This window comes from Crinia signifera, unplaced genomic scaffold, assembly GCF_055691185.1.
Source record: "Crinia signifera unplaced genomic scaffold, ASM5569118v1 HAP2_SCAFFOLD_93, whole genome shotgun sequence".
In the NCBI taxonomy this organism is placed as follows: Eukaryota; Metazoa; Chordata; class Amphibia; order Anura; family Myobatrachidae; genus Crinia; species Crinia signifera.
In genome coordinates, this window is record NW_028142849.1 from 277,667 (window position 1) to 349,755 (window position 72,089).

General features: G+C 45.7%; 2 long non-coding RNA genes across 6 annotated transcripts in view; both read left to right on the forward strand.

Annotated features, from left to right (window-relative positions):
• Positions 1-22,430: 22,430 nt before the first annotated feature.
• LOC146056824 (uncharacterized) lies at positions 22,431-57,930 on the forward strand. 5 transcript variants are annotated; one of them, XR_014469426.1, is made up of 6 exons: positions 22,431-27,112; positions 31,089-31,243; positions 35,296-35,423; positions 40,564-40,691; positions 48,516-48,643; positions 56,876-57,930. It is a non-coding gene; the product is annotated as an uncharacterized LOC146056824 (long non-coding RNA). The 5 variants fall into 5 exon arrangements; XR_014469428.1 differs by having other exon boundaries at positions 31,093-31,243; XR_014469424.1 differs by lacking the exons at positions 22,431-27,112; positions 31,089-31,243 and having other exon boundaries at positions 31,784-35,423.
• An 8,365-nt stretch (positions 57,931-66,295) lies between these two features.
• Positions 66,296-72,089, forward strand: part of LOC146056825 (uncharacterized) — a 10,605-nt gene continuing 4,811 nt past the window's right edge. Inside the window, exons 1-2 of the long non-coding RNA XR_014469429.1 lie at positions 66,296-66,450; positions 67,827-67,960. This is a non-coding gene — a long non-coding RNA (uncharacterized LOC146056825). The remainder of the gene's footprint in view (positions 66,451-67,826; positions 67,961-72,089) is intronic.

Below are 72,089 nucleotides of genomic sequence, written 5' to 3' on the forward strand. Positions count from 1 at the left end.
CACTTTCACACCGCTGTACCCTTTCACATTCGATTGGGGTGTGAAAACCGGAATCTGGGAATAACTTGTACGCAGCTATGTGCCTGGAGCGTAAAATCTGGAACCTGTGATGAAATGTTCCTGACTTAGCAAGGTGCTTGGGGGTTGAAGCCGGAACCGACGGATGAGATGTTCTGGCCGTGACGAGGTGCTTTTGGGAGTGAAAGCTGGAACCAACGCATGAGATGTTCTGGCCGCGACGGGATGCTTTTGGGAGTGAAAGCCAGAACTGACGCATGAGATGTTCTGGACGCGACTGGATGCTTTTGGGAGTGAAAGCCGGAACCGACGCATAAGATGTTCTGGCCTGCGACGAGATTCTTTTGGGAATGAAAGCTGGAACCGACGCTGAAAATGTTCCGGCTGCGACGTGATGGTTGGGGGGTGAAAGCCAAAAACGGAGCATGAGATGTTTCGGCCGCTGTGTGGTACTTATTTTTTACAAAAGTAAGTGAAAATGATCAATTTCACCTACTTTGGTAGAAATGAAGTGATAATATATAGTCCCCATAAACCACTTTCACACCACTGTACTCTATCACACTTGATTGGGATGTGAAAACTGGATCCGGCAAATAACTTGTCCATATGCAGCTATGTGCCTGGAGGGTGAAAGCTGGAACCTGTGAATGAAATGGTACTGCCTTGGCAAGGTGCTTTTGTGGGTGAAACCTGGAACCGGTGAAAGGAATGTTCCAGTAGCGGCGTTGTGGTTTGGCGATGAAAGCCGAAACCGGCGCATGAGATGTACCGGCTGCTGTGAGGTACTCATTTTCTACAAAAGTAGCTGAAAATTGTTATTTCCACCTTCTTTGGTAAAAAAAATGTGATCATTTATAGGCCCCATATATTACTTTCACACCGCTGTCCCCTTTCACATTCGGTTGGGGTGTGAAAATCGGAACCTGGGAATAATTTGTTCCGTACACGGCTATGTGCCTGGAGGGTAAAAGCTGGAACCTGTGAATGAAATGTTCCCGACTTGGCAAGGTGCTTGGGGGGTTAAGCCAGAACCGACGGATGAGATGTTCTGGCCACGACGAGGTGCTTTTAGGAGTGAAAGCCAGAACCGACGCATGAGATGTTCTGGACGCGACGGGATGCTTTTGGGAGTGAAAGCCGGAACCGACGCAGAAAATGTTCCGGCCACGGCGTAATGGTTGAGGGGTGAAAGCCAAAAACGGAGCATGAGATGTTCCGTCCGCTGTGACGTTCTTATTTTCTACAAAAGTAAGTGAAAATTATCATTTTCACCTACATTGGCAGAAATGAAGTGATAATATATAGGCCCCATATATCACTTTCACACCATTGTACCCTATCACACTTGATTGGGATGTGAAAACTGGATCCGGCAAATAACTTGTCCATATGCAGCTATGTGCCTGGAGGGTGAAAGCTGGAACCTGTGAATGAAATGTCACCGCCTTGGCAAGGTGCTTTTGTGGGTGAAACCTGGAACCGGCACAAGAAATGTACCGGCGTGATGGTTGGACAGTGAAAGCCGGAAATGGCGCATGAGATGTACCGACTGCTGCAAGGTACTTATTTTCTACAAAAGTAGGTGAAAATTGTTATTTTCACCTCCTTTGGTAAAAAAAAGTGATAATTTTTAGACCCCATATACCACTTTCACACCGCTGTACCCTTTCACATTCGATTGGGGTGTGAAAACCGGAATCTGGGAATAACTTGTACGCAGCTATGTGCCTGGAGGGTAAAATCTGGAACCTGTGATGAAATGTTCCTGACTTAGCAAGGTGCTTGGGGGTTGAAGCCGGAACCGACGGATGAGATGTTCTGGCCGTGACGAGGTGCTTTTGGAAGTGAAAGCTGGAACCAACGCATGAGATGTTCTGGCCGCGACGGGATGCTTTTGGGAGTGAAAGCCAGAACCGACGCATGAGATGTTCTGGACGCGACGAGGTGCTTTTGGGAGTGAAAGCCGGAACAGACGCAAGGAATGTTCCGGTCGCGGCGTGTGAGTTACTTATTTTCTACAAAAGTAGGTGAAAATTGTTATTTCCACCTACTTTGGTAAAAAAAATGTGATAATTTATAGGCCTCATATACCACTTTCACACCGCTGTACCCTTTCACATTAGATTAAGGTGGGAAAGCCGGAAACCGACGCATGAAATGTTCTGGCCTGCGACGAGGTGCTTTTGGGAGTGAAAGCCGGAACTGGTGCAGGAAATGTTATAACACTTGATTGGGGTGTGAAAACTGGATCTGGCGAATAACTTGTCCATATGCAGCTATGTGCCTGGAGGGTAAAAAATGGAACCTGTGAATGAAATGTTCCCACCTTGGCAAGGTGCTTGGGAGGGGTTGAAGCCTGAACCGACGTATGAGATATTCTGGCTGCGACGAGGTGCTTTTGGGGGTGAAAGTTGGAACCGGCGCAATAAATGTTCTGGCCGCGGTGTGGTGTTTGGGGGTGAAAGCCGGAAGCGGCGCATGAAATGTTCCGGACGCGTTGAGGTGCTTTGGAGAGGTGCCAGATCCGGAGCATGAGATTGTCATGCTTTTGCGATGGGCTTGAAGGCGGGTGAAAGCCTAAACTGGCGCATGAGATGTTCCAGGCACTGTGAGGTGCTTTGGGGGGTGATAGTCCCTGACAGCTCCTCAAGACTGGCTGCTGCAGAGCACATACCCGGGGACCTGCTCAGTTTGTAAAACTGAGTAACGGGTCCACAGTTAAGGGTCTAATATGTGCTGTAGCATGTATTTGCAATCACTGGGGCAGGAACTGATAAGGATGACTTGTGTTGTCTGTATAGTACTGCATTTATGTGTGTTACGATGTAAGACACATTATTAATAAATATGCATGTATGTCATGAACATATTATCGCGCCTCCTTCTTTTTTTCAGGTAGACCTTCTCCACGAATGAATTGTGATGTCAACTACTTACCCAGCTACGTCTCTGGACTACTGTGACATCATTTTTACTACAGCATATTCCAAACGTCAAATTGCAGGAGCAGCTACCCACAACAGGTAAGCAGGCGCGATAATATCTTCCTGGCATACATGTATATTTATCAAATATGTATGGTCTTCCTTAAATTATGTTTAAAGTTTGATGAATTGAGGTCCTTATATTATTTTATGCAGACAGCGAGCCAAATCAGGGCTGATATCAGTGCGGGAGATAGCAGTGATATTGTCTGCATTGCTTTTTTATTGAATGTCAGTAATACTTTTTCTACTAAAGTAGGTGAAAATAATAATTTTCACCTACTTTGGTAAAAAAAAAAAGTGATAATTTATAGGCCCCATATACCACTTTCACACCGCTGTACCCTTTCACATTTGATTGGGGTGTGAAAACCGGAACCGGCGAATAGCTTGTTATGTACGCGGCTATGTGCCTGGAGGGTAAAAGCTGGAACCTGTGAATGAAATGTTCCCACCTTGGCAAGGTGCTTGGGGGGTAAAGCCGGAACCGACGGATGAGATGTTCTGGCCACGACGAGGTGCTTTTGGGAGTGAAAGCCAGAACCGACGCATGAGATGTTCTGGCCTGCGACGAGATGCTTTTGGGAATGAAAGCTGGAACCGACGCAGAAAATGTTCCGGCTGCGGCGTGATGGTTGGGGGGTGAAAGCCAAAAACGGAGCATGAGATGTTTCGGCCGCTGTGACGTACTTATTTTCTACAAAAGTAAGTGAAAATGATCAATTTCACCCTACTTTGGTAGAAATGAAGTGATAATATATAGTCCCCATAAACCACTTTCACACCACTGTACCCTATCACACTTGATTGGGATGTGAAAACTGGATCCGGCAAATAACTTGTTCTAATGCAGCTATGTGCCTGGAGGGTGAAAGCTGGAACCTGTGAATGAAATGTCACCGCCTTGGCAAGGTGCTTTTGTGGGTGAAACCTGGAACCGGCACAAGAAATGTTCCGGCGTGATGGTTGGGCAGTGAAAGCCGGAACTGGCGCATGAGATATACCGACTGCTGCAAGGTACTTATTTTCTACAAAAGTAGGTGAAAATTTTTATTTTCACCTCCTTTGGTAAAAAAAAGTGATAATTTTTAGACCCCATATACCACTTTCACACCGCTGTACCCTTTCACATTCGATTGGGGTGTGAAAACCGGAATCTGGGAATAACTTGTACGCAGCTATGTGCCTGGAGCGTAAAATCTGGAACCTGTGATGAAATGTTCCTGACTTAGCAAGGTGCTTGGGGGTTGAAGCCGGAACCGACGGATGAGATGTTCTGGCCGTGACGAGGTGCTTTTGGGAGTGAAAGCTGGAACCAACGCATGAGATGTTCTGGCCGCGACGGGATGCTTTTGGGAGTGAAAGCCAGAACTGACGCATGAGATGTTCTGGACGCGACTGGATGCTTTTGGGAGTGAAAGCCGGAACCGACGCATAAGATGTTCTGGCCTGCGACGAGATTCTTTTGGGAATGAAAGCTGGAACCGACGCTGAAAATGTTCCGGCTGCGACGTGATGGTTGGGGGGTGAAAGCCAAAAACGGAGCATGAGATGTTTCGGCCGCTGTGTGGTACTTATTTTTTACAAAAGTAAGTGAAAATGATCAATTTCACCTACTTTGGTAGAAATGAAGTGATAATATATAGTCCCCATAAACCACTTTCACACCACTGTACTCTATCACACTTGATTGGGATGTGAAAACTGGATCCGGCAAATAACTTGTCCATATGCAGCTATGTGCCTGGAGGGTGAAAGCTGGAACCTGTGAATGAAATGGTACTGCCTTGGCAAGGTGCTTTTGTGGGTGAAACCTGGAACCGGTGAAAGGAATGTTCCAGTAGCGGCGTGGTGGTTTGGCGATGAAAGCCGAAACCGGCGCATGAGATGTACCGGCTGCTGTGAGGTACTCATTTTCTACAAAAGTAGCTGAAAATTGTTATTTCCACCTTCTTTGGTAAAAAAAATGTGATCATTTATAGGCCCCATATATTACTTTCACACCGCTGTCCCCTTTCACATTCGGTTGGGGTGTGAAAATCGGAACCTGGGAATAATTTGTTCCGTACACGGCTATGTGCCTGGAGGGTAAAAGCTGGAACCTGTGAATGAAATGTTCCCGACTTGGCAAGGTGCTTGGGGGGTTAAGCCAGAACCGACGGATGAGATGTTCTGGCCACGACGAGGTGCTTTTAGGAGTGAAAGCCAGAACCGACGCATGAGATGTTCTGGACGCGACGGGATGCTTTTGGGAGTGAAAGCCGGAACCGACGCAGAAAATGTTCCGGCCACGGCGTAATGGTTGAGGGGTGAAAGCCAAAAACGGAGCATGAGATGTTCCGTCCGCTGTGACGTTCTTATTTTCTACAAAAGTAAGTGAAAATTATCATTTTCACCTACATTGGCAGAAATGAAGTGATAATATATAGGCCCCATATATCACTTTCACACCATTGTACCCTATCACACTTGATTGGGATGTGAAAACTGGATCCGGCAAATAACTTGTCCATATGCAGCTATGTGCCTGGAGGGTGAAAGCTGGAACCTGTGAATGAAATGTCACCGCCTTGGCAAGGTGCTTTTGTGGGTGAAACCTGGAACCGGCACAAGAAATGTTCCGGCGTGATGGTTGGACAGTGAAAGCCGGAAACGGCGCATGAGATGTACCGACTGCTGCAAGGTACTTATTTTCTACAAAAGTAGGTGAAAATTGTTATTTTCACCTCCTTTGGTAAAAAAAAGTGATAATTTTTAGACCCCATATACCACTTTCACACCGCTGTACCCTTTCACATTCGATTGGGGTGTGAAAACCGGAATCTGGGAATAACTTGTACGCAGCTATGTGCCTGGAGGGTAAAATCTGGAACCTGTGATGAAATGTTCCTGACTTAGCAAGGTGCTTGGGGGTTGAAGCCGGAACCGACGGATGAGATGTTCTGGCCGTGACGAGGTGCTTTTGGAAGTGAAAGCTGGAACCAACGCATGAGATGTTCTGGCCGCGACGGGATGCTTTTGGGAGTGAAAGCCAGAACCGACGCATGAGATGTTCTGGACGCGACGGGATGCTTTTGGGAGTGAAAGCCGGAACCGACGCATAAGATGTTCTGGCCTGCGACGAGATGCTTTTGGGAATGAAAGCTGGAACCAACGCAGAAAATGTTCCGGCTGCGGCGTGATGGTTGGGGGGTGAAAGCCAAAAACGGAGCATGAGATGTTTCGGCCGCTGTGACGTACTTATTTTCTACAAAAGTAAGTGAAAATGATCAATTTCACCCTACTTTGGTAGAAATGAAGTGATAATATATAGTCCCCATAAACCACTTTCACACCACTGTACCCTATCACACTTGATTGGGATGTGAAAACTGGATCCGGCGAATAACTTGTCCATATGCAGCTATGTGCCTGGAGGGTGAAAGCTGGAACCTGTGAATGAAATGTCACCGCCTTGGCAAGGTGCTTTTTTGGGTGAAACCTGGAACCGGCACAAGAAATGTTCCGGCGTGATGGTTGGGCAGTGAAAGCCAAAACCGGTGCATGAGATGTACCGACTGCTGCAAGGTACTTATTTTCTACAAAAGTAGGTGAAAATTGTTATTTTCACCTCCTTTGGTAAAAAAAAGTGATAATTTTTAGACCCCATATACCACTTTCACACCGCTGTATCCTTTCACATTCGATTGGGGTGTGAAAACCGGAATCTGGGAATAACTTGTACGCAGCTATGTGCCTGGAGGGTAAAATCTGGAACCTGTGATGAAATGTTCCTGACTTAGCAAGGTGCTTGGGGGTTGAAGCCGGAACCGACGGATGAGATGTTCTGGCCGTGACGAGGTGCTTTTGGAAGTGAAAGCTGGAACCGACGCATGAGATGTTCTGGCCGCGACGGTATGCTTTTGGCAGTGAAAGCCAGAACCGACGCATGAGATGTTCTGGCATGCGACGAGGTGCTTTTGGGAGTGAAAGCCGGAACCGACGCAAGGAATGTTCCGGTCGCGGCGTGTGAGTTACTTATTTTCTACAAAAGTAGGTGAAAATTGTTATTTCCACCTACTTTGGTAAAAAAAATGTGATCATTTATAGGCCTCATATACCACTTTCACACCGCTGTACCCTTTCACATTAAATTAAGGTGTGAAAGCCGGAAACCGACGCATGAGATGTTCTGGCCTGCGACGAGGTGCTTTTGGGAGTGAAAGCCGGAACCGGTGCAGGAAATGTTATAACACTTGATTGGGGTGTGAAAACTGGATCTGGCGAATAACTTGTCCATATGCAGCTATGTGCCTGGAGGGTAAAAGCTGGAACCTGTGAATGAAATGTTCCCACCTTGGCAAGGTGCTTGGGAGGGGTTGAAGCCTGAACCGACGTATGAGATATTCTGGCTGCGACGAGGTGCTTTTGGGGGTGAAAGTTGGAACCGGCGTAATAAATGTTCTGGCCGCGGCGTGGTGTTTGGGGGTGAAAGCCGGATGCGGCGCATGAAATGTTCCGGACGCGTTGAGGTGCTTTGGAGAGGTGCCAGATCCGGAGCATGAGATTGTCATGCTTTTGCGATGGGCTTGAAGGCGGGTGAAAGCCTAAACTGGCGCATGAGATGTTCCAGGCACTGTGAGGTGCTTTGGGGGGTGATAGTCCCTGACAGCTCCTCAAGACTGGCTGCTGCAGAGCACATACCCGGGGACCTGCTCAGTTTGTAAAACTGAGTAACGGGTCCACAGTTAAGGGTCTAATATGTGCTGTAGCATGTATTTGCAATCACTGGGGCAGGAACTGATAAGGATGACTTGTGTTGTCTGTATAGTACTGCATTTATGTGTGTTACGATGTAAGACACATTATTAATAAATATGCATGTATGTCATGAACATATTATCGCGCCTCCTTCTTCTTTTTTTCAGGTAGACCTTCTCCACGAATGAATTGTGATGTCAACTACTTACCCAGCTACGTCTCTGGACTACTGTGACATCATTTTTTTCCAAACGTCAAATTGCAGGAGCAGCTACCCACAACAGGTAAGCAGGCGCGATAATATCTTCCTGTACCTAACTTGTACACAGCTATGTGCCTGGAGGGTAAAATCTGGAACCTGTGATGAAATGTTCCTGACTTAGCAAGGTGCTTGGGGGTTGAAGCCGGAACCGACGGATGAGATGTTCTGGCCGTGACGAGGTGCTTTTGGAAGTGAAAGCTGGAACCAACGGATGAGATGTTCTGGCCGCGACGGGATGCTTTTGGGAGTGAAAGCCAGAACCGACGCATGAGATGTTCTGGACGCGACGGGATGCTTTTGGGAGTGAAAGCTGGAACCGACGCATAAGATGTTCTGGCCTGCGACGAGATGCTTTTGGGAATGAAAGCTGGAACCGTCGCAGAAAATGTTCCGGCTGCGGCGTGATGGTTGGGGGGTGAAAGCCAAAAACGGAGCATGAGATGTTTCGGCCGCTGTGTGGTACTTATTTTCTACAAAAGTAAGTGAAAATGATAAATTTCACCTACTTTGGTAGAAATGAAGTGATAATATATAGTCCCCATAAACCACTTTCACACCACTGTACCCTATCATACTTGATTGGGATGTGAAAACTGGATCCGGCAAATAACTTGTCCATATGCAGCTATGTGCCTGGAGGGTGAAAGCTGGAACCTGTGAATGAAATGGTACTGCCTTGGCAAGGTGCTTTTGTGGGTGAAACCTGGAACCGGTGAAAGGAATGTTCCAGTAGCGGCGTGGTGGTTTGGCGGTGAAAGCCGAAACCGGCGCATGAGATGTACCGGCTTCTGTGAGGTACTTATTTTCTACAAAAGTAGGTGAAAATTGTTATTTCCACCTTCTTTGGTAAAAAAAATGTGATCATTTATAGGCCCCATATATTACTTTCACACCACTGTACCCTTGCACATTCGATTGGGGTGTGAAAATCGGAACCTGGGAATAATTTGTTCCGTACACGGCTATGTGCCTGGAGGGTAAAAGCTGGAACCTGTGAATGAAATGTTCCCGACTTGGCAAGGTGCTTGGGGGGTTAAGCCAGAACCGACGGATGAGATGTTCTGGCCACGACGAGGTGCTTTTAGGAGTGAAAGCCAGAACCGACGCATGAGATGTTCTGGACGCGACGGGATGCTTTTGGGAGTGAAAGCCGGAACCGACGCAGAAAATGTTCCGGCCACGGCGTAATGGTTGAGGGGTGAAAGCCAAAAACGGAGCATGAGATGTTCCGGCTGCTGTGACGTTCTTATTTTCTACAAAAGTAAGTGAAAATTATCATTTTCACCTACATTGGCAGAAATGAAGTGATAATATATAGGCCCCATATATCACTTTCACACCATTGTACCCTATCACACTTGATTGGGATGTGGAAACTGGATCCGGCGAATAACTTGTCCATACAGTATGCAGCTATGTGCCTGGAGGGTGAAAGCTGGATTCTGTGAATGAAATGTCACCGCCTTGGCAAGGTGCTTGGGGGTAAAGCCGTAAACGACGGATGAGATACTCTGGCCGCGGCGAGGTGTTTTTGGAACTGAAAGCTGGAACCGACACATGAGATGTTCTGGACGCGACGGGATGCTTCTGGGAGTGAAAGCCGGAACCGACGCAGAAAATGTTCTGGCCACGGCGTAATGGTTGGGGGATGAAAGCCAAAAACAGTATGAGATGTTCCAGCCACTGTGAGGTACTTATTTTCTATAAAAGTAAGTGAAAATTATCATTTTCACCTACATTGGTAGAAATGAAGTGATAATATATAGGCCCCATACATCACTTTCACACCATTGTACCCTATCACACTTGATTAGGATGTGGAAACTGGATCCGGCGAATAACTTGTCCATATGCAGCTATGTGCCTGGAGGGTGAAAGCTGGAACCTGTGAATAAAATGTCACCGCCTTGGCAAGGTGCTTTTGTGGGTGAAACCTGGAACCGGCACAAGAAATGTTCCGGCGTGATGGTTGGGCAGTGAAAGCCAGAACCGGCGCATGAGATGTACCGACTGCTGCAAGGTACTTATTTTCTACAAAAGTAGGTGAAAATTGTTATTTTCACCTGCTTTGGTAAAAGAAAAGTGATAATTTTTAGACCCCATATACCACTTTCACACCGCTGTACCCTTTCACATTCGATTGGGGTGTGAAAACCGGAATCTGGGAATAACTTGTACGCAGCTATGTGCCTGGAGGGTAAAATCTGGAACCTGTGATGAAATGTTCCTGACTTAGCAAGGTGCTTGGGGGTTGAAGCCGGAACCGACGGATGAGATGTTCTGGCCCGTGACGAGGTGCTTTTGGAAGTGAAAGCCGGAACCGACGCAGAAAATGTTCCGGCCACGGCGTAATGGTTGAAGGGTGAAAGCCAAAAACGAAGCATGAGATGTTCCGGCCGCTGTGACGTTCTTATTTTCTACAAAAGTAAGTGAAAATTATCATTTTCACCTACATTGGCAGAAATGAAGTGATAATATATAGGCCCCATATATCACTTTCACACCATTGTACCCTATCACACTTGATTGGGATGTGGAAACTGGATCCGGCGAATAACTTGTCCATACAGTATGCAGCTATGTGCCTGGAGGGTGAAAGCTGGATTCTGTGAATGAAATGTCACCGCCTTGGCAAGGTGCTTGGGGGTAAAGCCGTAAACGACGGATGAGATACTCTGGCCGCGGCGAGGTGTTTTTGGAACTGAAAGCTGGAACCGACACATGAGATGTTCTGGACGCGACGGGATGCTTCTGGGAGTGAAAGCCGGAACCGACGCAGAAAATGTTCTGGCCACGGCGTAATGGTTGGGGGATGAAAGCCAAAAACAGTATGAGGTGTTCCAGCCACTGTGAGGTACTTATTTTCTATAAAAGTAAGTGAAAATTATCATTTTCACCTACATTGGTAGAAATGAAGTGATAATATATAGGCCCCATACATCACTTTCACACCATTGTACCCTATCACACTTGATTAGGATGTGGAAACTGGATCCGGCGAATAACTTGTCCATATGCAGCTATGTGCCTGGAGGGTGAAAGCTGGAACCTGTGAATAAAATGTCACCGCCTTGGCAAGGTGCTTTTGTGGGTGAAACCTGGAACCGGCACAAGAAATGTTCCGGCGTGATGGTTGGGCAGTGAAAGCCAGAACCGGCGCATGAGATGTACCGACTGCTGCAAGGTACTTATTTTCTACAAAAGTAGGTGAAAATTGTTATTTTCACCTGCTTTGGTAAAAGAAAAGTGATAATTTTTAGACCCCATATACCACTTTCACACCGCTGTACCCTTTCACATTCGATTGGGGTGTGAAAACCGGAATCTGGGAATAACTTGTACGCAGCTATGTGCCTGGAGGGTAAAATCTGGAACCTGTGATGAAATGTTCCTGACTTAGCAAGGTGCTTGGGGGTTGAAGCCGGAACCGACGGATGAGATGTTCTGGCCCGTGACGAGGTGCTTTTGGAAGTGAAAGCCGGAACCGACGCAGAAAATGTTCCGGCCACGGCGTAATGGTTGAAGGGTGAAAGCCAAAAACGAAGCATGAGATGTTCCGGCCGCTGTGACGTTCTTATTTTCTACAAAAGTAAGTGAAAATTATCATTTTCACCTACATTGGCAGAAATGAAGTGATAATATATAGGCCCCATATATCACTTTCACACCATTGTACCCTATCACACTTGATTGGGATGTGGAAACTGGATCCGGCGAATAACTTGTCCATACAGTATGCAGCTATGTGCCTGGAGGGTGAAAGCTGGAACCTGTGAATGAAATGTCACCGCCTTGGCAAGGTGCTTGGGGGTAAAGCCGTAACCGACGGATGAGATGTTCTGGCCGCGGCGAGGTGTTTTTGGAACTGAAAGCTGGAACCGACGCATGAGATGTTCTGGACGCGACGGGATGCTTCTGGGAGTGAAAGCCGGAACCGACGCAGAAAATGTTCTGGCCACGGCGTAATGGTTGGGGGATGAAAGCCAAAAACAGTATGAGATGTTCCAGCCACTGGCCCTTATTCTGATCTGTGCGGCCGGAGCCGCATACGTTGCTCCGGCCGCACAAACCAATCCCCGCCTACAAGACGGATCGCCACGGCCGTCCGTACGCGGACGGCTGGCGATCCGCATGAAAATGGTGGGGCGTACGCCTCCACCATGGTGGGAGCTGCCCCCTGCATTCGATGGTCGACGACCATCGAAGGCAGGGCCGCACGCTCCACCAGCTCACGCAAGCTTAGACCACACGGACAATCGTCCGTGTGAAAGCTTGTATGGGGGCGGAGAGCTGACATCCGGCGATGTCAGCTTTCCGCCCCCATCACTGGCGTCATAGCCTCATTACCATGCATACGCCCCGCGTTTGCATGGGAACGCCCATGAAACGCGGGGCGTATGCATAGGGAAATGAGGGTATTAAGCCCCTCACGCCCCTATACGCCCCCTTTGCGGCGAATAAAATTTTTGTGCGGCGATTTCGCCTGCACATGCGCAGAGTGACCTCTGCGCATGTGCAGAGTGAAAACATCGGCGGTACGGCCGCACGCGGGCCGTACCGCCGAGATCAGAATAAGGGCCAAAGTGAGGTACTTATTTTCTATAAAAGTAAGTGAAAATTATCATTTTCACCTACATTGGTAGAAATGAAGTGATAATATATAGGCCCCATACATCACTTTCACACCATTGTACCCTATCACACTTGATTGGGATGTGGAAACTGGATCCGGCGAATAACTTGTCCATATGCAGCTATGTGCCTGGAGGGTGAAAGCTGGAACCTGTGAATGAAATGTCACCGCCTTGGCAAGGTGCTTTTGTGGGTGAAACCTGGAACCGGCACAAGAAATGTTCCGGCGTGATGGTTGGGCAGTGAAAGCCAGAACCGGCGCATGAGATGTACCGACTGCTGCAAGGTACTTATTTTCTACAAAAGTAGGTGAAAATTGTTATTTTCACCTGCTTTGGTAAAAGAAAAGTGATAATTTTTAGACCCCATATACCACTTTCACACCGCTGTACCCTTTCACATTCGATTGGGGTGTGAAAACCGGTATCTGGGAATAACTTGTACGCAGCTATGTGCCTGGAGGGTAAAATCTGGAACCTGTGATGAAATGTTCCTGACTTAGCAAGGTGCTTGGGGGTTGAAGCCGGAACCGACGGATGAGATGTTCTGGCCGTGACGAGGTGCTTTTGGAAGTGAAAGCTGGAACCGACGCATGAGATGTTCTGGCCGCGACGGTATGCTTTTGGGAGTGAAAGCCAGAACCGACGCATGAGATGTTCTGGCATGCGACGAGGTGCTTTTGGGAGTGAAAGCCGGAACCGACGCAAGGAATGTTCCTGTCGCGGCGTGTGAGTTACTTATTTTCTACAAAAGTAGGTGAAAATTGTTATTTCCACCTACTTTGGTAAAAAAAATGTGATCATTTATAGGCCTCATATACCACTTTCACACCGCTGTACCCTTTCACATTAGATTAAGGTGTGAAAGCCGGAAACCGACGCATGAGATGTTCTGGCCTGCGACGAGGTGCTTTTGGGAGTGAAAGCCGGAACCGGTGCAGGAAATGTTATAACACTTGATTGGGGTGTGAAAACTGGATCTGGCGAATAACTTGTCCATACGCAGCTATGTGCCTGGAGGGTAAAAGCTGGAACCTGTGAATGAAATGTTCCCACCTTGGCAAGGTGCTTGGGAGGGGTTGAAGCCTGAACCGACGTATGAGATATTCTGGCTGCTACGAGGTGCTTTTGGGGGTGAAAGTTGGAACCGGCGCAGTAAATGTTCTGGCCGCGGCGTGGTGTTTGGGAGTGAAAGCCGGAAGCGGCGCATGAAATGTTCCGGACGCGTTGAGGTGCTTTGGAGAGGTGCCAGATCCGGAGCATGAGATTGTCATGCTTTTGCGATGGGCTTGAAGGCGGGTGAAAGCCTAAACTGGCGCATGAGATGTTCCAGGCACTGTGAGGTGCTTTGGGGGGTGATAGTCCCTGACAGCTCCTCAAGACTGGCTGCTGCAGAGCACATACCCGGGGACCTGCTCAGTTTGTAAAACTGAGTAACGGGTCCACAGTTAAGGGTCTAATATGTGCTGTAGCATGTATTTGCAATCACTGGGGCAGGAACTGATAAGGATGACTTGTGTTGTCTGTATAGTACTGCATTTATGTGTGTTACGATGTAAGACACATTATTAATAAATATGCATGTATGTCATGAACATATTATCGCGCCTCCTTCTTCTTTTTTTCAGGTAGACCTTCTCCACGAATGAATTGTGATGTCAACTACTTACCCAGCTACGTCTCTGGACTACTGTGACATCATTTTTACTACAGCATATTCCAAACGTCAAATTGCAGGAGCAGCTACCCACAACAGGTAAGCTGGCGCGATAATATCTTCCTGGCATACATGTATATTTATCAAATATGTATGGTCTTCCTTAAATTATGTTTAAAGTTTGATGAATTGAGGTCCTTATATTATTTTATGCAGACAGCGAGCCAAATCAGGGCTGATATCAGTGCGGGAGATAGCAGTGATATTGTCTGCATTGCTTTTTTATTGAATGTCAGTAATACTTTTTTCTACTAAAGTAGGTGAAAATAATAAGTTTCACCTACTTTGGTAAAAAAAAAAAGTGATAATTTATAGGCCCCATATACCACTTTCACACCGCTGTACCCTTTCACATTTGATTGGGGTGTGAAAACCGGAACCGGCGAATAGCTTGTTATGTACGCGGCTATGTGCCTGGAGGGTAAAAGCTGGAACCTGTGAATGAAATGTTCCCACCTTGGCAAGGTGCTTGGGGGGTAAAGCCGGAACCGACGGATGAGATGTTCTGGCCACGACGAGGTGCTTTTGGGAGTGAAAGCCAGAACCGACGCATGAGATGTTCTGGCATGCGACGAGATGCTTTTGGGAATGAAAGCTGGAACCGACGCAGAAAATGTTCCGGCTGCGGCGTGATGGTTGGGGGGTGAAAGCCAAAAACGGAGCATGAGATGTTTCGGCCGCTGTGACGTACTTATTTTCTACAAAAGTAAGTGAAAATGATCAATTTCACCTACTTTGGTAGAAATGACGTGATAATATATAGTCCCCATAAACCACTTTCACACCACTGTACCCTATCACACTTGATTGGGATGTGAAAACTGGATCCGGCAAATAACTTGTCCATATGCAGCTATGTGCCTGGAGGGTGAAAGCTGGAACCTGTGAATGAAATGTCACCGCCTTGGCAAGGTGCTTTTGTGGGTGAAACCTGGAACCGGCACAAGAAATGTTCCGGCGTGATGGTTGGGCAGTGAAAGCCGGAACCGGCGCATGAGATGTACCGACTGCTGCAAGGTACTTATTTTCTACAAAAGTAGGTGAAAATTGTTATTTTCACCTCCTTTGGTAAAAAAAAGTGATAATTTTTAGACCCCATATACCACTTTCACACCGCTGTACCCTTTCACATTCGATTGGGGTGTGAAAACCGGAATCTGGGAATAACTTGTACGCAGCTATGTGCCTGGAGGGTAAAATCTGGAACCTGTGATGAAATGTTCCTGACTTAGCAAGGTGCTTGGGGGTTGAAGCCGGAACCGACGGATGAGATGTTCTGGCCGTGACGAGGTGCTTTTGGAAGTGAAAGCTGGAACCAACGCATGAGATGTTCTGGCCGCGACGGGATGCTTTTGGGAGTGAAAGCCAGAACCGACGCATGAGATGTTCTGGACGCGACGGGATGCTTTTGGGGGTGAAAGCCGGAACCGACGCATAAGATGTTCTGGCCTGCGACGAGATGCTTTTGGGAATGAAAGCTGGAACCGACGCAGAAAATGTTCCGGCTGCGGCGTGATGGTTGGGGGGTGAAAGCCAAAAACGGAGCATGAGATGTTTCGGCCGCTGTGTGGTACTTATTTTCTACAAAAGTAAGTGAAAATGATAAATTTCACCTACTTTGGTAGAAATGAAGTGATAATATATAGTCCCCATAAACCACTTTCACACCACTGTTCCCTATCACACTTGATTGGGATGTGAAAACTGGATCCGGCAAATAACTTGTCCATATGCAGCTATGTGCCTGGAGGGTGAAAGCTGGAACCTGTGAATGAAATGGTACTGTCTTGGCAAGGTGCTTTTGTAGGTGAAACCTGGAACCGGTGAAAGGAATGTTCCAGTAGCGGCGTGGTGGTTTGGCGGTGAAAGCCGAAACCGGCGCATGAGATGTACCGGCTGCTGTGAGGTACTTATTTTCTACAAAAGTAGGTGAAAATTGTTATTTCCACCTTCTTTGGTAAAAAAAATGTGATCATTTATAGGCCCCATATATTACTTTCACACCGCTGTACCCTTTCACATTCGATTGGGGTGTGAAAATCGGAACCTGGGAATAATTTGTTCCGTACACGGCTATGTGCCTGGAGGGTAAAAGCTGGAACCTGTGAATGAAATGTTCCCGACTTGGCAAGGTGCTTGGGGGGTTAAGCCAGAACCGACGGATGAGATGTTCTGGCCACGACGAGGTGCTTTTGGGAGTGAAAGCCAGAACCGACGCATGAGATGTTCTGGCCTGCGACGAGATGCTTTTGGGAATGAAAGCTGGAACCGACGCAGAAAATGTTCCGGCTGCGGCGTGATGGTTGGGGGGTGAAAGCCAAAAACGGAGCATGAGATGTTTCGGCCGCTGTGACGTACTTATTTTCTACAAAAGTAAGTGAAAATGATCAATTTCACCTACTTTGGTAGAAATGACGTGATAATATATAGTCCCCATAAACCACTTTCACACCACTGTACCCTATCACACTTGATTGGGATGTGAAAACTGGATCCGGCAAATAACTTGTCCATATGCAGCTATGTGCCTGGAGGGTGAAAGCTGGAACCTGTGAATGAAATGTCACCGCCTTGGCAAGGTGCTTTTGTGGGTGAAACCTGGAACCGGCACAAGAAATGTTCCGGCGTGATGGTTGGGCAGTGAAAGCCGGAACCGGCGCATGAGATGTACCGACTGCTGCAAGGTACTTATTTTCTACAAAAGTAGGTGAAAATTGTTATTTTCACCTCCTTTGGTAAAAAAAAGTGATAATTTTTAGACCCCATATACCACTTTCACACCGCTGTACCCTTTCACATTCGATTGGGGTGTGAAAACCGGAATCTGGGAATAACTTGTACGCAGCTATGTGCCTGGAGGGTAAAATCTGGAACCTGTGATGAAATGTTCCTGACTTAGCAAGGTGCTTAGGGGTTGAAGCCGGAACCGACGGATGAGATGTTCTGGCCGTGACGAGGTGCTTTTGGAAGTGAAAGCTGGAACCAACGCATGAGATGTTCTGGCCGCGACGGGATGCTTTTGGGAGTGAAAGCCAGAACCGACGCATGAGATGTTCTGGACGCGACGGGATGCTTTTGGGGGTGAAAGCCGGAACCGACGCATAAGATGTTCTGGCCTGCGACGAGATGCTTTTGGGAATGAAAGCTGGAACCGACGCAGAAAATGTTCCGGCTGCGGCGTGATGGTTGGGGGGTGAAAGCCAAAAACGGAGCATGAGATGTTTCGGCCGCTGTGTGGTACTTATTTTCTACAAAAGTAAGTGAAAATGATAAATTTCACCTACTTTGGTAGAAATGAAGTGATAATATATAGTCCCCATAAACCACTTTCACACCACTGTTCCCTATCACACTTGATTGGGATGTGAAAACTGGATCCGGCAAATAACTTGTCCATATGCAGCTATGTGCCTGGAGGGTGAAAGCTGGAACCTGTGAATGAAATGGTACTGTCTTGGCAAGGTGCTTTTGTGGGTGAAACCTGGAACCGGTGAAAGGAATGTTCCAGTAGCGGCGTGGTGGTTTGGCGGTGAAAGCCGAAACCGGCGCATGAGATGTACCGGCTGCTGTGAGGTACTTATTTTCTACAAAAGTAGGTGAAAATTGTTATTTCCACCTTCTTTGGTAAAAAAAATGTGATCATTTATAGGCCCCATATATTACTTTCACACCGCTGTACCCTTTCACATTCGATTGGGGTGTGAAAATCGGAACCTGGGAATAATTTGTTCCGTACACGGCTATGTGCCTGGAGGGTAAAAGCTGGAACCTGTGAATGAAATGTTCCCGACTTGGCAAGGTGCTTGGGGGGTTAAGCCAGAACCGACGGATGAGATGTTCTGGCCACGACGAGGTGCTTTTAGGAGTGAAAGCCAGAACCGACGCATGAGATGTTCTGGACGCGACGGGATGCTTTTGGGAGTGAAAGCCGGAACCGACGCAGAAAATGTTCCGGCCACGGCGTAATGGTTGAGGGGTGAAAGCCAAAAACGGAGCATGAGATGTTCCGTCCGCTGTGACGTTCTTATTTTCTACAAAAGTAAGTGAAAATTATCATTTTCACCTACATTGGCAGAAATGAAGTGATAATATATAGGCCCCATATATCACTTTCACACCATTGTACCCTATCACACTTGATTGGGATGTGAAAACTGGATCCGGCAAATAACTTGTCCATATGCAGCTATGTGCCTGGAGGGTGAAAGCTGGAACCTGTGAATGAAATGTCACCGCCTTGGCAAGGTGCTTTTGTGGGTGAAACCTGGAACCGGCACAAGAAATGTTCCGGCGTGATGGTTGGACAGTGAAAGCCGGAAACGGCGCATGAGATGTACCGACTGCTGCAAGGTACTTATTTTCTACAAAAGTAGGTGAAAATTGTTATTTTCACCTCCTTTGGTAAAAAAAAGTGATAATTTTTAGACCCCATATACCACTTTCACACCGCTGTACCCTTTCACATTCGATTGGGGTGTGAAAACCGGAATCTGGGAATAACTTGTACGCAGCTATGTGCCTGGAGGGTAAAATCTGGAACCTGTGATGAAATGTTCCTGACTTAGCAAGGTGCTTGGGGGTTGAAGCCGGAACCGACGGATGAGATGTTCTGGCCGTGACGAGGTGCTTTTGGAAGTGAAAGCTGGAACCAACGCATGAGATGTTCTGGCCGCGACGGGATGCTTTTGGGAGTGAAAGCCAGAACCGACGCATGAGATGTTCTGGACGCGACGGGATGCTTTTGGGAGTGAAAGCCGGAACCGACGCATAAGATGTTCTGGCCTGCGACGAGATGCTTTTGGGAATGAAAGCTGGAACCAACGCAGAAAATGTTCCGGCTGCGGCGTGATGGTTGGGGGGTGAAAGCCAAAAACGGAGCATGAGATGTTTCGGCCGCTGTGACGTACTTATTTTCTACAAAAGTAAGTGAAAATTATCATTTTCACCTACATTGGCAGAAATGAAGTGATAATATATAGGCCCCATATATCACTTTCACACCATTGTACCCTATCACACTTGATTGGGATGTGGAAACTGGATCCGGCGAATAACTTGTCCATACAGTATGCAGCTATGTGCCTGGAGGGTGAAAGCTGGAACCTGTGAATGAAATGTCACCGCCTTGGCAAGGTGCTTGGGGGTAAAGCCGGAACCGACGGATGAGATGTTCTGGCCGCGGCGAGGTGTTTTTGGAACTGAAAGCTGGAACCGACGCATGAGATGTTCTGGACGCGACGGGATGCTTCTGGGAGTGAAAGCCGGAACCGACGCAGAAAATGTTCTGGCCACGGCGTAATGGTTGGGGGATGAAAGCCAAAAACAGTATGAGATGTTCCAGCCACTGTGAGGTACTTATTTTCTATAAAAGTAAGTGAAAATTATAATTTTCACCTACATTTGTAGAAATGAAGTGATAATATATAGGCCCCATACATCACTTTCACACCATTGTACCCTATCACACTTGATTGGGATGTGGAAACTGGATCCGGCGAATAACTTGTCCATATGCAGCTATGTGCCTGGAGGGTGAAAGCTGGAACCTGTGAATGAAATGTCACCGCCTTGGCAAGGTGCTTTTGTGGGTGAAACCTGGAACCGGCACAAGAAATGTTCCGGCGTGATGGTTGGGCAGTGAAAGCCAGAATCGGCGCATGAGATGTACCGACTGCTGCAAGGTACTTATTTTCTACAAAAGTAGGTGAAAATTGTTATTTTCACCTGCTTTGGTAAAAAAAAAGTGATAATTTTTAGACCCCATATACCACTTTCACACCGCTGTACCCTTTCACATTCGATTGGGGTGTGAAAACCGGAATCTGGGAATAACTTGTACGCAGCTATGTGCCTGGAGGGTAAAATCTGGAACCTGTGATGAAATGTTCCTGACTTAGCAAGGTGCTTGGGGGTTGAAGCCGGAACCGACGGATGAGATGTTCTGGCCGTGACGAGGTGCTTTTGGAAGTGAAAGCCGGAACCGACGCAGAAAGTGTTCCGGCCACGGCGTAATGTTTGAAGGGTGAAATCCAAAAACGGAGCATGAGATGTTCCGGCCGCTGTGACGTTCTTATTTTCTACAAAAGTAAGTGAAAATTATCATTTTCACCTACATTGGCAGAAATGAAGTGATAATATATAGGCCCCATATATCACTTTCACACCATTGTACCCTATCACACTTGAATGGGATGTGGAAACTGGATCCGGCGAATAACTTGTCCATACAGTATGCAGCTATGTGCCTGGAGGGTGAAAGCTGGAACCTGTGAATGAAATGTCACCGCCTTGGCAAGGTGCTTGGGGGTAAAGCCGTAACCGACGGATGAGATGTTCTGGCCGCGGCGAGGTGTTTTTGGAACTGAAAGCTGGAACCGACGCATGAGATGTTCTGGACGCGACGGGATGCTTCTGGGAGTGAAAGCCGGAACCGACGCAGAAAATGTTCTGGCCACGGCGTAATGGTTGGGGGATGAAAGCCAAAAACAGTATGAGATGTTCCAGCCACTGTGAGGTACTTATTTTCTATAAAAGTAAGTGAAAATTATCATTTTCACCTACATTGGTAGAAATGAAGTGATAATATATAGGCCCCATACATCACTTTCACACCATTGTACCCTATCACACTTGATTGGGATGTGGAAACTGGATCCGGCGAATAACTTGTCCATATGCAGCTATGTGCCTGGAGGGTGAAAGCTGGAACCTGTGAATGAAATGTCACCGCCTTTTCAAGGTGCTTTTGTGGGTGAAACCTTGAACCGGCACAAGAAATGTTCCGGCGTGATGGTTGGGCAGTGAAAGCCAGAACCGGCGCATGAGATTTACCGACTGCTGCAAGGTACTTATTTTCTACAAAAGTAGGTGAAAATTGTTATTTTCACCTGCTTTGGTAAAAGAAAAGTGATAATTTTTAGACCCCATATACCACTTTCACACCGCTGTACCCTTTCACATTCGATTGGGGTGTGAAAACCGGAATCTGGGAATAACTTGTACGCAGCTATGTGCCTGGAGGGTAAAATCTGGAACCTGTGATGAAATGTTCCTGACTTAGCAAGGTGCTTGGGGGTTGAAGCCGGAACCGACGGATGAGATGTTCTGGCCGTGACGAGGTGCTTTTGGGAGTGAAAGCCGGAACCGACGCAAGGAATGTTCCTGTCGCGGCGTGTGAGTTACTTATTTTCTACAAAAGTAGGTGAAAATTGTTATTTCCACCTACTTTGGTAAAAAAAATGTGATCATTTATAGGCCTCATATACCACTTTCACACCGCTGTACCCTTTCACATTAGATTAAGGTGTGAAAGCCGGAAACCGACGCATGAGATGTTCTGGCCTGCGACGAGGTGCTTTTGGGAGTGAAAGCCGGAACCGGTGCAGGAAATGTTATAACACTTGATTGGAGTGTGAAAACTGGATCTGGCGAATAACTTGTCCATACGCAGCTATGTGCCTGGAGGGTAAAAGCTGGAACCTGTGAATGAAATGTTCCCACCTTGGCAAGGTGCTTGGGAGGGGTTGAAGCCTGAACCGACGTATGAGATATTCTGGCTGCGACGAGGTGCTTTTGGGGGTGAAAGTTGGAACCGGCGCAGTAAATGTTCTGGCCGCGGCGTGGTGTTTGGGGGTAAAAGCCGGAAGCGGCGCATGAAATGTTCCGGACGCGTTGAGGTGCTTTGGAGAGGTGCCAGATCCGGAGCATGAGATTGTCATGCTTTTGCGATGGGCTTGAAGGCGGGTGAAAGCCTAAACTGGCGCATGAGATGTTCCAGGCACTGTGAGGTGCTTTGGGGGGTGATAGTCCCTGACAGCTCCTCAAGACTGGCTGCTGCAGAGCACATACCCGGGGACCTGCTCAGTTTGTAAAACTGAGTAACGGGTCCACAGTTAAGGGTCTAATATGTGCTGTAGCATGTATTTGCAATCACTGGGGCAGGAACTGATAAGGATGACTTGTGTTGTCTGTATAGTACTGCATTTATGTGTGTTACGATGTAAGACACATTATTAATAAATATGCATGTATGTCATGAACATATTATCGCGCCTCCTTCTTCTTTTTTTCAGGTAGACCTTCTCCACGAATGAATTGTGATGTCAACTACTTACCCAGCTACGTCTCTGGACTACTGTGACATCATTTTTACTACAGCATATTCCAAACGTCAAATTGCAGGAGCAGCTACCCACAACAGGTAAGCTGGCGCGATAATATCTTCCTGGCATACATGTATATTTATCAAATATGTATGGTCTTCCTTAAATTATGTTTAAGTTTGATGAATTGAGGTCCTTATATTATTTTATGCAGACAGCGAGCCAAATCAGGGCTGATATCAGTGCGGGAGATAGCAGTGATATTGTCTGCATTGCTTTTTTATTGAATGTCAGTAATACTTTTTTCTACTAAAGTAGGTGAAAATAATAAGTTTCACCTACTTTGGTAAAAAAAAAAAGTGATAATTTATAGGCCCCATATACCACTTTCACACCGCTGTACCCTTTCACATTTGATTGGGGTGTGAAAACCGGAACCGGCGAATAGCTTGTTATGTACGCGGCTATGTGCCTGGAGGGTAAAAGCTGGAACCTGTGAATGAAATGTTCCCACCTTGGCAAGGTGCTTGGGGGGTAAAGCCGGAACCGACGGATGAGATGTTCTGGCCACGACGAGGTGCTTTTGGAAGTGAAAGCCAGAACCGACGCATGAGATGTTCTGGCCTGCGAGGAGATGCTTTTGGGAATGAAAGCTGGAACCGACGCAGAAAATGTTCCGGCTGCGGCGTGATGGTTGGAGGGTGAAAGCCAAAAACGGAGCATGAGATGTTTCGGCCGCTGTGACGTACTTATTTTCTACAAAAGTAAGTGAAAATGATCAATTTCACCTACTTTGGTAGAAATGACGTGATAATATATAGTCCCCATAAACCACTTTCACACCACTGTACCCTATCACACTTGATTGGGATGTGAAAACTGGATCCGGCAAATAACTTGTCCATATGCAGCTATGTGCCTGGAGGGTGAAAGCTGGAACCTGTGAATGAAATGTCACCGCCTTGGCAAGGTGCTTTTGTTGGTGAAACCTGGAACCGGCACAAGAAATGTTCCGGCGTGATGGTTGGGCAGTGAAAGCCGGAACCGGCGCATGAGATGTACCGACTGCTGCAAGGTACTTATTTTCTACAAAAGTAGGTGAAAATTGTTATTTTCACCTCCTTTGGTAAAAAAAGTGATAATTTTTAGACCCCATATACCACTTTCACACCGCTGTACCCTTTCACATTCGATTGGGGTGTGAAAACCGGAATCTGGGAATAACTTGTACGCAGCTATGTGCCTGGAGGGTAAAATCTGGAACCTGTGATGAAATGTTCCTGACTTGGTGCTTGGGGGTTGAAGCCGGAACCGACGGATGAGATGTTCTGGCCGTGACGAGGTGCTTTTGGAAGTGAAAGCTGGAACCAACGCATGAGATGTTCTGGCCGCGACGGGATGCTTTTGGGAGTGAAAGCCAGAACCGACGCATGAGATGTTCTGGACGCGACGGGATGCTTTTGGGAGTGAAAGCCGGAACCGACGCATAAGATGTTCTGGCCTGCGACGAGATGCTTTTGGGAATGAAAGCTGGAACCGACGCAGAAAATGTTCCGGCTGCGGCGTGATGGTTGGGGGGTGAAAGCCAAAAACGGAGCATGAGATGTTTCGGCCGCTGTGTGGTACTTATTTTCTACAAAAGTAAGTGAAAATGATAAATTTCACCTACTTTGGTAGAAATGAAGTGATAATATATAGTCCCCATAAACCACTTTCACACCACTGTTCCCTATCACACTTGATTGGGATGTGAAAACTGGATCCGGCAAATAACTTGTCCATATGCAGCTATGTGCCTGGAGGGTGAAAGCTGGAACCTGTGAATGAAATGGTACTGTCTTGGCAAGGTGCTTTTGTGGGTGAAACCTGGAACCGGTGAAAGGAATGTTCCAGTAGCGGCGTGGTGGTTTGGCGGTGAAAGCCGAAACCGGCGCATGAGATGTACCGGCTGCTGTGAGGTACTTATTTTCTACAAAAGTAGGTGAAAATTGTTATTTCCACCTTCTTTGGTAAAAAAAATGTGATCATTTATAGGCCCCATATATTACTTTCACACCGCTGTACCCTTTCACATTCGATTGGGGTGTGAAAATCGGAACCTGGGAATAATTTGTTCCGTACACGGCTATGTGCCTGGAGGGTAAAAGCTGGAACCTGTGAATGAAATGTTCCCGACTTGGCAAGGTGCTTGGGGGGTTAAGCCAGAACCGACGGATGAGATGTTCTGGCCACGACGAGGTGCTTTTAGGAGTGAAAGCCAGAACCGACGCATGAGATGTTCTGGACGCGACGGGATGCTTTTGGGAGTGAAAGCCGGAACCGACGCAGAAAATGTTCCGGCCACGGCGTAATGGTTGAGGGGTGAAAGCCAAAAACGGAGCATGAGATGTTCCGGCCGCTGTGACGTTCTTATTTTCTACAAAAGTAAGTGAAAATTATCATTTTCACCTACATTGGCAGAAATGAAGTGATAATATATAGGCCCCATATATCACTTTCACACCATTGTACCTAAATCACACTTGATTGGGATGTGGAAACTGGATCCGGCGAATAACTTGTCCATACAGTATGCAGCTATGTGCCTGGAGGGTGAAAGCTGGAACCTGTGAATGAAATGTCACCGCCTTGGCAAGGTGCTTGGGGGTAAAGCCGGAACCGACGGATGAGATGTTCTGGCCGCGGCGAGGTGTTTTTGGAACTGAAAGCTGGAACCGACGCATGAGATGTTCTGGACGCGACGGGATGCTTCTGGGAGTGAAAGCCGGAACCGACGCAGAAAATGTTCTGGCCACGGCGTAATGGTTGGGGGATGAAAGCCAAAAACAGTATGAGATGTTCCAGCCACTGTGAGGTACTTATTTTCTATAAAAGTAAGTGAAAATTATCATTTTCACCTACATTGGCAAAAATGAAGTGATAATATATAGGCCCCATATATCACTTTCACACCATTGTACCCTATCACACTTGATTGGGATGTGAAAACTGGATCCGGCATATAACTTGTCCATATGCAGCTATGTGCCTGGAGGGTGAAAGCTGGAACCTGTGAATGAAATGTCACCGCCTTGGCAAGGTGCTTTTGTGGGTGAAACCTGGAACCGGCACAAGAAATGTTCTGGCGTGATGGTTGGGCAGTGAAAGCCGGAACCGGCGCATGAGATGTACCGACTGCTGCAAGGTACTTATTTTCTACAAAAGTAGATGAAAATTGTTATTTTCACCTACTTTGGTAAAAAAAAAGTGATAATTTTTAAACCCCATATACCACTTTCACACCGCTGTACCCTTTCACATTCGATTGGGGTGTGAAAACCGGAATCTGGGAATAACTTGTACACAGCTATGTGCCTGGAGGGTAAAATCTGGAACCTGTGATGAAATGTTCCTGACTTAGCAAGGTGCTTGGGGGTTGAAGCCGGAACCGACGGATGAGATGTTCTGGCCGTGACGAGGTGCTTTTGGAAGTGAAAGCTGGAACCGACGCATGAGATGTTCTGGCCGCGACGGTATGCTTTTGGGAGTGAAAGCCGGAACCGACGCATGAGATGTTCTGGCACGCGACGATGTGCTTTTGGGAGTGAAAGCCGGAACCGACGCAAGGAATGTTCCGGTCGCGGCGTGTGAGTTACTTATTTTCTACAAAAGTAGGTGAAAATTGTTATTTCCACCTACTTTGGTAAAAAAAAAATTTGATCATTTATAGGCCCCATATACCACTTTCACACCACTGTACCCTTTCACATTAGATTGGGGTGTGAAAGCCGGAAACCGACGCATGAGATGTTCTGGCCCGCGACGAGGTGCTTTTTGGAGTGAAAGCCGGAACCGGTGCAGGAAATGTTATAACACTTGATTGGGGTGTGAAAACTGGATCTGGCGAATAACTTGTCCATATGCAGCAATGTGCCTGGAGGGTAAAAGCTGGAACCTGTGAATGAAATGTTCCCACCTTGGCAAGGTGCTTAGGAGGGGTTGAAGCCTGAACCGACGTATGAGATATTCTGGCTGCGACGAGGTGCTTTTGTGGGTGAAAGTTGGAACCGGCGCAATAAATGTTCTGCCCGCGGCGTGGTGTTTGGGGGGTGAAAGCCTGAAGCGGCGCATGAAATGTTCCGGCCGCGTTGAGGTGCTTTGGAGAGGTGCCAGATCCGGCGCATGAGATTGTCATGCTTTTGCGATGGGCTTGAAGGCGGGTGAAAGCCTAAACTGGCGCATGAGATGTTCCAGGCACTGTGAGGTGCTTTGGGGGGTGATAGTCCCTGACAGCTCCTCAAGACTGGCTGCTGCAGAGCACATACCCGGGGACCTGCTCAGTTTGTAAAACTGAGTAACGGGTCCACAGTTAAGGGTCTAATATGTGCTGTGGCATGTATTTGCAATCACTGAGCAGGAACTGATAAGGATGACTTGTGTTGTCTGTATAGTACTGCATTTATGTGTGTTACGATGTAAGACACATTATTAATAAATATGCATGTATGTCATGAACATATTATCGCGCCTCCTTCTTCTTTTTTTCAGGTAGACCTTCTCCACGAATGAATTGTGATGTCAACTGCTTACCCAGCTACGTCTCTGGACTACTGTGACATCATTTTTACTACAGCATATTCCAAACGTCAAATTGCAGGAGCAGCTACCCACAACAGGTAAGCAGGCGCGATAATATCTTCCTGGCATACATGTATATTTATCAAATATGTATGGTCTTCCGTAAATTATGTTTAAAGTTTGATGAATTGAGGTCCTTATATTATTTTATGCAGACAGCGAGCCAAATCAGGGCTGATATCAGTGCCGGAGATAGCAGTGATATTGTCTGCATTGCTTTTTTATTGAATATCAGTAATACTTTTTTCTACTAAAGTAGGTGAAAATAATAATTTTCACCTACTTTGGTAAAAAAAAAAGTGATAATTTATAGGCCCCATATACCAGTTTCACACCGCTGTACCCTTTCACATTTGATTGGGGTGTGAAAACCGGAACCGGCGAATAGCTTGTTATGTACGCGGCTATGTGCCTGGAGGGTAAAAGCTGGAACCTGTGAATGAAATGTTCCCACCTTGGCAAGGTGCTTGGGGGGTAAAGCCAGAACCGACGGATGAGATGTTCTGGCCACGACGAGGTGCTTTTGGGAGTGAAAGCCAGAACCGACGCATGAGATGTTCTGGCCTGTGACGAGATGCTTTTGGGAATGAAAGCTGGAACCGACGCAGAAAATGTTCCGGCTGCGGCGTGATGGTTGGGGAGTGAAAGCCAAAAATGGAGCATGAGATGTTTCGGCCGCTGTGAGGTACTTATTTTCTACAAAAGTAAGTGAAAATGATCAATTTCAACTACTTTGGTAGAAATGAAGTGATAATATATAGTCCCCATAAACCACTTTCACACCACTGTACCCTATCACACTTGATTGGGAAGTGAAAACTGGATCCGGCAAATAACTTGTCCATATGCAGCTATGTGCCTGGAGGGTGAAAGCTGGAACCTGTGAATGAAATGGTACTGCCTCGGCAAGGTGCTTTTGTGGGTGAAACCTGAAACCGGTGAAAGGAATGTTCCAGTAGCGGCGTGGTGGTTTGGCGGTGAAAGCCGAAACCTGCGCATGAGATGTACCGGCTGCTGTGAGGTACTTATTTTCTACAAAAGTAGGTGAAAATTGTTATTTCCACGTTCTTCGGTAAAAAAAAGTGATAATTTTTAGACCCCATATACCACTTTCACACCGCTGTACCCTTTCACATTCGATTGGGGTGTGAAAACCGGAATCTGGGAATAACTTGTACGCAGCTATGTGCCTGGAGGGTAAAATCTGGAACCTGTGATGAAATGTTTCTGACTTAGCAAGGTGCTTGGGGGTTTAAGCCGGAACCGACGGATGAGATGTTCTGGCCGTGACGAGGTGCTTTTGGAAGTAAAAGCTGGAACCGACGCATGAGATGTTCTGGCCGCGACGGTATGCTTTTGGGAGTGAAAGCCGTAACCGACGCATGAGATGTTCTGGCACGCGACGAGGTTCTTTTGGGAGTGAAAGCCAAAACCGACGCATGAGATGTTCTGGCCTGCGACGAGATGCTTTTGGGAATGAAAGCTGGCACGGACGCAGAAAATGTTCCTGCTGCGGCGTGATGGTTGGGGGGTAAAAGCCAAAAACGGAGCATGAGATGTTTCGGCCGCTGTGAGGTACTTATTTTCTACAAAAGTAAGTGAAAATTATCAATTTCACCTACTTTGGTAGAAATTAAGTGATAATATATAGTCCCCATAAACCACTTTCACACCACTGTACCCTATCACACTTGATTGGGATGTGAAAACTGGATCCGGCAAATAACTTGTCCATATGCAGCTATGTGCCTGGAGGGTGAAAGCTGGAACCTGTGAATGAAATGTCACCGCCTTGGCAAGGTGCTTTTGTGGGTGAAACCTAGAACCGGCACAAGAAATGTTCTGGCGTGATGGTTGGGCAGTGAAAGCCGTAATCGGCGCATGAGATGTACCGACTGCTGCAAGGTACTTATTTTCTACAAAAGTAGGTGAAAATTGTTATTTTCACCTACTTTGGTAAAAAAAAGTGATAATTTTTAGACCCCATATACCACTTTCACACCGCTGTACCCTTTCACATTCGATTGGGGTGTGAAAACCGGAATCTGGGAATAACTTGTACGCAGCTATGTGCCTGGAGGGTAAAATCTGGAACCTGTGATGAAATGTTCCTGACTTAGCAAGGTGCTTGGGGGTTGAAGCCGGAACCGACGGATGAGATGTTCTGGCCGTGACGAGGTGCTCTTGGAAGTGAAAGCTGGAACCGACGCATGAGATGTTCTGGCCGCGACGGTATGCTTTTGGGAGTGAAAGCCGTAACCGACGCATGAGATGTTCTGGCACGCGACAAGGTGCTTTTGGGAGTGAAAGCCAGAACCGACGCATGAGATGTTCTGGCCTGCGACGAGATGCTTTTGGGAATGAAAGCTGGAACAGACGCAGAAAATGTTCCGGCTGCGGCGTGATGGTTGGGGGGTGAAAGCCAAAAACGGAGCATGAGATGTTTCGGCCACTGTGAGGTACTTATTTTCTACAAAAGTAAGTGAAAATTATCAATTTCACCTACTTTGGTAGAAATTAAGTGATAATATATAGTCCCCATAAACCACTTTCACACCACTGTACCCTATCACACTTGATTGGGATGTGAAAACTGGATCCGGCAAATAACTTGTCCATATGCAGCTATGTGCCTGGAGGGTGAAAGCTGGAACCTGTGAATGAAATGTCACCGCCTTGGCAAGGTGCTTTTGTGGGTGAAACCTGGAACCGGCACAAGAAATGTTCTGGCGTGATGGTTGGGCAGTGAAAGCCGGAACCGGCGCATGAGATGTACCGACTGCTGCAAGGTACTTATTTTCTACAAAAGTAGGTGAAAATTGTTATTTTCACCTACTTTGGTAAAAAAAAAAAGATAATTTTTAGACCCCATATACCACTTTCACACCGCTGTACCCTTTCACATTCGATTGGGGTGTGAAAACCGGAATCTGGGAATAACTTGTACGCAGCTATGTGCCTGGAGGGTAAAATCTGGAACCTGTGATGAAATGTTTCTGACTTAGCAAGGTGCTTGGGGGTTGAAGCCGGAACCGACGGATGAGATGTTCTGGCCGTGACGAGGTGCTTTTGGAAGTGAAAGCTGGAACCGACGCATGAGATGTTCTGGCCGCGACGGTATGCTTTTGGGAGTGAAAGCCGGAACCGACGCAAGGAATGTTCCGGTCGCGGCGTGTGAGTTACTTATTTTCTACAAAAGTAGGTGAAAATTGTTATTTCCACCTACTTTGGTAAAAAAAAATGTGATCATTTATAGGCCCCATATACCACTTTCACACCGCTGTACCCTTTCACATTAGATTGGGGTGTGAAAGCCGAGGTGCTTTTTGGAGTGAAAGCCGGAACCGGTGCAGGAAATGTTATAACACTTGATTGGGGTGTGAAAACTGGATCTGGCGAATAACTTGTCCATATGCAGCTATGTGCCTGGAGGGTAAAAGCTGGAACCTGTGAATGAAATGTTCCCACCTTGGCAAGGTGCTTGGGAGGGGTTGAAGCCTGAACCGACGTATGAGATATTCTGGCTGCGACGAGGTGCTTTTGGGGGTGAAAGTTGGAACCGGCGCAATAAATGTTCTGCCCGCGGCGTGGTGTTTGGGGGGTGAAAGCCGGAAGCGGCGCATGAAATGTTCCGGCCGCGTTGAGGTGCTTTGGAGAGGTGCCAGATCCGGCGCATGAGATTGTCATGCTTTTGCGATGGGCTTGAAGGCGGGTGAAAGCACTGTGAGGTGCTTTGGGGGGGTGATAGTCCCTGACAGCTCCTCAAGACTGGCTGCTGCAGAGCACATACCCGGGGACCTGCTCAGTTTGTAAAACTGAGTAACGGGTCCACAGTTAAGGGTCTAATATGTGCTGTAGCATGTATTTGCAATCACTGGGGCAGGAACTGATAAGGATGACTTGTGTTGTCTGTATAGTACTGCATTTATGTGTGTTACGATGTAAGACACATTATTAATAAATATGCATGTATGTCATGAACATATTATCGCGCCTCCTTCATATTTTTTTCAGGTAGACCTTCTCCACGAATGTATTGTGATGTCAACTACTTACCCAGCTACGTCTCTGGACTACTGTGACATCATTTTTACTACAGCATATTCCAAACGTCAAATTGCAGGAGCAGCTACCCACAACAGGCGCGATAATATCTTCCTGGCATACATGTATATTTATCAAATATGTATGGTCCGTAAATTATGTTTAAAGTTTGATGAATTGAGGTCCTTATATTATTTTATGCAGACAGCGAGCCAAATCAGGGCTTATATCAGTGCGGGAGATAGCAGTGATATTGTCTGCATTGCTTTTTTATTGAATGTCAGTAATACTTTTTTCTACTAAAGTAGGTGAAAATAATAATTTTCACCTACTTTGGTAAAAAAAAAAAAGTGATAATTTATAGGCCCCATATACCACTTTCACACCGCTGTACCCTTTCACATTTGATTGGGGTGTGAAAACCGGAACCGGCGAATAGCTTGTTATGTACGCGGCTATGTGCCTGGAGGGTAAAAGCTGGAACCTGTGAATGAAATGTTCCCACCTTGGCAAGGTGCTTTGGGGGTAAAGCCGGAACCGACGGATGAGATGTGCTGGCCACGACGAGGTGCTTTTGGGAGTGAAAGCCAGAACCGACGCATGAGATGTTCTGGCCTGCGACGAGAAGCTTTTGGGAATGAAATCTGGAACCGACGCAGAAAATGTTCCAGCTGCGGCGTGATGGTTGGGGGGGTGAAAGCCAAAAACGGAGCATGAGATGTTTCGGCCGCTGTGAGGTACTTATTTTCTACAAAAGTAAGTGAAAATGATCAATTTCACCTACTTTGGTAGAAATGAAGTGATAATATATAGTCCCCATAAACCACTTTCACACCACTGTACCCTATCACACTTGATTGGGAAGTGAAAACTGGATCCGGCAAATTTATTTATTTATTTATTTATTTATTTACAGGTTCTTATATAGCGCAGCAGATTCCGTTGCGCTTTACAATAGTAGACAGTGATAAAACAAACTGGGTAACAACATACAGACTTGGAGGTAGGAGGGCCCTGCTGCAAGCTTACAATCTATAGGGATATTGGTGGAAACACAAGGACAGGCACCAGTAATACCATAGCAGTCCCACCAAGTTACAAGTCCAGAAGGGTAGCTATATAATACATAAGTGCCTCAGAGGGTTATGCATGTAGAACTTAAACATTATAGGCTTGCCTGAAGAGGTGAGTTTTCAGGGAACGCTTGAATGTTTGGAGGCTATTGGAGAGTCTTATTGTGCGTGGAAGGGCATTCCATAGGATGGGAGCAGCCCGATGAAAGTCCTGTAATAGTGAATGGGAGCTGGTGATCCGTGCAGAAGAGAGACGCAGATCTTGTGCAGAGCGGAGTGGTCGAGATGGGAGATATTTTGTGATAAGTAGAGAGATATATGCTGGTGCAGTATGGTTAATAGCTTTATAACTTGTCCATATGCAGCTATGTGCCTGGAGGGTGAAAGCTGGAACCTGTGAATGAAATTGTACTGCCTCGGCAAGGTGCTTTTGTGGGTGAAACCTGGAACCGGTGAACGGAATGTTCCAGTAGCGGCATGGTGGTTTGGCGGTGAAAGCTGAAACCTGCGCATGAGATGTACCGGCTGCTGTGAGGTACTTATTTTCTACAAAAGTAGGTGAAAATTGTTATTTCCACCTTCTTTGGTAAAAAAAAATGTGATAATTTATAGGCCCCATATATTATTTTCACACCGCTGTACCCTTTCACATTCGATTGGGGTGTGAAAATCGGAACCTGGGAATAATTTGTTCCGTACACGGCTATGTGCCTGGAGGGTAAAAGCTGGAACCTGTGAATTAAATTTTCCCGACTTGGCAAGGTGCTTGGGGGGTTAAGCCGGAACCGCCGGATGAGATGTTCTGGCCACGACGAGGTGCTTTTAGGAGTGAAAGCCAGAACCGACGCATGAGATGTTCTGGACGCGACGGGATGCTTTTGGGAGTGAAATCCGGAACCGACGCAGAAAATGTTCCGGCCACGGCGTAATGGTTATGGGGTGAAAGCCAAAAACGGAGCATGAGATGTTCCGGCCGCTGTGACGTACTTATTTTCTACAAAAGTAAGTGAAAATGATCATTTTCACCTACATTGGCAAAAATGAAGTGATAATATATAGGCCCCATATATCACTTTCACACCATTGTACCCTATCACACTTGATTGGTATGTGGAAACTGGATCCGGCGAATAACTTGTCCATATGCAGCTATGTGCCTGGAGGGTGAAAGCTGGAACCTGTGAATGAAATGTCAGCGCCTTGGCAAGGTGCTTGGGGGTAAAGCCGGAACCGACGGATGAGATGTTCTGGCCGCGGCGAGGTGTTTTTGGAATTGAAAGCTGGAACCGACGCATGAGATGTTATGGACGGGACGGGATGCTTCTGGGAGTGAAATGAAAGCCGGAACCGACGCAGAAAATGTTCTGGCCACGGCGTAATGGTTGGGGGATGAAAGCCAAAAACAGTATGAGATGTTCCAGCCACTGTGAGGTACTTATTTTCTATAAAAGTAAGTGAAAATTATCATTTTTACCTACATTGGTAGAAATGAAGTGATAATATATAGGCCCCATATATCACTTTCACACCATTGTACCCTATCACACTTGATTGGGATGTGAAAACTGGATCCGGCGAATAACTTGTCCATATGCAGCTATGTGCCTGGAGGGTGAAAGCTGGAACCTGTTTATGAAGTGTCACCGCCTTGGCAAGGTGCTTTTGTGGGTGAAACCTGGAACCGGCACAAGAAATGTTCCGGCGTGATGGTTGGGCAGTGAAAGCCAGAACCGGCGCATGAGATGTACCGACTGCTGCAAGGTACTTATTTTCTACAAAAGTAGGTGAAAATTGTTATTTTCACCTACTTTGGTAAAAAAAAAAGTGATAATTTTTAGGCCCCATATACCACTTTCACACCGCTGTACCCTTTCACATTCGATTGGGGTGTGAAAACCGGAACCTGGGAATAACTTGTACGCAGCTATGTGCCTGGAGGGTAAAATCTGGAACCTGTGATGAAATGTTCCTGACTTAGCAAGGTGCTTGGGGGTTGAAGCCGGAACCAACGGATGAGATGTTCTGGCCGTGACGAGGTGCTTTTGGAAGTGAAAGCTGGAACCGACGCATGAGATGTTCTGGCCGCGACGGTATGCTTTTGGGAGTGAAAGCCGGAACCGACGCATGAGATGTTCTGGCACGCGACGAGGTGCTTTTGGGAGTGAAAGCCGGAACCGTCGCAAGGAATGTTCCGGTCGCGGCGTGTGAGTTACTTATTTTCTACAAAGGTAGGTGAAAATTGTTATTTCCACCTACTTTGGTAAAAAAAAAATGTGATCATTTATAGGCCCCATATACCACTTTCACACCACTGTACCCTTTCACATTAGATTGGGGTGTGAAAGCCGGAAACCGACGCATGAGATGTTCTGGCCCGCGACGAGGTGCTTTTTGGAGTGAAAGCCGGAACCGGTGCAGGAAATGTTATAACACTTGATTGGGGTGTGAAAACTGGATTTGGCGAATAACTTGTCCATATGCAGCAATGTGCCTGGAGGGTAAAAGCTGGAACCTGTGAATGAAATGTTCCCACCTTGGCAAGGTGCTTGGGAGGGGTTGAAGCCTGAACCGACGTATGAGATATTCTGGCTGCGACGAGGTGCTTTTGTGGGTGAAAGTTGGAACCGGCGCAATAAATGTTCTGCCCGCGGCGTGGTGTTTGGGGGTGAAAGCCTGAAGCGGCGCATGAAATGTTCCGGCCGCGTTGAGGTGCTTTGGAGAGGTGCCAGATCCGGCGCATGAGATTGTCATGCTTTTGCGATGGTCTTGAAGGCGGGTGAAAGCCTAAACTGGCGCATGAGATGTTCCAGGCACTGTGAGGTGCTTTGGGGGGTGATAGTCCCTGACAGCTCCTCAAGACTGGCTGCTGCAGAGCACATACCCGGGGACCTGCTCAGTTTGTAAAACTGAGTAACGGGTCCACAGTTAAGGGTCTAATATGTGCTGTGGCATGTATTTGCAATCACTGAGCAGGAACTGATAAGGATGACTTGTGTTGTCTGTATAGTACTGCATTTATGTGTGTTACGATGTAAGACACATTATTAATAAATATGCATGTATGTCATGAACATATTATCGCGCCTCCTTCTTCTTTTTTTCAGGTAGACCTTCTCCACGAATGAATTGTGATGTCAACTGCTTACCCAGCTACGTCTCTGGACTACTGTGACATCATTTTTACTACAGCATATTCCAAACGTCAAATTGCAGGAGCAGCTACCCACAACAGGTAAGCAGGCGCGATAATATCTTCCTGGCATACATGTATATTTATCAAATATGTATGGTCTTCCGTAAATTATGTTTAAAGTTTGATGAATTGAGGTCCTTATATTATTTTATGCAGACAGCGAGCCAAATCAGGGCTGATATCAGTGCCGGAGATAGCAGTGATATTGTCTGCATTGCTTTTTTATTGAATATCAGTAATACTTTTTTCTACTAAAGTAGGTGAAAATAATAATTTTCACCTACTTTGGTAAAAAAAAAAGTGATAATTTATAGGCCCCATATACCAGTTTCACACCGCTGTACCCTTTCACATTTGATTGGGGTGTGAAAACCGGAACCGGCGAATAGCTTGTTATGTACGCGGCTATGTGCCTGGAGGGTAAAAGCTGGAACCTGTGAATGAAATGTTCCCACCTTGGCAAGGTGCTTGGGGGGTAAAGCCAGAACCGACGGATGAGATGTTCTGGCCACGACGAGGTGCTTTTGGGAGTGAAAGCCAGAACCGACGCATGAGATGTTCTGGCCTGTGACGAGATGCTTTTGGGAATGAAAGCTGGAACCGACGCAGAAAATGTTCCGGCTGCGGCGTGATGGTTGGGGAGTGAAAGCCAAAAACGGAGCATGAGATGTTTCGGCCGCTGTGAGGTACTTATTTTCTACAAAAGTAAGTGAAAATGATCAATTTCAACTACTTTGGTAGAAATGAAGTGATAATATATAGTCCCCATAAACCACTTTCACACCACTGTACCCTATCACACTTGATTGGGAAGTGAAAACTGGATCCGGCAAATAACTTGTCCATATGCAGCTATGTGCCTGGAGGGTGAAAGCTGGAACCTGTGAATGAAATGGTACTGCCTCGGCAAGGTGCTTTTGTGGGTGAAACCTGAAACCGGTGAAAGGAATGTTCCAGTAGCGGCGTGGTGGTTTGGCGGTGAAAGCCGAAACCTGCGCATGAGATGTACCGGCTGCTGTGAGGTACTTATTTTCTACAAAAGTAGGTGAAAATTGTTATTTCCACGTTCTTTGGTAAAAAAAATGTGATCATTTATAGGCCCCATATATTATTTTCACACCGCTGTACCCTTTCACATTCGATTGGGGTGTGAAAATCGGAACCTGGGAATAGTTTGTTCCGTACACGGCTATGTGCCTGGAGGGTAAAAGCTGGAACCTGTGAATGAAATGTTCCCGACTTGGCAAGGTGCTTGGGGGGTTAAGCCGGAACCGACGGATGAGATGTTCTGGCCACGACGAGGTGCTTTTAGGAGTGAAAGCCAGAACCGACGCATGAGATGTTCTGGACGCGACGGGATGCTTTTGGGAGTGAAAGCCGGAACCGACGAAGAAAATGTTCCAGCCACGGCGTAATGGTTGAGGGGTGAAAGCCAAAAACGGAGCATGAGATGTTCCGGCCGCTGTGACGTACTTATTTCTACAAAAGTAAGTGAAAATTATCATTTTCACCTACATTGGCAAAAATGAAGTGATAATATATAGGCCCCATATATCACTTTCACACCATTGTACCCTATCACACTTGATTGGGATGTGAAAACTGGATCCGGCGAATAACTTGTCCATACAGTATGCAGTTATGTGCCTGGAGGGTGAAAGCTTTAACCTGTGAATGAAATGTCAGCGCCTTGGCAAGGTGCTTGGGGGTAAAGCCGGAACCGACGGATGAGATGTTCTGGCCGCGGCGAGGTGTTTTTGGAATTGAAAGCTGGAACCGACGCATGAGATGTTCTGGACGCGACGGGATGCTTCTGGGAGTGAAAGCCGGAACCGACGCAGAAAATGTTCTGGCCACGGCGTAATGGTTGGGGGATGAAAGCCAAAAACAGTATGAGATGTTCCAGCCACTGTGAGGTACTTATTTTCTATAAAAGTAAGTGAAAATTATCATTTTCACCTACATTGGTATAAATGAAGTGATAATATATAGGCCCCATATATCACTTTCACACCATTGTACCCTATCACACTTGATTGGGATGTGGAAACTGGATCCGGCGAATAACTTGTCCATATGCAGCTATGTGCCTGGAGGGTGAAAGCTGGAACCTGTGAATGAAATGTCACCGCCTTGGCAAGGTGCTTTTGTGGGTGAAACCTGGAACCGGCACAAGAAATGTTCCGGCGTGATGGTTGGGCAGTGAAAGCCGGAATCGGCGCATGAGATGTACCAACTGCTGCAAGGTACTTATTTTCTACAAAAGTAGGTGAAAATTGTTATTTTCACCTACTTTGGTAAAAAAAAAGTGATAATTTTTAGACCCCATATACCACTTTCACACCGCTGTACCCTTTCACATTCGATTAGGGTGTGAAAACCGGAATCTGGGAATAACTTGTACGCAGCTATGTGCCTGGAGGGTAAAATCTGGAACCTGTGATGAAATGTTTCTGACTTAGCAAGGTGCTTGGGGGTTGAAGCCGGAACCGACGGATGAGATGTTCTGGCCGTGACGAGGTGTTTTTGGAAGTGAAAGCTGGAACCGACGCATGAGATGTTCTGGCCGCGACGGTATGCTTTTGGGAGTGAAAGCCGTAACCGACGCATGAGATGTTCTGGCACGCGACGAGGTGCTTTTGGGAGTGAAAGCCAAAACCGACGCATGAGATGTTCTGGCCTGCGACGAGATGCTTTTGGGAATGAAAGCTGGCACGGACGCAGAAAATGTTCCTGCTGCGGCGTGATGGTTGGGGGGTAAAAGCCAAAAACGGAGCATGAGATGTTTCGGCCGCTGTGAGGTACTTAATTTCTACAAAAGTAAGTGAAAATTATCAATTTCACCTACTTTGGTAGAAATTAAGTGATAATATATAGTCCCCATAAACCACTTTCACACCACTGTACCCTATCACACTTGATTGGGATGTGAAAACTGGATCCGGCAAATAACTTGTCCATATGCAGCTATGTGCCTGGAGGGTGAAAGCTGGAACCTGTGAATGAAATGTCACCGCCTTGGCAAGGTGCTTTTGTGGGTGAAACCTAGAACCGGCACAAGAAATGTTCTGGCGTGATGGTTGGGCAGTGAAAGCCGGAATCGGCGCATGAGATGTACCGACTGCTGCAAGGTACTTATTTTCTACAAAAGTAGGTGAAAATTGTTATTTTCACCTACTTTGGTAAAAAAAAGTGATAATTTTTAGACCCCATATACCACTTTCACACCGCTGTACCCTTTCACATTCGATTGGGGTGTGAAAACCGGAATCTGGGAATAACTTGTACGCAGCTATGTGCCTGGAGGGTAAAATCTGGAACCTGTGATGAAATGTTCCTGACTTAGCAAGGTGCTTGGGGGGTAAAGCCAGAACCGACGGATGAGATGTTCTGGCCACGACGAGGTGCTTTTGGGAGTGAAAGCCAGAACCGACGCATGAGATGTTCTGGCCTGCGACGAGATGCTTTTGGGAATGAAAGCTGGAACCGACGCAGAAAATGTTCCGGCTGCGGCGTGATGGTTGGGGAGTGAAAGCCAAAAACGGAGCATGAGATGTTTCGGCCGCTGTGAGGTACTTATTTTCTACAAAAGTAAGTGAAAATGATCAATTTCACCTACTTTGGTAGAAATTAAGTGATAATATATAGTCCCCATAAACCACTTTCACACCACTGTACCCTATCACACTTGATTGGGATGTGAAAACTGGATCCGGCAAATAACTTGTCCATATGCAGCTATGTGCCTGGAGGGTGAAAGCTGGAACCTGTGAATGAAATGTCACCGCCTTGGCAAGGTGCTTTTGTGGGTGAAACCTGGAACCGGCACAAGAAATGTTCTGGCGTGATGGTTGGGCAGTGAAAGCCGGAACCGGCGCATGAGATGTACCGACTGCTGCAAGGTACTTATTTTCTACAAAAGTAGGTGAAAATTGTTATTTTCACCTACTTTGGTAAAAAAAAAAAGATAATTTTTAGACCCCATATACCACTTTCACACCGCTGTACCCTTTCACATTCGATTGGGGTGTGAAAACCGGAATCTGGGAATAACTTGTACGCAGCTATGTGCCTGGAGGGTAAAATCTGGAACCTGTGATGAAATGTTCCTGACTTAGCAAGGTGCTTGGGGGTTGAAGCCGGAACCGACGGATGAGATGTTCTGGCCGTGACGAGGTGCTTTTGGAAGTGAAAGCTGGAACCGACGCATGAGATGTTCTGGCCGGGACGGTATGCTTTTGGGAGTGAAAGCCGGAACCGACGCAAGGAATGTTCCGGTCGCGGCGTGTGAGTTACTTATTTTCTACAAAAGTAGGTGAAAATTGTTATTTCCACCTACTTTGGTAAAAAAAAATGTGATCATTTATAGGCCCCATATACCACTTTCACACCGCTGTACCCTTTCACATTAGATTGGGGTGTGAAAGCCGGAAACCGACGCATGAGATGTGACGAGGTGCTTTTTGGAGTGAAAGCCGGAACCGGTGCAGGAAATGTTATAACACTTGATTGGGGTGTGAAAACTGGATCTGGCGAATAACTTGTCCATATGCAGCTATGTGCCTGGAGGGTAAAAGCTGGAACCTGTGAATGAAATGTTCCCACCTTGGCAAGGTGCTTGGGAGGGGTTGAAGCCTGAACCGACGTATGAGATATTCTGGCTGCGACAAGGTGCTTTTGGGGGTGAAAGTTGGAACCGGCGCAATAAATGTTCTGCCCGCGGCGTGGTGTTTGGGGGGTGAAAGCCGGAAGCGGCGCATGAAATGTTCTGGCCGCGTTGAGGTGCTTTGGAGAGGTGCCAGATCCGGCGCATGAGATTGTCATGCTTTTGCGATGGGCTTGAAGGCGGGTGAAAGCCTAAACTGGCGCATGAGATGTTCCAGGCACTGTGAGGTGCTTTGGGGGGGTGATAGTCCCTGACAGCTCCCCAAGACTGGCTGCTGCAGAGCACATACCCGGGGACCTGCTCAGTTTGTAAAACTGAGTAACGGGTCCACAGTTAAGGGTCTAATATGTGCTGTAGCATGTATTTGCAATCACTGGGGCAGGAACTGATAAGGATGACTTGTGTTGTCTGTATAGTACTGAATTTATGTGTGTTACGATGTAAGACACATTATTAATAAATATGCATGTATGTCATGAACATATTATCGCGCCTCCTTCATATTTTTTTCAGGTAGACCTTCTCCACGAATGTATTGTGATGTCAACTACTTACCCAGCTACGTCTCTGGACTACTGTGACATCATTTTTACTACAGCATATTCCAAACGTCAAATTGCAGGAGCAGCTACCCACAACAGGTAAGCAGGCGCGATAATATCTTCCTGGCATACATGTATATTTATCAAATATGTATGGTCCGTAAATTATGTTTAAAGTTTGATGAATTGAGGTCCTTATATTATTTTATGCAGACAGCGAGCCAAATCAGGGCTTATATCAGTGCGGGAGATAGCAGTGATATTGTCTGCATTGCTTTTTTATTGAATGTCAGTAATACTTTTTTCTATACAGGGGTGGGGTCCTGGGGTGCACACCAATTGAGAGGTGCGACCCTGCGGAGACCTTTCAGTAGAACTGCATATAAAGTCAAAGGTGCAGGTGCACAAATTAAACTCCCAATTTAAAAATTTTGCTATAAAATTTTGCATTTTTAGCGAGGTTCTTCGCTTATTTATGGCCATAAGTAACGGCTTGCCCACCGCGTCCAGGTGACCTCATTAGTCGGGCAAGTCCCTAACATTTTGGGGGGTACAAATCTAGGGCACAGGGCACCCCAAAATGGTGCAGCCGAGTGACCCCAGGGCAACACAAGACTGAAAGAAATATATAGTAAAACAAAGTGAGGATATATGTATGGTCTTCCGTAAATTATGTTTAAAGTTTGATGAATTGAGGTCCTTATATTATTTTATGCAGACAGCGAGCCAAATCAGGGCTTATATCAGTGCGGGAGATAGCAGTGATATTGTCTGCATTGCTTTTTTATTGAATGTCAGTAATACTTTTTTCTACTAAAGTAGGTGAAAATAATAATTTTCACCTACTTTGGTAAAAAAAAAAAAGTGATAATTTATAGGCCCCATATACCACTTTCACACCGCTGTACCCTTTCACATTTGATTGGGGTGTGAAAACCGGAACCGGCGAATAGCTTGTTATGTACGCGGCTATGTGCCTGGAGGGTAAAAGCTGGAACCTGTGAATGAAATGTTCCCACCTTGGCAAGGTGCTTTGGGGGTAAAGCCGGAACCGACGGATGAGATGTGCTGGCCACGACGAGGTGCTTTTGGGAGTGAAAGCCAGAACCGACGCATGAGATGTTCTGGCCTGCGACGAGATGCTTTTGGGAATGAAAGCTGGAACCGACGCAGAAAATGTTCCAGCTGCGGCGTGATGGTTGGGGGGGTGAAAGCCAAAAACGGAGCATGAGATGTTTCGGCCGCTGTGAGGTACTTATTTTCTACAAAAGTAAGTGAAAATGATCAATTTCACCTACTTTGGTAGAAATGAAGTGATAATATATAGTCCCCATAAACCACTTTCACACCACTGTACCCTATCACACTTGATTGGGAAGTGAAAACTGGATCCGGCAAATTTATTTATTTATTTATTTATTTACAGGTTCTTATATAGCGCAGCAGATTCCGTTGCGCTTTACAATAGTAGACAGTGATAAAACAAACTGGGTAACAACATACAGACTTGGAGGTAGGAGGGCCCTGCTGCAAGCTTACAATCTATAGGGATATTGGTGGAAACACAAGGACAGGCACCAGTAATACCATAGCAGTCCCACCAAGTTACAAGTCCAGAAGGGTAGCTATATAATACATAAGTGCCTCAGAGGGTTATGCATGTAGAACTTAAACATTATAGGCTTGCCTGAAGAGGTGAGTTTTCAGGGAACGCTTGAATGTTTGGAGGCTATTGGAGAGTCTTATTGTGCGTGGAAGGGCATTCCATAGGATGGGAGCAGCCCGATGAAAGTCCTGTAATAGTGAATGGCAGCTGGTGATCCGTGCAGAAGAGAGACGCAGATCTTGTGCAGAGCGGAGTGGTCGAGATGGGAGATATTTTGTGATAAGTAGAGAGATATATGCTGGTGCAGTATGGTTAATAGCTTTATAACTTGTCCATATGCAGCTATGTGCCTGGAGGGTGAAAGCTGGAACCTGTGAATGAAATTGTACTGCCTCGGCAAGGTGCTTTTGTGGGTGAAACCTGGAACCGGTGAAAGGAATGTTCCAGTAGCGGCATGGTGGTTTGGCGGTGAAAGCTGAAACCTGCGCATGAGATGTACCGGCTGCTGTGAGGTACTTATTTTCTACAAAAGTAGGTGAAAATTGTTATTTCCACCTTCTTTGGTAAAAAAAAATGTGATAATTTATAGGCCCCATATATTATTTTCACACCGCTGTACCCTTTCACATTCGATTGGGGTGTGAAAATCGGAACCTGGGAATAATTTGTTCCGTACACGGCTATGTGCCTGGAGGGTAAAAGCTGGAACCTGTGAATGAAATTTTCCCGACTTGGCAAGGTGCTTGGGGGGTTAAGCCGGAACCGCCGGATGAGATGTTCTGGCCACGACGAGGTGCTTTTAGGAGTGAAAGCCAGAACCGACGCATGAGATGTTCTGGACGCGACGGGATGCTTTTGGGAGTGAAATCCGGAACCGACGCAGAAAATGTTCCAGCCACGGCGTAATGGTTATGGGGTGAAAGCCAAAAACGGAGCATGAGATGTTCCGGCCGCTGTGACGTACTTATTTTCTACAAAAGTAAGTGAAAATGATCATTTTCACCTACATTGGCAAAAATGAAGTGATAATATATAGGCCCCATATATCACTTTCACACCATTGTACCCTATCACACTTGATTGGGATGTGGAAACTGGATCCGGCGAATAACTTGTCCATATGCAGCTATGTGCCTGGAGGGTGAAAGCTGGAACCTGTGAATGAAATGTCAGCGCCTTGGCAAGGTGCTTGGGGGTAAAGCCGGAACCGACGGATGAGATGTTCTGGCCGCGGCGAGGTGTTTTTGGAATTGAAAGCTGGAACCGACGCATGAGATGTTCTGGACGGGACGGGATGCTTCTGGGAGTGAAATGAAAGCCGGAACCGACGCAGAAAATGTTCTGGCCACGGCGTAATGGTTGGGGGATGAAAGCCAAAAACAGTATGAGATGTTCCAGCCACTTTGAGGTACTTATTTTCTATAAAAGTAAGTGAAAATTATCATTTTTACCTACATTGGTAGAAATGAAGTGATAATATATAGGCCCCATATATCACTTTCACACCATTGTACCCTATCACACTTGATTGGGATGTGAAAACTGGATCCGGCGAATAACTTGTCCATATGCAGCTATGTGCCTGGAGGGTGAAAGCTGGAACCTGTGAATGAAATGTCACCGCCTTGGCAAGGTGCTTTTGTGGGTGAAACCTGGAACCGGCACAAGAAATGTTCCGGCGTGATGGTTGGGCAGTGAAAGCCAGAACCGGCGCATGAGATGTACCGACTGCTGCAAGGTACTTATTTTCTACAAAAGTAGATGAAAATTGTTATTTTCACCTACTTTGGTAAAAAAAAGTGATAATTTTTAGACCCCATATACCACTTTCACACCGCTGTACCCTTTCACTTTCGATTGGGGTGTGAAAACCGGAATCTGGGAATAACTTGTACGCAGCTATGTGCCTGGAGGGTAAAATCTGGAACCTGTGATGAAATGTTCCTGACTTAGCAAGGTGCTTGGGGGTTGAAGCCGGAACCGACGGATGAGATGTTCTGGCCGTGACGAGGTGCTTTTGGAAGTGAAAGCTGGAACCGACGCATGAGATGTTCTGGCCGCGACGGTATGCTTTTGGGAGTGAAAGCCGGAACCGACGCATGAGATGTTCTGGCACGCGACGAGGTGCTTTTGGGAGTGAAAACCAGAACCGATGCATGAGAGTTTCTGGCCTGCGACGAGATGCTTTTGGGAATGAAAGCTGGAACAGACGCAGAAAATGTTCCGGCTGCGGCGTGATGGTTGGGAGGTGAAAGCCAAAAACGGAGCATGAGATGCTTCGGCCGCTGTGAGGTACTTTAAAATACAACGAAATACAAAAAATGGCGCTGAAAGGGCATCACTTTCCTAGCCAGGAGTTACCTTCCTGGTAAACAAATACAAAATACAATGAAAAATAAGGAAAAGCGCCCACAGTTAGGCAATGATGCTTACTATATCCCAGTCTCTGGTTGATATTTGAGGGAGTCTGTTATTTTCTTCCTCGATGTAGCATGTGGAAGAAAATGGGAAAAGAAAACGGAAAAACAATGTGTAGTCCAATTTTTCAAATGGGGTAAAGTTATTTGTAGGTTTCTTGGACCACTAGAAATTTTCTTTCCCAATGTGAGTAATATCTCTAGAGGTTCACCACGTGTCTCCTGATTATTCCAAGGGTGACGTACATGTATGCTTACACTAAAAAAGTATTTAGAAGGCACATCAAGGTATCTTTAATTTTCTCACATGTATGCTTACTTTCTTGTATATGGGGGTCCTCTCATCAAGGTATCTTTCAGTAAGGGACGTACTCCCAACGCGAATATCCAAACTTTTTTTATTGATAAAATATAATATATAAAACAGCCCGTATACAAGTTTTAGTGGATTGCTTGTGGCCTATGCCTGGGAGCAATAGATGTTATATGCCCGGGAACGCTCACCAACAGCAAAGGTCTCTTAGCAAATGACATAAACTCCGTATACCTTAAAATCTTTTAGCAACACCGCACCGACGCGTTTCGACCTCCAGGTCTTTATCAAGGTGGTGTTGCATTGGTGTCACAATCCGGATTAAATACCCAGTATGGTTTCCTCCCCATTGCATCATAGGGGGGCGTTTTCCAACATAAAATGCTATTTACAATACACAAAATACATCAAAAATCTTATCACATTGTTAAAAATAACTGTCCCATTGTGAACATTAGAATATATTTACAAAAAACATATCATGTATACCTTTCAAAGAAACATGTCAATTAGGACACCGGAAGTCCATAAACCGGATGTCCATATATGGGTATTGTGTCCTGTGATATGTATACCTCCGCTCTATTTAATGCTGGTGCCAGCTATTTTGTAGTATATACATAGGAGGGGGCTACCTCCGTTCACTGTATAGTGGAGCCTGCGCCTCCTTCTCTCCGCGCCGTCATTACTAATAGTAAATGACGGGATCGCGGTTGGAACGCATAATGGAACGCACGGCCATGTTTTTTTTACAAAGCCGTGCGTCTCACTTCCTGGTAGACGTCAGAACAGCAGAGCTTAATGTAACGTGCAGGCGCACGGAGAAGGGATGGAAATTTGCATTTCCTGGTTTGATGGATATAAGTCCCTCCTGTTATGTGTGCCGTGGAACGCACGGCCATATTGTCTTTAATTTCTATATAACGTTCTTGTAGATATCTCTAATGGACTTTTGAAATAATAAGTGGACAATAAAATTCAATAATACGTTTTGCAAATGACTTCAATAGAAGTATAAGAATAGGGATATTGATATTTAAAAATCTTATAATCAAGTGAAAGAAAAGGGGGTGGTTTATATTATGTAAGATAGTGGGCTGATGTTTAAAGAGAAGAATTACACTTTTTACAAAAACCATTTTACCTCGAAATCCCCGTTTAGGCCATTTGGGGTGAGGGTTTTCATATTGTAAATAAACTTCATTTCAGTTTTTGCGAGAAGGGTTTCGCATCCTTTTTCTCTCCAATTACCCACTACCTTTTTTATCCCAATCACTTTTGATATTTCCTCAGTGGAACAATTATGTTTGTTCTTGAAATGTTCTGAGAGAAGGTGTCCCGTTAACCCTTTCTTTATATTTCGAGCGTGTTCTGCCCATCTTTCTCTTAGGGTTCTACCGGTTTTTCCCACATATTGAAGTCCACATGAGCATTCAATTACATAAATGCAATTCTTGCTGTTGCAAGTAATAAACTCCTGGATTTTAAACGGTGATCCATTTGCTGTGGCTACAAATTCTGTGGTTTTGGTGGGGGTATCTTTGTGGGTCCTGCACATGGGACACATACCACACCTGTGAAAACCTTTTGTCTTTATTCTTCCTTCCCTCTGTTCCGGGTTTGCACTTTTGACAATTTTAGATTTTAAATTGTCTGCCTTCCTATATATAAAAGTGGGCTTCTCTCCAATGTGGGTTTTTAATAACGGGTCTTTGGTTAAAATATGCCAATGTTTTTTAAAAACTTTTTCTAATTCCCTATGCTGATTATTGTATTTTGTAATAAACGCTAATTTTGGTTTTGTGCGGGAAGGTTTTGGCTGTGAGGTACTTATTTTCTACAAAAGTAAGTGAAAATGATCAATTTCACCTACTTTGGTAGAAATGAAGTGATAATATATAGTCCCCATAAACCACTTTCACACCACTGTACCCTATCACACTTGATTGGGATGTGAAAACTGGATCCGGCAAATAACTTGTCCATATGCAGCTATGTGCCTGGAGGATGAAAGCTGGAACCTGTAAATGAAATGTCACCGCCTTGGCAAGGTGCTTTTGTGGGTGAAACCTGGAACCAGCACAAGAAATGTTCTGGCATGATGGTTGGGCAGTGAAAGCCGGAACCGGCGCATGAGATGTACCGACTGCTGCAAGGTACTTATTTTCTACAAAAGTAGATGAAAATTGTTATTTTCACCTACTTTGGTAAAAAAAAGTCATAATTTTTAGACCCCATATACCACTTTCACACCGGTGTACCCTTTCACATTCGATTGGGGTGTGAAAACCGGAATCTGGGAATAACTTGTACGCAGCTATGTGCCTGGAGGGTAAAATCTGGAACCTGTGATGAAATGTTCCTGACTTAGCAAGGTGCTTGGGGGTTGAAGCCGGAACCGACGGATGAGATGTTCTGGCTGTGACGAGGTGCTTTTGGAAGTGAAAGCTGGAACCGACGCATGAGATGTTCTGGCCGCGACGGTATGCTTTTGGGAGTGGAAGCCGGAACCGACGCATGAGATGTTCTGGCACGCGATGATGTGCTTTTGGGAGTGAAAGCCGGAACCGACGCAAGGAATGTTCCGGTCGCGGCGTGTGAGTTACTTATTTTCTACAAAAGTAGGTGAAAATTGTTATTTCCACCTACTTTGGTAAAAAAAAAATGTGATCATTTATAGGCCCCATATACCAATTTCACACCGCTGTACCCTTTCACATTTGATTGGGGTGTGAAAACCGGAACCGGCGAATAGCTTGTTATGTACGCGGCTATGTGCCTGGAGGGTAAAAGCTGGAACCTGTGAATGAAATGTTCCCACCTTGGCAAGGTGCTTGGGGGGTAAAGCCGGAACCGACGGATGAGATGTTCTGGCCACGACGAGGTGCTTTTGGGAGTGAAAGCCGGAACCGGTGCAGGAAATGTTATAACATTTGATTGGGGTGTGAAAACTGGATCTGGCGAATAACTTGTCGATATGCAGCAATGTGCCTGGAGGGTAAAAGCTGGAACCTGTGAATCAAATGTTCCCACCTTGGCAAGGTGCTTGGGAGGGGTTGAAGCCTGAACCGACGTATAAGATATTCTGGCTGCGACGAGGTGCTTTTGGGGGTGAAAGTTGGAACCGGCGCAATAAATGTTCTGCCCGCGGCATGGTGTTTGGGGGGTGAAAGCCGGAAGCGGCGCATGAAATGTTCCGGCCGCGTTGAGGTGCTTTGGAGAGGTGCCAGATCCGGTTTTGCGATGGGCTTGAAGGCGGGTGAAAGCCTAAACTGGCGCATGAGATGTTCCAGGCACTGTGAGGTGCTTTGGGGGGTGATAGTCCCTGACAGCTCCTCAAGACTGGCTGCTGCAGAGCACATACCCGGGGACCTGCTCAGTTTGTAAAACTGAGTAACGGGTCCACAGTTAAGGGTCTAATATGTGCTGTAGCATGTATTTGCAATCACTGGGCAGGAACTGATAAGGATGACTTGTGTTGTCTGTATAGTACTGCATTTATGTGTGTTACGATGTAAGACACATTATTAATAAATATGCATGTATGTCATGAACATATTATCGCGCCTCCTTCTTCTTTTTTTCAGGTAGACCTTCTCCACGAATGAATTGTGATGTCAACTGCTTACCCAGCTACGTCTCTGGACTACTGTGACATCATTTTTACTACAGCATATTCCAAACGTCAAATTGCAGGAGCAGCTACCCACAACAGGTAAGCAGGCGCGATAATATCTTCCTGGCATACATGTATATTTATCAAATATGTATGTTCTTCCGTAAATTATGTTTAAAGTTTGATGAATTGAGGTCCTTATATTATTTTATGCAGACAGCGAGCCAAATCAGGGCTGATATCAGTGCGGGAGATAGCAGTGATATTGTCTGCATTGCTTTTTTATTGAATATCAGTAATACTTTTTTCTACCTACTTTGGTAAAAAAAAAAAGTGATAATTTATAGGCCCCATATACCACTTTCACACCGCTGTACCCTTTCACATTTGATTGGGGTGTGAAAACCGGAACCGGCGAATAGCTTGTTATGTACGCGGCTATGTGCCTGGAGGGTAAAAGCTGGAACCTGTGAATGAAATGTTCCCACCTTGGCAAGGTGCTTGGGGGGTAATGCCGGAACCGACGGATGAGATGTTCTGGCCACGACCAGGTGCTTTTGGGAGTGAAAGCCAGAACCGACGCATGAGATGTTCTGGCCTGCGACGAGATGCTTTTGGGAATGAAAGCTGGAACCGACGCAGAAAATGTTCTGGCTGCGGCGTGATGGTTGGGGAGTGAAAGCCAAAAACGGAGCATGAGATGTTTCGGCCGCTGTGAGGTACTTATTTTCTACAAAAGTAAGTGAAAATGATCAATTTTTACCTACTTTGGTAGAAATTAAGTGATAATATATAGTCCCCATAAACCACTTTCACACCACTGTACCCTATCACACTTGATTGGGAAGTGAAAACTGGATCCGGCAAATAACTTGTCCGTATGCAGCTATGTGCCTGGAGGGTGAAAGCTGGAACCTGTGAATGAAATGGTACTGCCTTGGCAAGGTGCTTTTGTGGGTGAAACCTGGAACCGGTGAAAGGAATTTTCCAGTAGCGGCGTGGTGGTTTGGCGGTGAAAGCCGAAACCGGCGCATGAGATGTACCGGCTGCTGTGAGGTACTTATTTTCTACAATAGTAGGTGAAAATTGTTATTTCCACAAACTTTGGTAAAAAAAATGTGATCATTTATATGCCCCATATATTACTTTCACACCGCTGTACCCTTTCACATTCGATTGGGGTGTGAAAATCGGAACCTGGGAATAACTTGTTTCGTACACGGCTATGTGCCTGGAGGGTAAAAGCTGGAACCTGTGAATGAAATGTTCCCGACTTGGCAAGGTGCTTGGGGGGTAAAGCCGGAACCGACGGATGAGATGTTCTGGCCACGACGAGGTGCTTTTGGGAGTGAAAGCCAGAACCGACGCATGGGATGTTCTGGACGCGACGGAATGCTTTTGGGAGTGAAAGCCGGAACCGACGCAGAAAATGTTCCGGCCACGGCGTAATGGTTGAGGGGTGAAAGCCAAAAACGGAGCATGAGATGTTCCGGCCGCTGTGAGGTACTTATTTTCTACAAAAAGTAAGTGAAAATTATCATTTTCACCTACATTGGCAGATATGAAGTGATAATATATAGGCCCCATATATCACTTTCACACCATTGTACCCTATCACACTTGATTGGGATGTGAAAACTGGATCCGGCAAATAACTTGTCCATATGCAGCTATGTGCCTGGAGGGTGAAAGCTGGAACCTGTGAATGAAATGTCACCGCCTTGGCAAGGTGCTTGGGGGTAAAGCCGGAACCGACAGATGAGATGTTCTGGCCGCAGCGATGTGTTTTTGGAATTGAAAGCTGGAACCGACGCATGAGATGTTCTGGACGCGACGGGATGCTTCTGGGAGTGAAAGCCGGAACCGACGCAGAAAATGTTCTGGCCACGGCGTAATGGTTGGGGGATGAAAGCCAAAACCAGTATGAGATGTTCCAGCCACTGTGAGGTACTTATTTTCTATAAAAGTAAGTGAAAATTATCATTTTCACCTACATTGGTAGAAATGAAGTGATAATATATAGGCCCCATATATCACTTTCACACCATTGTACCCTATCACACTTGATTGGGATGTGGAAACTGGATCCGGCGAATAACTTGTCCATATGCAGCTATGTGCCTGGAGGGTGAAAGCTGGAACCTGTGAATAAAATGTTCCCACCTTGGCAAGGTGCTTGGGGGGTAAAGCCGGAACTGACGGATGAGATGTTCTGGCCACGACCAGGTGCTTTTGGGAGTGAAAGCCAGAACCGACGCATGAGATGTTCTGGCCTGCGACGAGATGCTTTTGGGAATGAAAGCTGGAACCGACGCAGAAAATGTTCCGGCTGCGGCGTGATGGTTGGGGGGTGAAAGCCAAAAACGGAGCATGAGATGTTTCGGCCGCTGTGAGGTACTTATTTTCTACAAAAGTAAGTGAAAATGATCAATTTCACCTACTTTGGTAGAAATGAAGTGATAATATATAGTCCCCATAAACCACTTTCACACCACTGTACCCTATCACACTTGATTGGGATGTGAAAACTGGATCCGGCAAATAACTTGTCCATATGCAGCTATGTGCCTGGAGGGTGAAAGCTGGAACTTGTGAATGAAATGGTACTGCCTTGGCAAGGTGCTTTTGTGGGTGAAACCTGGAACCGGTGAAAGGAATGTTCCAGTAGCGGCGTGGTGGTTTGGCGGTGAAAGCCGAAACCGGCGCATGAGATGTAACGGCTGCTGTGAGGTTCTTTTTTTTGTACAAAAGTAGGTGAAAATTGTTATTTCCACCTTCTTTGGTAAAAAAAATGTGATCATTTATAGGCCCCATATATTATTTTCACACCGCTGTACCCTTTCACATTCGATTGGGGTGTGAAAATCGGAACCTGGGAATAATTTGTTCCGTACACGGCTATGTGCCTGGAGGGTAAAAGCTGGAACCTGTGAATGAAATGTTCCTGACTTAGCAAGGTGCTTGAGGGGTTAAGCCGGAACCGACGGATGAGATGTTCTGGCCACGACGAGGTGCTTTTAGGAGTGAAAGCCAGAACCGACGCATGAGATGTTCTGGACGCGACGGGATGTTTTTGGGAGTGAAAGCCGGAACCGACGCAGAAAATGTTCCGGCCACGGTTAATGGTTGAGGGGTGAAAGCCAAAAACGGAGCATGAGATGTTCCGGCCGCTGTGACGTACTTATTTTCTACAAAAGTAAGTGAAAATTATTATTTTCACCTACATTGGCAAAAATGTAGTGATAATATATAGGCCCCATATATCACTTTCACACCATTGTACCCTATCACACTTGATTGGGATGTGAAAACTGGATCCGGCGAATAACTTGTCCATACAGTATGCAGCTATGTGCCTGGAGGGTGAAAGCTGGAACCTGTGAATGAAATGTTCCCACCTTGGCAAGGTGCTTGGGGGTAAAGCCGGAACCGACGGATGAGATGTTCTGGCCGCGGCGAGGTGTTTTTGGAATTGAAAGCTGGAACCGACGCATGAGATGTTCTGGACGCGACGGGATGCTTCTGGGAGTGAAAGCCGGAACCGACGCAGAAAATGTTCTGGCCACGGCGTAATGGTTGGGGGATGAAAGCCAAAAACAGTATGAGATGTTCCAGTCACTGTGAGGTTCTTATTTTCTATAAAAGTAAGTGAAAATTATCATTTTCACCTACATTGGTAGAAATGAAGTGATAATATATAGGCCCCATATATCACTTTCACACCATTGTACCCTATCACACTTGATTGGGATGTGGAAACTGGATCCGGTGAATAACTTGTCCATATGCAGCTATGTGCCTGGAGGGTGAAAGCTGGAACCTGTGAATGAAATGTCACCTCCTTGGCAAGGTGCTTTTGTGGGTGAAACCTGGAACTGGCACAAGAAATGTTCCGGCATGATGGTTGGGCAGTTAAAGCCGGAACCGGCGCATGAGATGTACCGACTGCTGCAAGGTACTTATTTTCTACAAAAGTAGGTAAAAATTGTTATTTTCACCTACTTTGGTAAAAAAAAAGTGATCATTTTTAGACCCATATACCACTTTCACACCGCTGTACCCTTTCACATTCGATTGGGGTGTGAAAACCGGAATCTGGGAATAACTTGTACGCAGCTATGTGCCTGGAGGGTAAAATCTGGAACCTGTGATGAAATGTTCCTGACTTACCAAGGTGCTTGGGGGTTGAAGCCGGAACCGACGGATGAGATGTTCTGGCCGTGACGAGGTGCTTTTGGAAGTGAAAGCTGGAACCGACGCATGAGATGTTCTGGCCTGCGACTAGATGCTTTTGGGAATGAAAGCTGGAACAGACGCCGAAAATGTTCCGGCTGCGGCGTGATGGTTGGGGGGTGAAAGCCAAAAACGGAGCATGAGATGTTTCAGCCGCTGTGAGGTACTTATTTTCTACAAAAGTAAGTGAAAATGATCAATTTCACCTACTTTGGTAGAAATGAAGTGATAATATATAGTCCCCATAAACCACTTTCACACCACTGTACCCTATCACACTTGATTGGGAAGTGAAAACTGGATCCGGCAAATAACTTGTCCATATGCAGCTATGTGCCTGGAGGGTGAAAGCTGGAACCTGTGAATGAAATGGTACTGCCTCGGCAAGGTGCTTTTGTGGGTGAAACCTGGAACCGGTGAAAGGAATGTTCCAGTAGCGGCGTGGTGGTTTGGCGGTGAAAGCCGAAACCTGCGCATGAGATGTACCGGCTGCTGTGAGGTACTTATTTTCTACAAAAGTAGGTGAAAATTGTTATTTCCACCTTCTTTGGTAAAAAAAATGTGATCATTTATAGGCCCCATATATTATTTTCACACCACTGTACCCTTTCACATTCGATTGGGGTGTGAAAATCGGAACCTGGGAATAATTTGTTCCGTACACGGCTATGTGCCTGGAGGGTAAAAGCTGGAACCTGTGAATGAAATGTTCCCGACTTGGCAAGGTGCTTTTGTGGGTGAAACCTGGAACCGGCACAAGAAATGTTCCGGCGTGATGGTTGGGCAGTGAAAGCTGGAACCGGCGCATGAGATGTACCGACTGCTGCAAAGTACTTATTTTCTACAAAAATAGGTGAAAATTGTTATTTTCACCTACTTTGGTAAAAAAAAGTGATAATTTTTAGACCCCATATACCACTTTCACACCGCTGTACCCTTTCACATTCGATTGGGGTGTGAAAACCGGAATCTGAATATAACTTGTACGCAGCTATGTGCCTGGAGGGTAAAATCTGGAACCTGTGAATGAAATGTTCCCGACTTGGCAAGGATCTTGGGGGGGTTAAGCCGGAACCGACGGATGAGATGTTTTGGCCACGACGAGGTTCTTTTAGGAGTGAAAGCCAGAACCGACGCATGAGATGTTCTGGACGCGACGGGATGCTTTTGGGAGTGAAAGCCGGAAGCGACGCAGAAAATGTTCCGGCCACGGCGTAATGGTTGAGGGTTGAAAGCCAAAAACGGAGCATGAGATGTTCCGGCCGCTGGGACGTACTTATTTTCTACAAAAGTAAGTGAAAATTATCATTTTCACCTACATTGGCAGAAATGAAAATTATCATTTTCACCTACATTGGCAGAAATGAAGTGATAATATATAGGCCCCATATATCACTTTCACACCATTGTATACTATCACACTTGATTGGGATGTGAAAACTGGATCCGGCGAATAACTTGTCCATACAGTATGCAGCTATGTGCCTGGAGGGTGAAAGCTGGAACCTGTGAATGAAATGTCAGCGCCTTGGCAAGGTGCTTGGGGGTAAAGCCGGAACCGACGGATGAGATGTTCTGGCCGCGGCGAGGTGTTTTTGGAATTGAAAGCTGGAACCGACGCATGAGATGTTCTGGACGCGACGGGATGCTTCTGGGAGTGAAAGCCGGAACCGACGCAGAAAATGTTCTGGCCACGGCGGAATGGTTGGGGGATGAAAGCCAAAAACAGTATGAGATGTTCCAGCCACTGTGAGGTACTTATTTTCTATAAAAGTAAGTGAAAATTATCATTTTCAACTACATTGGTAGAAATTAAGTTTCAGAGAAGCAGCGCTGATGTCACAATGAATAGATTGAACAACTTTATGGTGAAAAAACAATTTATATCACAAAGATAAATAAAAACATTACATACATTTGCACATGACAATATCGCACAATAAAAATGTTAAAAAGAAGGTCTCACTCTTTGATTGGATATGGATCCGTAAGGGCCAATGCCCTATTGAGTATCAGTCCAGATTGGAAAGTGCACTTAACCAATGGTATATCTGCTGATTGGGAAGATGAATGGGGAAAAGATTTTGGGGGACAATTCACCGGTCCTCTCTATGTTCACGGATAGATGGTAGTAGCCGCTGGAGGAATCAATGGAGAAATGTCCGTATTTTATCCCTCTATTGGCTTTCAGAGAAATTGGTATTCAATACCCCATTTGGGTACCTCCCATATATGAAATTGCAGTGAATGTTGTAAGCACTGAAGGAGGGTGGGCAGGAATTCTCCAACCTGGACTAGGTTTGATAAAGGGGGGATGGCAGAACCTCTAACAGGTGGCTATGATGGTGTTGGCTCACCTGGAGGAAAAAGCTGCTGGTTGCCCCTGGTCACTATTGTGGTGGAGAGTTATCAGTCCCACTTGAGGTATTTGATGAGGGACCACTGTCTCATACAGGTGGCTATGGATGGCGGGGCTCACCTGGAGTTCAGTGTCCTGTAGAGGTCTTGGAGGGTGGATCAGAGTTGAAATTCCCAAAAGTAGGCAGACGATGGACTGGATGGTAATATGGGTCCAATCTGTAGGAGTGAGAGGCTGCACCTGACGCGTTTCGCCACTAGCTTGTGGCTTTTTCAAAGGTGGCTTCTAGTGTGGTGGCTAGGGGTAAATATACCCATACTAATGAGTAGCCAATTGACATTCAATCAGAGTAATAATACATTACAATCATAATTTCAATGTTTAATCATAAAGTAGGAGACAAACATACTGATATAGTAGGTATAATACCATAAAACATTTAATATTCCCAGTGGGTATCTGTTAAATCATGAAAATATATTGTGTTAATAATTATCACTTCCGGGTCAAAAGGTCACTTTGTTCCCCGCAAGTAACACAGTTATGGACAGAGGGGAGGACATTTGGTACTAACAGTCTAGGTTGGAAAACGAGTCCTCAGTTAGCTGCCTCTGTGTTATTTTCTAAGAAAACGATATTCGTAAGCTTGGATTCATAGCGATATATGGGTGGAACGCATATGCGTTCCACCTGCCGAGAATGACTTCCCGCTTCCGCCGGAAGCTCAGTGGTCTTATTGGCCGGAATTCGGCCATATGACACGTGTACTAACACGTGGTCCAGGCTTGACAAGCCCTAATTTGTCTAGATGCGGTGACGCTGTATACCCGCGTCATCGCATCTTTAGGTGGTATGTTATGCGTCACTTCCGGGGGAGCGGAGCCAGTCGCCATAGAGATGGAATTTGTTTATCATGGATGGGTGCAGTATTAGAACTGCCCCTTTATTTGAACAAAAGCAACTTTATTTTAACACATGAATGTTACACTCGGATATCGTTTTCTACTATTAACCCCTGCCCATAGCGAAAAAAAGTCATTATTTTTCTGGGGAGCATTATTAGTAAGCAATTTTGCATATATACACAGCAAGGTCATGGGGATGAAAATAAGTACAATATATATAAAAAAAGGTAATAATATTTGATATGGTAGAGAGGGTAAATATATAGGACTTCACATATCATCTTATTATATATGGAAAGAGATGCACAAATACAAATAATAATAATAGAAAAATAAAAAAAAAATATATACACATATATATCCAACATATAACCTAAATGGTATTTTATTACTTACAAAATAACGTTAATTGGTGGATGTATGAAGACATAATTTATACGGTATAATTTTTATATATATATAGCAGTACATTATGGAGAGACTCTTTTTATAGTTTATCACCATATAGCTTTTGTGGTGGTTTATCCAGGCTAATATTGTATTAAAAAAGGGGGGGGGGGGGGGGGTAGGGTCTAAACTAATTTATACTAAAAGAGGGGGGTCTTATCGATATTATATAAGGATTCTTTATATTGAAGAAGGCCCGCTGTTGTCCTTCATGGACATATTATTATCTTCGACACCTACACATAGTCACATGGTACAATCCATTAAATGATACAGAACCAGACAAGGAAAGCAATAATTGTTCTATAATACTATGTTTAATTCCATTGCCTCGTTGAGGCCTTTTTTAATACAATATTTGACATCCCTTATTCTTTCTTTTCAAAGGTACAAGAACCATGCCAGTCCAACGCACGAAAATCGTGGTGGGCAACACCCACACCCTAAAGTCTCCAGTTGGGATTGTGCGCATTCTGGCAGTCGGGGTCCCCGCCGCCTGCCCGCATCCCCCCCTAACCCCCCATAACCCCGTCCGTCTCCCTGAGGCGGAGACGAACAGGGTTTCCATCGCGCTGGCGACGGAGACTGAGACACGCGTGCGCGTGAGACGCACGCGCTTCCCAGTGTATTCGCTGGCGCGGCTGCTGGCGGGTCGCCAGGGCGGACGTTCTGGCGATCCGCCAGCCAGGATGGGACCTGCCCCATCTGTAGTATGCTAATTATTATAAGAACTTAGAGTTGCTTTCTCTTACCATAACCCACTTTTAGGTTCTTCTATTTATCCAATTGTTTGCTATTACATATGGCGTGTATTGGTCCCATTATTCCTGTTAGACCAGGGCAAACACCAACCGAATATAAGCGAGAACCTATGTACAGTATATGGGCATGGTAGCAATGGATTACTTGGCCTAACCAGTCCGCAATACCTACTAACAGTCCCCATTTTCCGGGTCACCTAGCTGGTGCACAGGTTTAGTCATTACTGTCACATTTTCAAACATGCTGCATTAGTTCCTAACCGACACATTTTATGGACCCACAGGTGTCTTGGAAAACATAAACTGTTGGTACCGTAGATGTTGAGGACCGGTTGGGCCACCCATGACTTATCTGTCGGTGTTCAAATGCACATGCCCCGTTTATACTTCTTAGTGATCAATGCAACTCGGTGCAGGATGTGGTTAACATTGCCATCAGCGGTCACAACACCCAAACAGCAGAAACCAAGGGTTAGGTTCCACAGTATGAAGCCTTTTAAGCATAATTTGCATTCTTTGATATTTCACACTTCCTCTCTGTAATATAAAGACATTGCATTGGCTGATATCCCTCTGTCATCACCGTCCTCTTTAAGATTATTTTTGATTTCTGTGGTTTGGTAAACTTGTCTATTCATCCAGATAAGGTTGGCCTTTTTTCCAATGGCATTTTAATTTCCTGCCGGTCTTTATTCTGTGGTTTGGTAAACTTGTCTATTCATCCAGATAAGGTTGGCCTTTTTTCCAATGGCATTTTAATTTCCTGCCGGTCTTTAGATTTTTGGTTTTTCTCGTGGTCCTCCGCTTTGTCTACCTCCTCCTCTAACGACATTTTCATATTCTCATCCACCAACGATTCCCCTCTTTAACGTCCTGTGACGTCAGCTGCTCACTCCTGGCAGGCATCGTCCCGTCCGCATAGCCATGGGAACACCCAGTATTTTATGGGGATGTCCGTAAATCGCTGGGCGAACCCCCTCTCCGCTGCCGTCCGCCCCCGGCCCACCCCTGATGTTTGCAAAGAGCTCGGCAACTATGCAAGCCGGTGAAGCCATTCACAAAGGGGAACTGTACATGTGCATAATCGATCATGCGCAGTCCCACAAACATCGGGACAGAGCAGAATATCGCAGAAATGTGAGTCAATCAAAATGACCCCCTATGTCCTTCTGCCTTTGCACCTCTGCCTAGTGTTCATTCTAGCACCCGCTATCTTTGAAAACCCATGCAGTTCCTCTTCCTTGCCTGGGGTGTCGCTGTCTGCTGTGGTGTTTCTAGCACAGTTCGGGTTTGCATATCAGTGCACAGACCACACTGTGCTAGAAGCACTACAGCAGACAGCGACACCCCAGGCAGGGAAGAGGAACTGCATGGGTTTTCAAAGATAGCGGGAGCTAGAATGAACACTATCTGCCTTTTAGACACTTTTTTTGTGCTCCTCTGCCTTCTGTATGAGTTGCACTGTGCCCAAACCTCAGTAATATTTGTGCTTTATAGCATACACACACTTTATTTTGTGTCCTTTTTCTTTGATTCCTTTGGAAAACAACCATGTTGCAATTGCATTGTTTTTTTCCAGGTCACTTGGCAGATGAATATTTATATATTTAGCCTTTTCCCAGTATTGGCATACACATTTTCTATTGTTCACTTTATAGTGTCCTCATCCAAACCTAAAATTAGCTCTGTGCTACACATGCAAAGTTTAATTTTGTTTTGCACGAACTGTATCGTTAGTATATGCTTTTTGTACACCAGTGCCTCCTAAATAATATTGTAAACCTTTAAATGTATGCTTTTGTTATTGTTTTTTTACCTGAAGTATTATTTTTGTGTATCTCTACTTGTGCTTTTTAGAAAAGATAAATAAATACATTGGTGTATAAACCTAGACGATGTTTATTTGCATGATACTTTTTATTTGGTTTTGCATAACAAACAACACGAACCCCCCCCCCCCCACATACATGGTATAGTTGAAATGTATATCAGACAGAATCACTAAGCTAAACATACATTGTACAAATTGTTAATGTTCAAAAGGAGAACATGGATGAGCCAGGATTATTTATACATTCACAATATTCCAGAACATCTCAGGATGTATATGTATATACCTACTCGGGCATAGTTTGAGTTTCCCATACAATTAAAACATAAACATGTTCGCTCAGAACTGGCTCATCTAGGAGGAGCTAATTTGCCAATCATTGCATTGGTTGTCAGTAGAAAGTGATTCAGCAGTACTAGCTATACCAGCCAAACGATTCGGTCCAATCCTATTAGTATATGTCATAAAAAATAAAACAAAATATAACCCCCCTCCCTGTACTACCCAACCCCAACTAGGGTGCACTTTTCCCTTCCCTCCCAACTTGACCAACCCCCCCCCTTGCTAATACAGGATATTGTATCATAGTAAATGTAGCAACTTGGGAGCGTAACCCCCAGACTCCAAAGGCATCAGATCAAACAAAAAAATAAAAAAAATTCAGCCTCCCGATGAAATATGTCAGACCACATTATATCCAGTTACCTAATCTAAACGGATATATATAATAGGCATTTTGTGTTAGGGATACAAGGAGACATTAAACACAGGCATCAGCAGGGGCATGGCCTAACTGAGCTAGCGGGTGCACGCGGGGAAGCTGAGCTCCGTACAAATCCTGTACTTCTATCCTGCCTGCGGAGTTTCTGGCTTCCCTGCCCTGCTTGCCTTGATCTCTGGAGACCTCCCGATCCCGATGGACCGCTGAATGCCCACCTGACCGTCATAACTTGGACGAGCAGAGACCCCTGGCCTGCTATCCCTGCTGCGGCCGAGGCTAGGCACCATCTTGGATTTTCTATTTGGCGTCCTGTGTTTCTCTCTGCTTAATCTCCACGTTATTTCTGGGTGCTGCAGCGGGCTGGTTACGGGCGCTGGCTGCTCCCTGTTACAGTGAGCGGTGAGAGCGGGAAGTGTTCCCGTTAAGGGCGCGCTGCCACGGTCCGCGCAGGGGGTGTCTGTGCCATCCTGCCCGCTTGCTCCCTGGACTGTGGCCGCCTGCACACATCCTCCTAGCCCTGACGCCTCGGACCTCCAACAAATCCTCTAATTTTGGGATACAACTTACCTACGGTGGGAATTAATATTGTACAGCGCCCTCACATTGCCGGTTAGTACCTCTGACGAAACAACAGGTTGCAAAGACCCAACATATTTGGTCTGGCTGTTTTACCCTTGGTAATCATCTCATCTGGGCATCCATTGATCCACTCCAACTGTGGTGAGCTCTTTGGTGAGACTGAACTTTCTAGAAATTATCCCAATCCCGGCGGAGTGCTAGCTTAAGATAAGTAAGGATGGAAGGAAAATATTGGACCACTAAAAAATAAGCAAGGTACCCGGGTAATAGAAGAAGTAGAGAAAGCGGAAATATTCAATTAATTTTTTTCTTCGGTATTTACAAGGGAAGAATTTTCAGAGATTCTCCCACAGATTCAATGATCAGCTCTTAATTGTTCCCAAACGGTATGTTTCAGTGATGAAATAGTCAAAAATATATTAGTAACAAATCTCCTGGCCCGGATGGAATACCATTATATCTGATATTCAATGAATCCTTAAAATCAGGGACAGTACCAAGGGACTGGCAAACAGCCAACGTAGTGCCAATATGGAAGAAAGGTAGCAAAACTAACCCTGAAAATAATAGACCAGTCAGCCTTACATCCATTGTGGGGAAAATATTGGAAGCAGTAATAAGAGATAGTATCCAACATTTCTTAAAACAGGAGAAGGTGATAAATAAGGCTCTTCATGGGTTCGTCAAAAATAGATCATGCCAGACGAGGAAGTCAGTAGGGGGTGCACTTGAGGAAATCTGTTACTGTAATACTGTACTTCTTGATTTCGCTAAAGCTTTTGACACGCTGCCTCATAAAAGGTTATTAATAACACTAGGTAATTTAGGGATAGGAGATAAAATTTATAATTAGATTAAAAACTGGTAACAGAACAGATATTGGTGGTAAATGGCATGCATTCCAGATGGGATAAGGTCCAAAGTGGAGTCATACAAGGTTCAATATTAGGACCCAACTTGTTTAATATATTCATTAATTATATAGGTAGTGACATTGCAAGTAAGATTGCACTTTTTGCGGACGATACAAAATTGTGTAAGGAAATGAACTCAGGAGAGGATGTGGATACTCTACATTGTGACTTAATTAAACTTGAAAAGTGGGCGGAAAGGTGGAAAATGCAGTTTAACGTTAAGAAATTTAAGGTAATTCATTATGGGAACAAAAATGAACAAGCTACTTACAGGCTAAATGGAGTTAATATAGGTGTAGTAGAGAAGGACTTAGGGGTCATTGTAGATGATAAATTGGGTAATAGTGCACACTACTCAAGTACAGCAGCAAAAGCAAAGAAGACACTGGCATGCATTAAAATGGGAATGAATTCAAGGGGTGCCAATATGATAGTGCCCCTTTTCAAGGCATTGGTGAGACCACACTTAGGGCCTTATTTTGGTTCATTCTTTCTGACAAAATCCTTGGGCAAAACCATGTGCACTGCAGGTGGGGCAGATGTAACATGTGCAGAGAGAATTAGATTTGGGTGGGGTTTTACTTCAAAGTGAGATCTATATTGCAGTGTAAAAATAAAGCAGTCAGTATTTTCCCTGCACAGAAACAAAATTACTCACCCAAATCTAATTCTCTCTGCACATGTTACATCTGCCCCCCAGCAGTGCACATGGTTTTGTCCAGCTAAGAAGGATTTTGTCAGAAAGAATGAACCAAAATAAGGCCCTTAGAATTCTATGTCCAGTTCTGGGCACCGCACATTCAAAATGACATAAATGAATTGGAACAGGTACAGAGAAGGGTGACTAAACTAGTGAAATGTCTTGAATCACTAGAATACAAAGATAGGCTAACCAAGCTGAATATGTTTTCACTGGAGAAACGGAGGTTCAGAGGAGATATAATTAGTATGTTCAAATACAGGATTGGGAATGAAATGTTCAGTGTCAGGACTATACTCAGTACACACAGGCATGAGGCTCCAGGAAAGGAATTAAGAGGATTCTTTACCATTAAAGTAGTGAAATTCTGGAACAGATTGCCGGAAGAGGTGGTTGCAGCAACTACTGTTAATGAATTTAAATCAAAACTGGATACATTTATGGGCACTAAGGGAATCACATAAATATGACTTACTCAAGTCAGTAGCTACATGTCACATAGATTGACTGATGTCTTTTTTCAACCTTGATTACTATGATTACTATGTAAAATGACTGAACAAAGCAATAAAAAAAAAAAAAACTGTGAATACAAACCATATAATCACGTATACATGTGGCAAGCAAAAAGTGGATAATACATACAAATCACATGAAATTGTGCTTGGCTACACATGGCCCAATTCAGACCATATATGCTGATTATCTTGACTGGGCATGTTCGGTGCGCTGTGTGCATGTACGGTGTCCCCTTGTGAACAAGTCAGCGATGGCTGTTGTTTGCAAGTTGATTGTCAGCCGGAAAGCATTGAGACGCGGTGATAGAAACTGGTGGTGCAGTGTTTACCTGAGCTCCAAAGATTCACATCCTAGCAATCAGGTGTCTAAACCAGGCCTGCAATTTAGTTGTATGTACAATACTCTATCAACAGTACTCTATCAACAATTACAAAGGAAGTAACATAAACATACAAGTAATCAACAAAAACATAGGACAAACTCCACTTAATAGTATGTTAAAATGCTGGCATCCGCCCTAAAGTCACCCTTCTCCAAGAGATGAAGAAAGTCCACTAGGGAGGCCTATGGTTAAGCCATGCAAGAGTATCTCTCCAACCCCTTCTGCACTAACTGACAGAAAATTAAAAATATATGTATAAAATTGAACATCTTTCAATGGAGAAACCAAAAAGGCACATGAAACCAAAAAGGCAATAAATATTAGTGTTAGGAAGCATAAGCTATATACAGAAAATAAAAATACTAAAAGGTCAATAATATATTAAATATTTTAAATAAATAGTGTTAGTGAAGAAAATAAAGTGCTACAGTGCTACCTTGCAGCAACCCCATAATACTCTAATGCTGGGTACACACCAGGACGACTAGGGCCCGATCCCCTCAATCTAGATCCAATTCCGACCAATTGGATGTAGATTGTGTGGTGATTGGGCCCTTTTCTGACCTGGTGTGGACCGATACCGATCCGATGCGCGGTCCCGCGGGTCGGTCGGCCGTTATTGAGATCCTACCTGCTGCAGGTAGGATCTCAATAACGACCATACAGCCAGGTGCGGGTCGCCATCGGATCGGACCCGTGAGCGGGTCGTCAGTGTCTCGTCCGACCCGCTCACGGTGACGCGGGGGGGCACGACCCGCTCACGATGTGCATCGTGAGCGGGTCGTCCTGGTGTGTACCCTACATAAGGGGGATATTCTGCTTCACTCGGAAAGGCACAATCACTCTCTAATGGACAAAACCATATGGACTGCAGGTGGGGCTGATGTAACATGTGCAGAGAAAGTGGGTGTTTTTGGGTGTTTTATTGTTTCTGTGCAGAGTAAATACTGGCTGCTTTATTTTTACACTGGAATATAGATATCAGTTTGAAGTACCCCCCCCCCCCCACCCAAATCTAACTATCTCTGCACATGTTACCCATGTGCATATGGTTCTGTCCATTAGAGAGTGATTGTGCCTTTCTGAGTGAATCAGAATAACCCCCTATGTGGCACCTAAGGACCTGCACATCCTCCTAATGCAGGTTCCTTTCTGCCTCTCACAACAGACATATACTGTATATACTGGAAGATAATCAATTACTTTAGTAAAGCCACTCAGGTGCATGAAAGGGAAGAAAAAAAAAATTCTGGGTAAGAAAAAAATACATTGATTCCCTTCAGCACAATGATTGGCATTATAACCATTTTTTTCATATCCAGTATCACCCGTCCCTTTCATGCACCTGAGTGGTATTACTAAACTAACTGAGAATCTGCCAGTATATATATATCTCCATATCATAGGCGAATCTAGAATCATGGTAATGGGTGGTCCCAGATCTAGACATAATAGCAGGGGGACCTTTGCGCGGCATAGACGCATGTCAAAAAGGGGGCGTGGCCTCATGGGAAGGAGGCATGTCATCACAAAAAGGGGTGTGGTATTACACTTTAGACCTGGGGTAGCCAACTCCAGTCCTCGAGAGCTACCAACAGTACATGTTTTCCAGATCACCTTACAGAATCACAAATGAAGTAACTAGCTCCACCTGTGGATCGTTTAAAATGTTTCAGCTAGTAATGAGTGCACCCGTGCAGCAGCTAGGTTGTCTGGAAAATGTGAACTGTTGGTAGCTCTCGAAACTGGAGTTGGCTACCACTGCTTTAGACCATACACAGTAATGCCCATTACACATTTTAGCAAACTCCATAATACCTATTACACATAAAGCCACACGCCGTAATGCCAATTACACATAAGGTCACACACCATAATGCCCATTACACATTGTGCCACACATCATGATGCCCATTACATACTATATAACAAACCGTAATGCCCATTACATATTTGCCACATAAGTGCTGCTTACCTACGTGCTCATTGCTAGGGGGTTCTTGCTTGATGGCACCATAGTACCCATTACACATGATGCCGCACACCATAGTACCCATTACACATGATGCCGTACACCATAGTACCCATTACACATGATGCCGCACACCATAGTACCCATTACACATGATGCCGCGCACCATAGTATCCCTTACACATGATGCTGCGCACATAATGCCCCTTACACATGATGCTGCTCACATAATGCCCCTTACACATGATGCTGCACACTGTAATGCCCCTTACACATTAAGCCACACATTATGCGTAATGCCCCCACATACCGCCACTTGTAGCGTCCCTTAAGCAATGCCCCCAAAAGTGTCACTCCATCTCTCCCTGCTGCTGCGACTGAGATCAACCTCGAGCTTCAGTGATGCCGAAGGGGGAACTGGCAGCCGTTGAACTGGGTGGGGGTCGGAATTAGCGGGTCCCATGTTATCCTATAGGGAAAACGTTCCAGCTTTGCCTGGCAGTATCTCCGGTTCCCAGGGGGCTAGAGACACGGGGCTGGGCTCGTTGAAAAGCCCCATCCCTCAGCTACAAAATGGGCTAATGGGTGGTCCAGTGCACCCCCGGATCACCCCCTAGATTCGCCTATGCTCTATATGTCTGTCTAAAGGCCCATACACACTGGATGATTTTGAGCTGAAAGCCACTCAGTTTACTCGTTTGAGTTGCTTTCAGCTCAAAAGCCACTCAGTGTGCACAGGGCAGTGATGAGCGGTGATGCGCGCTCCCGTATCATAGCCACTCATCTGCTGGTATTACCAGCAGATGTGCAATGGGGTGGATGGCTTTCCATGGTGCTCCAATAATAAATGAGGATTAATCCATATGTCCTTAGAATCACATGCATGTAATAGGAGCCTGTCCCTCTTTAAGTACAGTATAAATAAGTGAAATGATCACAAAAGTGATCATCCGTTTCCAGGGGATATGTTGGAAATATTACTTGATAAATAAATAGTGACCTTACTTTAGTCCATCTTATTAGAAAGTGAATACCAGCTACATAGCAACATTAAGGGGGATATCCAATCGAAATGCAAAAACCACCTGATTACAATTTTTGCACTTCTGAGTCAATTGTCGAATAAGATCCATTGTAGGAAAATTCTGCAAATGCATTTAATGGCTACCCCGGAAGGCAAATGTGGCTTTGCACCTACAAATGTCCCTCAAATTGCCAATATGCAACCTGCCATAAACCATTGCAGGGTAGGATGACCATATAACTGTATAGTCCGACCAGGGGCGTAGCTAGCGTGAGGCAACCCCCGCGGCCGCTTGGGGGAGCGGGGGCGCCTGCACCCTCATACCCCACGGTGCAGTGCAGGGACTGGGTCGGGACGCGCTGTCAGTCAGCGGCGCCGGCAGCAGGAACTCTCTCTCTCTCCCCTCTGACGGCAGCTAAGCTCCAAGTGTCATAGAGACAGGCTGCCGCTGGCTGCAGATAGAGGGAGCTAGTGTGCAGATCCTCTAAGCTCCAGCCTCCAGCGTGTCCTGTCCTGTACGAGAGAAGGCCTGCCCTGGAATCTTGTGGCCAGCAGCTGAGTAGGTACTAGGTAGTGGTACACTTTGCTGAAGTTTGAGGGAGTGGGGGAGGACTCGGAGGTGGTATGTTTGTGTGTATATATGCTGTGTGTGTGCTTGTATGCATGTGTGTATGTATTCTATGTGTGTGTGTGACTGTGTACATGCTGTGTTTATGTATTCTGTGTGTATGTTTGCTATGTGTGTCTTCTGTACATGCTGTGTATCTTTTTTGTGTGTATGCTATGTGTTTGAAGTTATGCTGTGCTTGTGTGTGTGTGTGTATCTGATGTGTGTGTGTGTATCTATGTTATGTTGGTGTCTGTACATGGTGTGAGTATGCTATGTATGTGTGTGTGTGAATGTATGCTATGTGTGTGAATGTATGCTATGTGTGTGAATGTGTGCTATGTGTGTGAATGTGTGCTATGTGTGTGTGTGTGAATGTGTGCTATGTGTGTGTGTGAATGTGTGCTGTGTGTGTGAATGTGTGCTATGTGTGTGAATGCCCCTGCTCTCCCCTCAGACCATTTGCACTACTAGCAGTAATGGAAGCTGAAGCTGCAGTCATACATATATTTACACAGCAGCTACAGTTAGTAAAGAGTAGACACAGCAGAAACTGAGGTATGTAGTGGGAATAAAGGGGGGGGGACTTGTGTGCAGGGTGTGCATCATGTAAGGAGTGAATAAGATATTGTAGGTATAATGGCTAAGAGGGGTGGGAAATGGAATGTCATAAAATTCTGATGACAAATAATTGGCAAGGAGGAAATGTGCTAACATTATGATGAAAAATGTGAATGGTGGGAGGTGGGGGCATGTTATAAAAAATATGGACAGGTAACACAAATATCATGAGAAGGGGGCATGTGAAGAAAAATTAGAATGGTGGGGGCAATTGAGGATAATTGTGATGGGCAGGGGAGACATGTGAAGAAAAATGTGGGAATAGGGAAATTAAATGAAAAATGTAGTAGTGGGCCGTGAAGGAAAATTGAATAGGCAGGGTGTGTGCATGGATGAGAAGTTGATGAGCATGCAAGACTTTCAATATATTTTGTAAGGTCTTTGGTACTTTCTACAGATGGGCAACGGAGCCTGCCTCCGGTCCCCGCGCCCGTCGCCCTCAAACCCCCCACCCTGAGCGTCCCCCTAACCCTGCCCATCTCCCTGAAGCGGAGAGGGGCAGGGACATGCAGCGTCCCCGCCGAGAGACTGGGACGTGCGCGCGTGTGAAATGCTCGCGTGTCCCAGTTCAGTGTAGCCCCTGCCGCCAGTGCTCGCCAGCGGGGAGGGTCTGGCGAGCCCCGGCCAAGGATGGCAGGGGCTCCATCTGTATATCCATGCCTCTTTCCTTTCTTTACCTCTGCCACAATCTACATTTGTCCCTCTAGGCACCCCTCTCCCCACTCGTCCTTCCTCATCTGTACATCTGCTATCTCCTCATCCTCATGTGGGCCTGCGCCTCCTCCATCCATGGCTGGTGGCTGCCATTCAAAGTGACCAACAGAAACAAGAATTATGGCAGGTAAGCACAATTTACATAACACACATGTTGTGTGTGTGTGTGTGATATATATATATACACACACACACACACATACGTGAGATGTGTCTTTACATATTGTGTCATATTGTGAAAGGGGGTCCTAAGGTAAGTCGCATATAGTGTAGGTGCACTATTTGGGGGGGGGGGGGGGGGGGGGCGCCAGAAAGTTTTTTGGCAGGGGGGAGCAAAATTTATAGTTACGCCACTGAGTCCGACAACGACCATCGGGATAAATCACAATAATAACCTGTTTCTTATTTCCCTATTATAGCTTTATTCTTTACATTGTTCAGCAAATTCTAGGCTGTATTGTTTTGTTCCAAGGACATATATGGTCATTTCCATATCATGTACAGTAGAAGAATTTGCTGTCACCAAGTTTTTGGAGAATTTATTTTGTGTAAATGTATTTTTACTGTTACAGTATCTCATTCTTCTGCTCGATGATCAATTTAATAAATTGCCCCTAAGCACAACTGTACAGATCATCCATACATTGTACACTATAGAGAAAAATGGAATTTGTACTCTATGGTGATCCTGCCACCTTCTGGCCCATCTGCGGTATTGTAAACACATGCTCCAATATACGAGACAATGGGCCAAATGTATCAAGCTTCACAAAGTGATAAAATGGAGAGTAATAAACAACCGTCCAATTATCTCTGTCATGTCACAGGCTGAGTTTGAATAAGGACCACTTTAGAGCTTGATACATCTGGCCCATAGACTTGTTAGGTTTTATTTTGTCACATTAGAACATTTTAAATAAAATATCATTTTTAAATACAATTCATACCTTACAACTTTGGCCATCAGGAAATCTGGAATGGCGGGTGTGGCATAGTGCCGTGACCCCTGTTGTTGTCATTTTGGGGGAGTGCTCAGCGCTCCCTGAGCAGCCGGTCTCCCCTCCTTGCACTGTTAGATACCATGAGTGCATCTATTCGGTGATCACCAGCTGCTTTGCAGAGCAGAGGTATGCAGGCTTGCCTACCCTCCCACATTCACCGGGATGCTCCCGACTTTTACATGAGCCTCCCGCTGCCCCGCCATCCCCCTCATACCTCCCAGTTTTTGTAACCCCTCCTTTGAAATCCAGACTGCGTGTGTGCGCACATCCGGAAATGGCAAGTGTCGGGTGTGCCCACGGGAGGGCACAGCTGTGTGTGTGCACTTACAGGAAGTCTCTGCATCAGGAGGAGCTGGAGACTAGAGCAGGCAGCCGGGGCTCTGTTTCACTCAAGCTGGCCCCAACCACCACACACACAGAGCAGGCTCTGGCTCCATGCTTCAGGTCGGGAAACGCTCATTAGGTCTACAACAACTAGGTCGACAAGCATTGGGTCGATGCCATTAGGTTGACATGGGTCAAGGTCAACATGGATTTAGGTCGACATGGGTCTAGGTCGACATGGGCAAGGTCGACAGTCAAAAGGTCGACATGGGGTTTTTCACAGATTTTTGAGCCGACATGTGCCGTCAGGCGGTATTTCATGCCCTACCATCCACTAGGGCGCGGTGGGAGAATAAAATAGTGTGCCGAGCGTAGTGAGGCAACGAGCCTGAAGTATTGTAAGCGAATTGAGAGATGCAGGGGTATGCGGTGCACTTGAAACTGTGTCCATGTCGACTGTGATTCGGGTCAAAAAACTGAGAAAAACCCCATATTGACCTTTTGACTGTTGACCTAGATCCACGTCGACCTTGACCCATGTCGACCTTAACCCACGTTGACCTTGCTGCATGTTGACCTAGTGGTGTCGACCCAATGCTTGTCGACCTAGTTGTTGGAGGTATGCAATGTTGTATCATTGTTCTAAGAGAGATGTATGGGATCAGTAGTTGGGAGGCATTCCGCCTCCAGGTGAGGTAGCTTTCAATTTAGAAATGTAGTAATGTATGTGACATTATTATATTCAGTAGCAATACACAAAGGTATGACCCAAAGTGGATAGTATTATCATGTAGTGTTAGGATCAACGTATCAAAGACACTGAAGTGGTGGCGACTTAATGATATCTTTGCAAATACTGTATATTTAAGCAAGACTACTAGAACTGAGCGTTTTTAAAAATCTGAACCTGCCCACCATTATGGCATCTGAAGCAATCCCGCTGTCATATCTCAAAGTTTTACCTTGTTTGGCACTTTCAAAAATTGCCATTGAAATCAACTGGGGGCCGCTGATTGGCTGAGACAACTGGTGGGCAAAATTGACTGTAAATCAATGTAATTAAGGTTAATAATACACTTGTGCCCTCATTCGGGTTGATACACAAACCTGCAAAATTTGCAGCTTTGCATGTTCTATAATGCCACCCCGCACACATGTAAATTGATGTTTTGCATAAACATCCATTCGCAGGTTGCGTGCGGGTAAAAAATCATTCGATGGCCGCTGTATGGGAAGAGGGCGGGCAGCTGACTTACGCTAACATCAGCTGCCCACCCCCCCGCACCCACGTCACCAGCGAATTACAATGGGAACACCCATTGAAACGATGGACATTCCCATGGGCGCGACAACGGCCTGCCGCCCCACACCCCCCACCCACAGTGCTGTGTGTGAGCAGACGTTGAATAATCAATTCACCATTGAATCAATTCACCATTTAGCCACTAAGCGGCTGCACATGCGCATAAATGATTATGTGCATGCGCAGTCATCAAATATCGCTCACCGTTGCAAATTCGCAAGTCCTCACTGCCCAATTGCAGCACAGCTGTTTCGCTCCCAGGGATTCTGACAACTCCCTTGGGTCCTAGTGCTCTGCTGCTGTTACCAGTCAACCAGGAAGGGCAATTAACTCCATGCAGCCCCAGTCCATAAAGGCTCTATAAACAGCAATTGGCCGCAGTCAAAGTTTAAGCACACAAAAAGGGGTACCACAAGAGTGGGCTACCACAAATTTCCCTGCTGGAATTATGCGTGTCCTCAGGCATACTAAAATTATTCCCAGTCTTGAGCAAAATTCTTCGGAATATCACAACAAACTTAAACATTTAAATGCAATCAAGTTAAACATAAACAGGTATACATTTCTTCTTTTTACTCCATCACATAAATGGCTAAGGGTCAAGCAAGGGTATGTCCCAAGTGGCCCCTATCCCTCCACCACAGGACTCCCATCCCTCTGTGGTACAGGTTCTTCCATGATGCACATGGATGGTACCCTATATCACGGTGTGCAATCTGCTATATCACTGAGCCTGTGGTGTGCCTTTATTATGTCTGATGGACCTCTTTATAGTCTGCTGTATATGAAATTCAAACTCTTCTCCAGTAAGCGTTGTAAAATCCTGAAGCTCTGGTCTTCTGGGTTCCAATGGCTCCACTTTTTCTGTCATGGCCACTGCTCCTTTTCTGGTCGGTCGCACTGGCATCAGTCTGCCTGAAGTTTTGAAGCCTAGTAATTGTTTTCTGTTCTTGGGATGTACTCCCGATTTGGTTCAGGGGAAATCTGAGGCCTAGCTATCTCTTCCAGGCTTTGCTGTACTGCCTTACTCTGCACAACTGGTTTCTTCCTTTCTTCCAGCAGTTTACATTGCTTTTGGACGTCAGGTTCTGGTGGTCAGGGCATTTGGTCAGTTCAAGGAGGATCGATGTTAGGCCTATCAATCTCACTGTTAAAATCTTTGGGTTCCTCTCTGCTTGCACTTTGCCGGTAATCTTGCTGGTAGTAGGGTGGAGGCTCTTTATAATGCAGACAGCGCCTATGTTGGCTTTGCTCTGTGGCAGGTCTGTTACCTTGTACTGGTCACTTTCACAGCCTTTATGCATTTCTTTCCATTTGTCAGCTCAAACTCCACAACTTCACCTCTTCTGAGACTCCTGAAACTGTTTTCAGGATTGTCATTCATATACACTTTGACTGGTATCCGCACATTTGATGAATCTATACCCCTGTGGTACACTTAACCACAGGACATGACCTGCCATTGATTTGTTATAAACAGCATTTCATACACCAGAGCATTGTGCTCTGAATCACTTCAGGTGTTCCTCCTCGTATGGGACTTCTTGAGGTCTGTTGGCATAAGGCCTTCTTTGAGTATTGATTTGATTGGCGGGGAGTCGTCTTGACCCCTGTAGAGCATCCCACTG